Source organism: Miscanthus floridulus, chromosome 1, assembly GCF_019320115.1.
Source record: "Miscanthus floridulus cultivar M001 chromosome 1, ASM1932011v1, whole genome shotgun sequence".
Lineage (NCBI taxonomy): Eukaryota > Viridiplantae > Streptophyta > Magnoliopsida > Poales > Poaceae > Miscanthus > Miscanthus floridulus.
The window spans coordinates 198,601,240-198,673,328 of record NC_089580.1 but is presented as its reverse complement, the minus strand read 5'-3'; the positions used below and the strand labels follow the sequence as shown (position 1 = coordinate 198,673,328).

Sequence of the window (72,089 nt, the reverse complement as noted above, 5' to 3'; positions counted from 1 at the left end):
CGGTGTCGGCCTCAATGCCAAGCTCGACCTCACAATCTAGACCTGGGCGCACGAGAAGGCGCTCGAGCGCTTTCAGCAGCAGGAGCACGACGCCGCCGCTCTCTCGGGGTGCTGTGATGCTGATGCCGAGTGATTCGCTTGTTAGATCACCCTGAACCCTAGTTTTTTCTGATTTCTTGCTTGTGTTGGTTCAATAAGGCTATCTGTACTAGATGTATATCACGAGCTTCCAGAAATTGATGGACATCAGATTGAACATTATTTCCATGTTGTTCAGTATGTAATTTTAGTCTTTAATTTCTATTTTTTATTTCAGTTTTCAATTTAAGTTTTTATTTTGACTGTTGTATTTTCAGTCATGCTTACGATGTAGGTTCAGGTTCATTGTAATTAATTTCAGTATTCAGTTTTGGTTCAGTTCAGGTTCAGTTTTAGTTCAGTTTATAATCTTAGTATTAGCTATTTTAGTTTCCTCTATTTTATCTTTCCAATTTCGGTATTCAATTACAGTTATCATACTTCATTCTTCCCTAATTATTTCGGTCTTAATTGTGGCAGTACTGTAACACCTCTGGTGTTTTAAACCCTAAAATATGCCATGTCATCATATGCATTGCACATTATTCATGTGTTAGTGAAAACTTTGATATGCATCCACTAAAACAAGTTTACTTTTATGTTATATGTGTTGACTTGTATGGATTGAATCAAGTTCAAAACTTTAGCATTGAATTGGAATTTCCGAAAACCCTAATTTCCAGCATTTAATATTATCCTGGAAAACCTAATTTAAAACCTAAGCATATTTTGGGGTTGAGCCTAAAAGGAAAAGTGTAGAGTTTGTCAAGGTGTACAAAGTTGGTTATTGGAGTTTTCAAAGTTGTTATATAAAATTTGAAGTAATTTGAAAAGGCGATAAGTTCTTAAAGTGTCCCCTTTTGATTTCAAATTTGCATTTTCAAATCTAGACAGAATTTGGGTATGGTTATTAAAGCAAAGTTGTAGAACTTTGAAATTGGAACAACTTTTATTCTTGGAGATTTTTGAGTTACCATACAAATTTGGGAGTAATTTGGGAATTAAAGCGAGTGGCAATTCGGTAATTAGTTGGAACAGTGGAAGCAGGCAGACTCTCGCCGTCGGTGAGCTTCCACCGGCTTCTACGCGTGCCCACAGGCGCCACATCAGGCTTTGACGTGTCCACGCTGCCATGGTGTGTCAAGCGCATCGTTCACCGCCGCTCTTCGCCCACTGGTTAAGTCTAGAGCGTCGCCGTCGTCCTTTCTTCTTCCTCTGCTTTTTCTATCGCCACCGCCCAACTCCGTCGAGCTCGTGCCGTCGCCGTAGTGTCTTTCTAGTCTCGGCAAAGCTTGCCACAGCTCTATCTACTCCTTGCGAACCTAGCCGACTGGTCCTAGGCGCCTGACTTCGCGCGGGTTTAGCTGCACGCCATCATTCTTCCTCACGGCCGGCAGCATCACCGTCGACCTCGATTCACCGTGGCCAGAGCTCTACAGTCTGTCCCTGCCCTTGCTAAGCATATCTTCAGCTTCACCATGTTGCTCTAGTGCTCTGTGGCCCTTTGATTGATCCTTTTGTCCACCGCAACCACCGGAACACTGACGTCGACATAGCTTGCGCCGCCGTGTCTGCTGTGATCGTCGACCCGCTGCTTCGTTGCTCCTCCGGTTCCTCTTTCTACATGAGTGTGTTTGGGGTGAGCTCCTGATTCTTCCTAGGCTTTGTGTTTAAGCACTACCGGCCTCCTTTCACCGGCGTGCTGCAGCCACGCTGTTGTGGCTGCCATGGCTGGCGTCGTGCTCGGTCCAGGCCATAATTAGTCTAGCTTGTGCCACCAATCGATGCGTTGTGATGTAGGGAACGTGGTGGTACCGTCGTCGTGGCCGGAGACCTCACCGGCGGTGAGATACCAGCGGTCAAACCCACGGTCGTCGCTGTTGAGCGCGGGGTACTGTGCTGACATGTGGGACCCATGTCAGTGACTGTGGGTTTGAAAATGGGGTTTTCTATTTTGCAGAATTAAATGAATAGTGCTATGATTTGTTATTTTTGTATAGAATTAATTAGAGCTCCAAAAATTATGAAAATTTTTGTGTGATCTCTCTGAGATGTAAACTATTTAGGAAAAATATTAAATGTTACTTTTTAGTAAACTTTGAATGTAATAAAAATTACTCAATTTAATTAATACATGGGTTTCCATGATTTTTCTAGGCTTAAATAATTATCCAAAAAATATGAAAAATGTTTTGCCACTTAGTTATCATATGATGAGTCTTCACAAAAATTTTGAACTCATTTGGAAGAAGTTGATTTATTTCATAATTTTGAATTAAATAATTAATTCATAAAAGCAAATAGTAAACCTTAATGACTTAGGTTTTGTTTGAATTTTGGGTTGAGTGATGACCTTGGGTCATTAGTATAAAATGATCCTTGGTACTTAAAGTAAGCGTTTGAGTTTGTGAAAAAGTTTAGTTAGTTGTTGGTTTGCAACTGTACCGTGAAGGAAAGTTGTATTCAAGTTTTTAACTTTTGCATCCATCGTCAAGCATCATGTTTTATATCTCGCATCATATTAAACATGGCATTGTTACTACGTGTAGTGAACGGAAGCGAGAACATGGTAGTCAATCAAGTTGTTGAGGAAGTCAATCCGTCTATTGAGGTCGGATTTGATAATTGTGGAACATCCCCGGAACCTGACTTTTTCGACAATCAAGGCAAGCCCCGGATGCATTTAAACCTACCTCGTATTTTACAAATTTATATTGCTTTTGCTTTTCAATACTGCATTACATGATTAGGAGTTGAGTGGAAACCTAATTGGTGCATTGCCAACCTTGTTTTTCTATATCAACCTTGTTACCCGTTTCAATCCGAGAATGCTTAATTATGCTTAGCCATGCTTAGAACGATAAAAGTTGGGTGCTTACCGGTCACCTGTGAGATATAAATGGTTTCTTGGATACGACTAATTATTTATGTTATCATGAGATATGAGCATGTGGAGTAATAAATCTAGACCGAGCAGACTCGGTGTGTGAGAGCCACAGGACATGGATGTCTTGTTAGCGGGTTCTTTCCGCCTGTGTCGATTAAGAACCGTCCGTTGTTGAATTGCATGAGGTGAGACTTTGTAGTACTAGCCACATACTCCGGTAAGCCTAAACTTGGCTATTCTATTACGAGAATGGCTACTCGCGCACTGGGAGTGGAGAGATGGCGAGAGTAGCATGTATCCACGTGGCAATGGGCTGGATTGGTGAAGTACTGTATTCTCGGGTGGCACGGACCCATTCTTGTTTTAGAGGATCTGAGGGTGGGTTGGTATATGTAGGTCAGGGACCTACATATGTCGTGTGGCTAGGAATCCCCATCTGGGTTATAATCGGTTCGAATCATCATTGCTCCTCGGTTATGGAGACTCAACTCACTGTTCATCATTGTAGTTAATAAATGAAACTTGAGGAAGTTTTGAGAAAGAGTTTGATATGAAGGTCATGATCTCAATACGGATCATGGCAGATTCATATATGATTTTGATAAGGATTAAATGTTGAAAGAAATAATCTTTTTAATGAGCCTTTACGCAAAAGAAACTTGTTTATTGCTAAAGCCTTACCTTGAATCCCTAAGCCTGCATTCCTGAGTCTTATCAGTTTTTATTCCAGTTAAGTCTTGTTGAGTACTTTTGTACTCAGGGTTCGTTAAACCCTTGTTGCAGGTGAGTCTCATGCGCAGGTCTGCTTTGGACCATGTTGCATGACTATTGTTCAGATCGAAGATAATAAGTAAATGTGTGGCCCTTGGGCAGGGCACTTTCTTTGTGTGTTATGTTTATGATACTAATGCCACTCCACTACTATGGTTTGTAATAATAATCGTACTTAGTTTGTGAAACAACTGTTTTGTAAATTAAGTTATTGTAAGACTTCCGCTATTTTACTCTGATGTATATTAATGAATAAACTATTGTAATACTGCAATGACTCTATAATGGGATCCTGCTTAGAAAATCATGGATGATTCGGGGTTCTTCGAGGACACCCGATAGTCTTCTTAAATTGCCGGAAACATATGCATGGTCGTCAGAGATTATTGGACAATGACTGGTGCATGTGGGCCCTATAATTTAGGAGGTTCTACCACAGAGTGGTATCAGAGCCAGGTTTACAAAGTTTTTGTAGTATTGTTTTACAAAAGCTTCAAAATGATTTGGAGCAAATAAATTTAATCTGTTAATTTGGTCTAAATTGCTTCCGACTTATCTTAATTCATTCTCGCCATTCCTTATTTGATTAAAAAGACTTTGTATGGTGGAGTAGTAATCTTATTATGCCCTATGTAACAAGAACTATTGTTTATGTACTATAGGAGCTTTGATGTTTAAGTTTCGTATGGGCGATTCATGCATCATAATTAATTCACTTGTTACTTACTTTCCCTCTTAGTCTAGGTTGAGTAGTGTACTCCATCCTTGCTACTCTATAAACTCTTATCTGATCGTCTTACTGTTTTGAAATCTTGCTTTCTACAGTATGGCTCATATCAAGATAACGCCCCGTAAGTCCGTTGGACCCAAAGGAGTTCCTCGTCACCAGCTTGCCCCTAGAAGTGATGGTGCTAGTAGTAGCAGCTTTAGGCCTGATCCCCAGGCTAAGGTACAGAGGCTTACAACAGAGTTAGCACAAGCTACTAGAGATAAGGCCTTGGATGCCATCTAGGTGGGCAAGTTATAGGATCAATTGAGGCGTCGCACCACCGCTCATAAGAACTATGAGCGTATGTTAGTTCGTATGGTGGAAGGAAGAAATGAAGCTTGCCATAGAGAAGATGTAGCTAGAGTCCGAGCTCATGAGTTAGAGTTTTATATAGAAGACTTAGAAGAATATTATACCAATCTACATGAAGAAGTCCATAGGCTGAACAACCTTCTGAATCCAAATCATGAGCCTCAAGCTGATGCAATGGACCTAGGTGTCGTCATAGCAGATGATGATGAGCCTAAAGAGGAAGAAGAAGATCCAGAAGAAGTTGTGATGGTCAATGAAAGTGATAATGAAGGTGGAAATGTTTTTGGAATAGATACCGATCATGAGGTTTGATGTGATCGAGGAGAAGAGTAGAGTTGTAATATAGTGGGTTCTAGTCTAGTTGGGTAGTCTTGCCTAAGTGCAGACTTATGTATAAATAAGTAAATCCAATGTAATGTGTTTGTAATAAGCTCTTTTAATATTTCAATAAATGCTTGTGAGTAAAGTTTAGTTTGTCATGAACAGATGCCTCATACTCGTGCTTCGGATATTCCTGGTTCTTCACAAGGTCTTCGCAAGACGAGTGTGGTGTTCCTAATCCACCACCAGTTCTGCCAACTTTGGCTGATGCTATCGCGGCACTAGTCCATATGACCGTAGATAATGCTCGGTTGCTTCGGGAGTTAGCTCAAAGCAATCAAAATATGATGCAAGGGAATCGTGGTCATAATCATCCAAGGCAGGAAGCTACGTATGTTGACTTCACAGATACATGATCACCAGTATTTACTAAGGCTGATGAACCACTTGAAGCTAATGATTGGCTTCGTACCATAGAGCAGAAGTTCGACCTCATTCCATGCACTGAGTTCTAGAAGCCTGTTTTTGCTGCCCAACAGCTTAGAGGTGTAGCAGGTGCTTGGTGGGTGAACCTTGTGGCCATGCAACCAGCCAGTACTTGGTTGACTTGGGCCGAGTTCTGCACTGCTTTCCATGCCCATTATATTCTGGATGGAGTTATGGCCATAAAGCTTGATGAGTTTCTTGCTTTGAAGCAAGGTGATCAAACAGTCATGTAGTATGTGGGCAAGTTCAATCACCTTTTATAGTATGCACATGAGCATGTTAACACGGATGCCAAAAAGAAGAAGTGGTTCATGCATGGTCTTAGTACCAAACTTCAGACCATAATGACTACCTACACAAATATCATGTATCATGAGGCAGTTAACATTGCTATTGCTTTAGAGGAGAAATATCGGTAGCATAAGGAAATTAAGAAGAAAAAGAGCGTGCCATCTGGGTCTTTTAGTGGCAATCAAAAGAGACAGAAGATAATCTATCATCCAGTGAATCACTATCGTCCTCCTTATCATTTGCCGCAGTTCCAAGCCGGGCAGCGACCAAATGTCTTTCCTACTATAACTTACCCGAACTCACAACAGACAAATGTTCCTGGTGTTCGGGCTCCAACACCCTAAGGCCACAATTACCCATGTTTCAATTATGGGAAGTTAGGTCATTTCTCTAGGGAATGTCTGTATCCTAAGCAGTACAATCCAAATTTTCAGAAAGCTCCTGGAAATCAACAATAGGGTCAAGCTCAGGACAAGAAAAACAACCAAAATGCTCAGAAGGGCAAAAATGAAAAGAAGACAAGGCGGGTTTTCTATACTCAAGCTAGGGAGATTCTAGAAGGGGAACCTATGATGTTGGGTATGTTTCCTATCACCGATCATCCTGCAGTTATGCTTTTTGATTCTGGTGCATCTCATACATTCATCAATAGAACCTTTGTCATAAAGCATAAAATTCCAATTGGGGAAATAAAGGAGAATTTTTATATACAGTCACCTAGGGGATGTCTATGTACTAAGGAAATGGTGTACCAGGTACCCATAAATCTGGGTGGGCACATTTTTCTCACTACCATGATTATTCTAAAAGATTAGGATATAGATGTGATCTTGGGAATGAATTGGATGTCTCAGCATAAGGCTGTTGTAGATACGTTGAATATGACAATTAGGGTGAGTTTGCCAGATAGTAATTCTCAGCTTCTTATCCAACTTCCAATCTTAAAGAGATCAGTGGAAAAAGTTTATGCCACTTCAGTCAAGGAGATTAAAGATATCCCTGTAGTTTGTGAATTTCTAGATGTTTTTCCTAAAAATTTATCCGGTCTACCACCTGATAGGGATGTCTAGTTTGGAATAGATCTAAAACCTGGAACAGCTCTGATCTCTAGGAGAGCTTATAGGATGCCTCATAAGGAATTAGCTGAGTTGAAGACTCAATTGCAAGAGTTGATTGATAAAGGTTTTATCCAACCTAGTTCATCACCTTGGGGATGTCCTGCAATTTTTGTGAAAACAAAAGATAAGGCCCTAAGATTGTGTGTTGACTATCATTCATTGAATGAAGTGACAATTAAAAATAAGTATCCTTTACCTCGGATAGATTTACTTTTTGATCAACTGGCTAGAGCTAAGGTTTTCTCCAAGATTGATTTAAGGTCAGGATATCATCAAATCAAAATTAAACCTGAAGATATTCCCAAAATAGCATTTACCACCAGATATGGATTATATGAGTACCTGGTAATGTCTTTTGTTTTGACGAATGCCCCAGCTCACTTCATGTATCTGATGAATTCAATGTTCATGCTCAAGCTAGACAAGTTTGTAGTAGTCTTTATTGATGGCATCTTAGTATATTCCAAGAACAAGAAAGAACATGCTGAACATCTCAGAGTTGTTCTGACATGCCTAAGAGAACATCAGTTATATGCCAAGTTCAGTAAGTGTGACTTCTGGTTAAAGAAAGTATAGTTCTTAGGGCATGTCTTGTCAGCTGAAGGAGTTGTAGTAGATCCAAGCAAAGTTAAGGATATACTAGATTAGAAACCACCAACCATTGTTCATCAGGTTCGAAGTTTTCTGGGAATGGCAGGTTATTACCATTGTTTCATTCTAGATTTCTCTAGAATATCCAAGTCCATCACTGGATTGTTAAAAAACCAAGTCAAGTTTGTCTGGTCACCTGACTGTGAAGAAGCGTTCTAGACTTTGAAGAGGTTATTAACCACCGCACCAGTGTTAGCACAGCCAGATATCGAGAAGCTGTTCGACATTTATTGTGATGCTTCTGGTATTGGTATTGGATGTGTATTGATGCAAGAAGGTCGAGTCGTCGCTGATGCTTCTAGACAACTTAAGCAACATGAAGAACATTATCCAACTCATGATCTAGAGTTAGCAGCAGTTGTCCATGCCTTAAAGATTTGGCGGCATTATCTACCTGGTAATGTTTGTCATATTTATACAGATCACAAGAGTCTAAAGTATATCTTTACTCAATTAGAATTGAACATGCGGCAAAGAAGATGGTTAGAATTGATTAAATATTGTGACTTAGAGGTGCATTACCACCCTGGTAAGGCAAATGTGGTTGTAGATGCACTCAGTCGTAAGAGCCATTGTAATTACCTGACTATGAAGACAATGGATCTAACTTTATATCATGAGATGGAGAAGTTGAAAATAGAGATAATTCAACAAGGTAGTTTGACCAATATAACTGTTGAATCAAATATTCGAGACCAAATTATTGCTGCTCAGAAAGAAAACAAGGTATAGCCCATATTAAAGAAAGAGTCAGGAATGGAAAAGTGGCATGTTTCAGAATAGATGATGCAGGTGTGCTATGGTTCAAGAATTGCCTTGTGGTACCAAAGGTTCCTGAGTTGCGACAGTCAATTCTTGAAGAGGCACATACCACCAGGTTCTCTATTCATCTGGGAAGTAATAAGATGTACCATGACTTGAAACAGAGATTTTGGTGGACCAAAATAAAGATAGAGATTGCTTGATATATAGCCAAGTGTGATACTTGTCAAAAAGTAAAAGCTATACATTTGAAGTCCGCTGGAGAGTTATAGCCATTGCCTATTCTAGCTTAGAAGTGGGAGGATATTAGTATGGACTTTATCATCGGTCTACCCAAGACATCAAAAGGTTTTGACTCAATATGGGTTATTATAGATTGACTGACTAAGTCAGCACATTTTCTTCCAGTCAAGAGTATATATCCCACTATCCAATATGTCAAGATGTATTTAGCACGAATTGTGAGCTTACATGGTGTACCAAAGACCATTGTGTCGGATAGAGGTACACAGTTTGTTTCCAACTTTTGGAAACAATTGCATGCTTCGATGAGTACTAAACTTCTATATAGTACCGCTTATCATCCCTAGACTGATGGTCAGACTGAAAGAGTAAATCAAATACTTGAAGATATGTTAAGGTGTTGTGTCCTTAACTATTCCAATAAGTGGAATGAATGTTTACCTTTGGCTGAGTTCTCATACAACAATAGTTATCAAGAGAGCATTAAGATAGCTCCGTTTGAAGCACTCTATGGTCGTAGATGCCGGATGTCGCTAAATTGGTCTGAACCCGGGGAAAGACGGTTCTTTGGAGTTGACCTTGTGAAAGAAACAGAAGAGAAGGTTAGGCAGATAGAAAATAATTTGAAGATAGCTCAGTTTCGACAAAAGAGTTATGCAGATAAACGATGTCGACCATTGGTGTTTAACAAGGGAGATTATGTATATATGAAGGTATCACCTATGAAGGGAGTCAACTATTTTGGTGTTAAAGGCAAGTTGGCACCTCGTTATATTGGACCATTTCAAATATTGGAGAGGTGTGGAATGGTGGCATATCGCTTGAAGTTACCAGAACATCTCTCAGCTATACACGATGTGTTCCATGTCTCCCAGTTAAAGAAATGTCTTCAAGTGCCTGATCAAAATATTGATATTGAAGGAGTGGAACTTGAACCTGATTTGACCTATTCAGAATATCCAATCCAAGTTCTGGATCAGAAAGACTGTGTCACACGAAGGAGGACAATCAAGTTCTACAAGATACAATGGAATCAACAATAAGAAGAAGAAGCTACTTGGGAATCCGAAGATTTCTTGCTAGAACAGTTTCCGGAGTTTCTTGCGTCGTTATAGAATAATATTAGTTGTGTTTTGTCTTTACGAACCATGCTTTGTAAAGGGACCTTAGCTATTTTATGTATAGGTTTTGAATATTTTTGCTTGACACATTTCCTTTTCCATTACTTACTCTCGGACTTTAAATCTCAGGACGAGATTTCTTTTAGGGGAAAGATTGTAACACCTCTGGTGTTTTAAACCCTAAAACATGCCATGTCATCATATGCATTGCACATTATTCATGTGTTAGTGAAAACTTTGATATGCATCCACTAAAATAAGTTTACTTTTATGTTATATGTGTTGACTTGTATGGATTGAATTAAGTTCAAAACTTTAGCATTGAATTGGAATTTCTGAAAACCCTAATTTCCAGCATTTAATATTACCCTTAAAAACCTAATTCAAAACCTAAGCACATTTTGGGGTCAAGCCTAAAAGGAAAAGTGTAGAGTTTGTTAAGGTGTACAAAGTTGGTTTTTGGAGTTTTCAAAGTTGTTATATAAAATTTGAAGTAATTTGAAAAGGCGATAAGTTCTTAAAGTGTCCCCTTTTGATTTCAAATTTGCGGTTTCAAATCTAGATAGAATTTGGGTATGGTTATTAAAGCAAAGTTGTAGAACTTTGAAATTGGAACAACTTTTATTCTTGGAGATTTTTGAGTTACCATACAAATTTGGGAGTAATTTGGGAATTAAAGCGAGTGACAATTCGGTAATTAGTTGGAACAGTGGAAGCAGGCAGACTCTCGCCGTCGGTGAGCTTCCACCGGCTTCTACGCGCGCCCATAGGTGCCACATCAGGCTTTTATGTGTCTGCGCTGCCATGTCGTGTCAAGCGCACCATTCACCACCGCTCTTCGCCCACTGGTTAAGTCTAGAGCGCCGCCGTCGTCCTTTCTTCTTCCTCTGCTTTTTCCGTCGCCACCGCCCAACTCTGTCGAGCTCGTGCCATCGCCATAGTGTCTTTCTAGTCTTGGCAAAGCTTGCCATAGCTCCGTCTACTCCTTGTGATCCCAGTCGATTGGTCCTAGGTGCCTGACTTCGCTGGGTTTCGCTGCACGCCACCGTTCTTCCTCGCGGCCGGCAGCATCGCCGTCGACCTCGATTCACCATGGCCAACGCTCTACGGTCTGTCCCTGCCCTTGCCAAGCATATCTTTAGCTTCACCATGTTGCTCTAGTGCTCTATGGACCTTTGATTGATCCTTTTGTCCACCGCAGCCACCGAAACACCGCTGTCGACATAGCTTGTGCCGCCGTGTCTCCTGTGATCGTCGACCTGCTGCTTCGTTGCTCCTCCGGTTCCTCTTTCTATGCAAGTGTGTTTGGGGTGAGCTTCTGATTCTTCCTAGGCTTTGTGTTTAACCACTACCGGCCTCCTTTCACTGGCATGCCGCAGCCACATCGTCGTGGCCGCCATGGCCGGCGTCGTGCTCGGTCCAGGCCGTAATTGGTCTAGCTTGTGCACCAATCGATGCGTTGTGATGTAGGGAACGTGGTGGTACCATCGTCGTGGCCGGAGACCTCACCGGCAGTGAGATACCAGCGGTCAAACCCGTGGTCATCGCTGTTGAGCGCGGGGTACTGTGCTGACATGTGGGACCCTGATGTTAGTGACTGTGGGTTTGAAAATGGGGTTTTCTATTTTGCAGAATTAAATGAATAGAGCTGTGATTTGTTATTTTTGTATAGAATTAATTAGAGCTTCAAAAATTATGAAACTTTTTGTGTGACCTCTCTAAGATGTAAACTATTTAGAAAAAATATTAAATATTACTTTTCAGTACATTTTGAATGTAATAAAAATTGCTTAATTTAATTAATAAATGGGTTTCCATGATTTTTCTAGGCTTAAATAATTATCCAAAAATTATGAAAATTGTTTTGCCACTTAGTTATCATATGATGAGTCTTCACAAAAATTTTGAGCTTATTTGGAAGAATTTGATTTATTTCATAATTTTGAATTAAATAATTAATTCATAAAAGCAAATAGTAAACCTTAATGACTTAGGTTTTGTTTGAATTTTGGGTTGAGTGATGACCTTGGGTCATTAGTATAAAATGATCCTTGGTACTTAAAGTAAGTGTTTGAGTTTGTGAAAAAGTTTAGTTAGTTGTTGGTTTGCAACTGTACCGCGAAGGAAAGTTGTATTCAAGTTTTTAACTTTTGCATCCATCGTTAAGCATCATGTTTTATATCTCGCATCATATTAAACATGGCATTGTTACTACATGTAGTGAACGGAAGCGAGAACGTGGTAGTCAATCAAGTTGTTGAGGAAGTCAATCCATCTATTGAGGTCGGATTTGATAACTGTGGAACATCCCCGGAACCTGACTTTTCCGACAATCAAGGCAAGCTCCAGATGCATTTAAACCTACCTCGTGTTTTACAAATTTATATCGCTTTTGCTTTTCAATACTGCATTACGTGATTAGGAGTTGAGTGGAAACCTAATTGGTGCATTGCCAACCTTGTTTTTCTATATCAACCTTATTACCCGTTTCAATCCGAGAATGCTTAATTATGCTTAGCCATGCTTAGAACGATAAAAGTCGGGTGATTACCGGTCACCTGCAAGATATAAATGGTTTCTTGGATACGACTAGTTGTTTATGTTGATATGAGCATGTGGAGTAATAAATCTAGATCGGGCGGAATTGGTGTGTGAGAGCCACAGGACATGGATGTCTTGTGAGCGGGTTCTTTCCGCCTGTGTCGATTAAGAACCGCCCATTGTTGAATTGCATGAGGTGAGACTTTGTAGTACTAGCCACATACTCTGGTAAGCCTGAACTTGACTATTCTATTACGAGAATGGCTACTCGCGCACTAGGAGTGGAGAGATGGCGAGAGTAGCGTGTACCCATATGGCAATGGGCTGGATTGGTTGAGTACTGTATTCTCGGGTGGCATGGACCCATTCTTGTTTTAGAGGATTTGAGGGTGGGTTGGTATATGTAGGTCAGGGACCTACATATGTCGTGTGGCTAGGAATCCCCAGCTGGGTTATAATCGGTTTGAATCATCGTTGCTCCTCGGTTATGGAGACTCAACTCACTGTTCATCATCGTAGTTAATAAATGAAACTTGAGGAAGTTTTGAGAAAGGGTTTGATATGAAGGTCATGATCTCAATACGGATCATGGTAGATTCATATATGATTTTGATAAGGATTAAATGTTGAAAGAAAGAATCTTTTTAAAGAGCCTTTATGCAAAAGAAACTTGTTTATTGCTAAAGCCTTACCTTGAATCCCTAAGCCTGCATTCCTGAGTCTTATCGGTTTTTATTCCGGTTAAGTCTTGTTGAGTACTTTTATACTCAGGGTTCGTTAAACCCTTGTTGTAGGTGAGTCTCATGCGTAGGTCTGCTTTGGACCGTGTTGCATGACTGTTGTTCAGATCGAAGATGATAAGTAAATGTGTGGCCCTTGGGCAGGGCACTTTCTTTGTGTGTTATGTTTATGATACTAATGCCACTCCACTACTATGGTTTGTAATAATAATCATACTTAGTTTGTGAAACAACTGTTTTGTAAATTAAGTTATTGTAAGACTTCTGCTATTTTACTCTGATATATATTAATGAATAAACTATTGTAATACTGTAATGACTCTGTAATGGGATCCTGCTCGAAAAATCATGGATGATTCAGGGTTCTTCGAGGACACCCGACAGTCTTCTTAAATTACCGGGAACATATGCATAGTCGTCAGAGGTCATTGGATAGTGACAGGTGCATGTGGGCCCTATAATTTAGGAGGTTCTGCCACAAGTACCATCTGAAATAATACACCTTTGGAGGCGCTTATCTTCCACCAGATACTAAGCACCCCAAAAATAAGCTACATCGGACGGTTCCATCGAGCACACCCCAAGGTACAAATCGAACAATCCATGTTTTCCTCTAGGATCCAATAATGAGAACAAGTTTATAATACTTAGTCCATTTCATACAATAAGAGTTCTCGGAAATATATTATTATAATACCAAGTTCAGAGTGCGGAATTTAAACAACGGAATTGAAATAAACTTCTAACGATAAGATACAAGGATTCGTCTATGCCCACCAAAAGAATCCTCCACACAACAGTCACTCCTCAAGCTATGCCTGCAACAAGGGTAAATAAACCTTGAGTATGCAATGCACTCACAAGATTTACCCGACTAGTGGGAATAACTTTCGACTCCAAAGGATATGATAAGCTTTATGGTTTGATGGTTTTTCCTTTTTGCGAAAAAGCATTACTAGTAGTGAATCCTTATGTATGTGTTTTATTAGCAGTCATGATTAGTTCAATAGCTAACCATTCTATGTAAGCACATGTTCTACTTTCAAGCAAGAGTTGAGCAATCAAATCTATTCATCCCCTTTCATCTTCCAGTTCTTACTACGGTGCTAGATTGTAGCCAAGTCATACCGTATCACATGGTGATTCGTGAACCAATGTATTCTAGCTGGGTACCCCAAAACACACGCCGCGCTTGTACCCCAGGCATAAGCAAGACCAACCCACCACTCTCCTGTCAAGGGATCCAGGTCCCCATCCAAACTTAGACTCCAAGCCCCCACATCTGAGTTCCGGACTTAGTGTGGTGCTTAGACCTCCACCATCCCCGCCTTCAATCAATCGGTCCGGAAAGAGCCGAAACACAACAAGAAAGCAACGAATCTTTCCACCCCCATAAGCAAGTATGTGCTCATAATAATAAATTTGTGACCTGACTAGAATCCAATGCAACGGTCGGTCCTGAACAGACATGGACAGGGAAAACAGTATAACCAAGTTATGCCCCGTTGGCCGCGGGACACAACCTATTACATCCACCAATACCCGTACCATATCCCTACCCGATCTCTATTTTCTTTCACCATTTTATCATGAGAGTAATATTAATAATCATCTATTGTGAGTAATGTCAGGTTACTTACGCTACCGAAAAACCAAAGCATAGCAGCTATGTGGCCTAAGCTAGCAGGACTCATAGGTAGGTATATCTATGCATGTAGTTTTAACTATAAGCCTATAACGTAAATGCACATCACATATGTATATCCAGTGATTATTTAAAATAAGGGTTATTCACCGGGGCTTGCCTTGGGTAGGCAGGGTGTCAGCTCAGTCAGTCAGTGGCAGCTCCGAGACCTCCTCCTCGTACTTCTCGATCACCTCCTCAAACTCATGATCTTCGATGGTCACGATCTCTACCAACTCGTTCTCTACATGCATGCGATGATGATGCAACACTCAACATTTCGGCAATAGCAACTCTCAAAATAAGAATACACATGGTAAGCTACTAAGCTAGCTCTAATGACTAAGATACTAAGCTAACTATCATTTCCACAAAAACAGGTATGAATTCATCTAACGGATATTAACTTAGCAACTAAAATGTAATCTTACTCTTATTAGCGATTTAACTTATATTACAACAAGGAGCACCTAACTACACTAGTACTTAGACTATTCTAAGGCTACAAAAATTACAGCGAGCATATAATAATACAATGAAGCTACTATAAAAATTTCAGGATTTTTGCTATCACCAATCTACCACCAAAATACCTACAATAATTAACTTAATAATATTAAGTATTCTCAAATGATTTAATAGCTCCTGGTATCAACATGTGTATATATGAACTAAATACACTAACAGATAAAACACAATTTTAGAAACTTAACAAAATTTGTATCATAGTTTTTGGATACCTACATGATTTTATATGATTTATCAAAGATCAGCTCAGAAATACAAATGAAAAGCTATTTCTATTCTCCACGAAAAAACTAAACTGATTTCGGCCCAACGCGGCCCATGCGGCGCAACGCGCGCGCGTGTGAGAGCACGATGGCCCACATGCGAGGCGTGGCCCACGCGCGGAGGCGGCCTGCGGTGAGGAAGCCCACACGCGCTGGCACTCTTGCAAAAATGCCCTTGTGTTATCAAAAAATAGCGCGAACACTACACGTACTATTTATATAGACAACGACTTTACAACGAAACCCTTGGATCTTTCTCCTCTTTACAACGGCAAGGTCCCCGGCCTCCCCCGCGCGCTCTACCATGACGAACGGTGGCACTGGCGCTTGCGCCGGCCACATAGGACCCACGCTGACCTATCTATGAGGTCGACGCTCACCTAGGGTTTGACGCGAAGCGATAGGCGGTGGTGGCATGAATGGGGGTGAAGCAGAACGGGCTCTCCCCGACGACGGGTGACCTACAATGGCAGCAACCGTGTTTCGGTGAGCCACAGCGCTAACAGGACGGTAGAGATAGGAGATAAGCACCAAGGGCACACCGCAAGCCAGGCCAAAGTGGTGGTTCGATCGACGACTACCCGAGCAGTGCTGGCCACATGCGCGCGATGAGCACGGCGACGAACCACGACGGACACGGCCACATCAGTGGCAGCGGGGAGGTGGTAGCACTCCCACTGGCATGCACACAGTGGAGAGGGAGCGAAGGTGAGCTAGTGGTGCAGAGGAATCAGCGCGGGGTAACGTGAAGGAGGCTGGCCACGACGCAGGCCGTGATAGGTCTTAACGGCACAACAGTGGGCAAAGCATCCAAAATTGGAGCTCGACTGAGCCACAATCAAAGCGGGGTGGGGGTGGCTGGAGAGGGGACGTGAAGGCGAAGACGCGAGCACGAGGAATTGATAAGAGGTGCTCACTCTCGGGCTCACCGTGACATGACACGACGGCGGCGGAAACAGAGGGAAAAGAGAGAAAAAGAGAGAGACGCGACAGGTGGGCTCGGCTCGTCCACGTCTTGGTAGGACATGAGTGGCGAGAATGGGAGGCCCATGCACTGGTGCTACGGACAACGTGTGCGTGCGTTCGACTAGCGTGGCCCGCGCATCGTAGTGCCATAATTGGCATGGCGACAGCGGCTCACCCACGTGCGCGGCAGAGGCGACACTAACAGGGCCGACAATAGTGCAGAAATGCAACGGACCGACGCGGGCGCGACGACGATGCGACGACAGTGGCAACGTCGTGACGCGAGGAGCGTCGATAGTGCGGACGCGATGGCAGAGTAGCGCGGCTGCTACGGCACCCAAGACAGCAGCGTGAGGCACAACAGCAGGGCATGGGGCCAGTGGCTCGCTATGGCCGGCCTCAGCCAAGCCCAGGCGGTTCAACCGGCCAAGCATGGTGACACGGTTGACCGCGTGGGATGCGGCCATGTGCGCGGCGTGAGAAGGCCGCACGGTGACTGCGCACCCGACGCCAACCTACATGAGACATTGACACACATGAATTTTAAAGCGCACAACACGATCAAATGGCTGCTTCTAAACCTAAACCGTGTTCACCATGATGAATATGGCACATGAGACTACTAAATCGAGCTATAACACTACACCACTCTTTAACCCAATCTCTCATAATAAATTGCTAAACATAGCAATGTCTAGCTATCGGCAGACTCGAAAATTTATAAGTTTTTGAGCTGGATTTGTTTTCAAGTTTCATATCTAGACTATTTGAAATACTAGCTAGTAATATCATTTTTCGACCACAAGTATTTCACTATCATCTACAAAGTTTGTACTTCCAACTTTATTAAGGTGACACATATATGTTCTATAGCATTTTTGCTTAATAAAAATTGGTTTTCAACCTTAAGTGATATAACATGACTATCGAATCAACTTTCATTTCGCATATTCGTTGATCGTTTTGAGTTACAGAAATTGATATACACACTTTATTACATGCATTAACACATAAACATGATGCTCATGACATGTTTTAGTAGATGATTTACGTTGTAACACCGAGGGTGTTACATTAATTTTCATGCCCAGGTTCAGGTTCAGTTTCAGTTCCAGTCTTATTTTTGTTTCATTCTTCAGTTTTGTTTAGTCTCAGTTCTCCCAGTTGTTTTATTCTTCAGTTTTGTTTAGTCTCAGTTCTCCCAGTTTTGTTTCAATCCCTTTTAGGTTAGAATATCTTTCTAAATCCTGCATATTAATTGCCTTACCTATAATGTATAAGTTGCTACAGAAGGATAACTATTGCACACATAAATTGCCACAAAAGAATTTGCCTCTCAGTTTCAGTTTTCAGTCTTGTTTTTTTAATGTTTTTTTTAGTTTCAGTTCTTAGTCACCCTTTTAGGTTTGAATGCATTCGTAAATCCTACATATTAGTTATATAATAACTTATTTCTTTTTTTTCTCATTTATTTGTTTTGTTTTTTGGTTGTTAATTTTTTTTCTAGTCACTGGTAATTTCAGTTTCAGTTTTTTCATTGGTTTGTACTATTGTGCCACTTGTGATGAGATCTATGAAATAAGACTATGATGCATGTGTTTCAAAATAGTTTGTATGTACTAACAATTTATGTTATATATGTAATAACTATTTATGTATTAAGCATGTAGCAACCTATATATTAACCTTCCAACAAATTATATATACTTGCAAACGTTTAACAACTTATGTATTAAGCATGTAGCAACTTATGTATTAAACGTGTAGCAACTTATTTGTCAATTTCATTTTTCATTATTTGTTGTTATTTTCAGTTCTAGTTTATTGTACTTTCAGTTTTAGTTTTCTTTGGATTTTTTTTCATGGTGTCTACTTTAGTCTTCATAGTTTAGTTTTTGTAGTTTAGTTTTTCAATTTGCAATTTTAGTTAAGTTTTCGCTTTTTGCATTCATGTGTTTTAGCGCGGAGAGTATTATGTGTTTTTAGTAGCAATTTTAGTATTACATGGTAGTAACTCTCTTTGATTTTTGCTCCTGAGCTTGTGCATACTAGGTAACAACTTCAGTATATTATTCAATAGCAACTTTAGTATTACATGGTAACTTCTTTGATAAATCTCCTAGCACGTATTACATATAAATTGCTACTAAAATAAAATTCTTCGAAACATATGTAAGTGGGATCTGTCTAGCTTGTCACGCATAACACAACGGTGCAGACGAAATCGAAAACGGATAAACCATTCAAAAGTGGTACTAATTTAAAATAAATGTTTTGATTTTTGTTAACTTGTGTCAGACTCCTGACGTCCCGCGGTTGTTAACCTTATTTTTCTGGGAGATTTGGAGCGCTGGCTGGACATCGGTGGTTGCCTGCCAATGGATGGTTGTGTCATTCCGTGTGGGCAGGTGGAGCGGAGCGGTCGGGCGGAGTGAGGTGGGTCGCGCCCTCTGCTCTCTTTTAGTCGCGGTCAACTGAATCCGGGCGACCGGCTGTTGTTTGCGAGGGGCGAGACACCCCCCAACGGCCTATCCGCGATCCGAAGATCGGCGATGGGTTCCATGTCTGGTGCGGACGCCCGGACTCGGGCGAGAAAGCGACGGCGATCGCGAGGCCGCCACGATTGTTGTCGGCTTCAGAGATGGAGCTGGCTGTGGCTGGCGTCAGTGCGCGCGGCGGAAATTGGCTGGGCGCCCGCTTCCAGGAAACGGAGGAGCGCGCCAGCCGTGACGCCGCTTTCCGTCGCCGACGTCGACGTGCCCGCCCCTCCTATTAATTGTATCGTTTCGTTAATCCCATCTGCCGGGCAGTAATCAAGTACCCCTTCCGTATTCCAAACGTGTTTTTAGAATTCTATATGAGTATATCCCGTCAGTCATTTTCCAACTTTGAGGGTGCTTGCATGCTAAATAACTTTGCTATCTAAGGAAAATCGGCTAGCTTTTTTTTATTAGCTAGACTATTTGCAAGGTTTCCTTTCAGTGCTTAATCTAATAGTTAGTTGTATTTAGTTAGGGACGCAAATAATATACTATTTATTACGTGGATAGTTCATTTTGAGCTATCAGTTATGGTATTTTGATTCACTAGAGCTAATTTCAATGGCTAGCTTTTAGTTGTTTAGATCCAAACATCCTCTTATGTTGTTCATCATATCTATAGAATGGTAATATGAAAATTACAACTCAAAATGTTAAATGTGTATCTAGTGGGGGTCCAGCTCCTAATCACTCTAGCTCTGCTCCACTCTACTTGACGAGACAGCGAAGAAGCACAGTAGACCGGTAGAAATAGCTCCCAGCCTCTCTAGCTTTACTCCATTGCCTCGACAAATCGCAAATAGGCACAACCACAACCAACTAGGTGGTAGCAGAAAGGTACACTGCTATGGGCACAACTTAAGGTGAGAGTCGCCACTTGACATCTTGCTAGCCATGGATCTATGGCACAAAGACTAGGGATAGAGATGGTGCGGTCTTGCCAGCCATGGAGAGAGGTGGCACGGCCTAGTAAGAGGGCCAACACCTCACTGTCCTAAAAAATAAGACATAGTTGGTGAAGAAGAGTAAGACTTGGACAACACCTAATTCGCATCTCAGGAGTGAGGTTCTAGCATGTCAAGAAGTGATTCGGAGACAATGTTGTCCAAAACGCTAAATGATAAGTAATTAACCACTTGCCGTTTAGCCATTATTCAGGCAAAATACAGTGTAAACGGATAAAACAACCAATTAAACGAGCAAAGCAACTGATTAAACAGAAACAATGTACCCTCGTGTTTAAAACGTATGTAAATAGACTAAACGATCGTTTAAGGAACAATGTTTTCCCACTCTTAAGGCACGGTGCGGAATGAATAAACCCGAGATAACTTTTTGAACGGCTGAGTTGCGAAAAGGACATTGTTGATAGCTCTCTTGAGCTTTGTGTGTTTGAGTGGAGGACCAGTGCGCTGTGCGCTTCCATACCAAACGGCCCTTAACAAAGGTTGTGAGAGTAGAGCCATAGATCAATCACGCGTTGACAGGGCTACGGAACAGTGACCACCACCTACCTACTCGGCTACTCGGTTCCACAATCCACTGACAAGTAGACCGCGCGGAGCGTGGAGCCCACTTTCCAGTTAAGGGGAGGGCGTCCAGCTCTGCAAATTATAAACAGCGCAATCTTAGCGTGGACGAAGTGACAGCAGGAAACACTTGCGCGGACCGAGTCCAGGAGCCCAGTGCCTAGAACGACTTCACAGTTGAAGCTGCGACAATGGAGTGGGTGCGTTGTGCTCCGTAGACCAAGCCCACGCCAGGACCAGAGAGCAGCGCCGCATGTCGTCTTCCTTCCCTTGCCTTGGCGCGCCATCTCCTTCCTGGACTTCCATCCCTCCTTTCTTTGATCTTTTCCTCTCCGTTCCCACCACGCTGTCCACGTCCCTTCTTCCTCTCCTCTCCTGAGTCCTGATTAGTAGTAGCAGCAGCACACACCGTCGGAGAACGCGCGCAGCAGCAGCAGCACAAGAGCACACGCCCGAGCGCGCCGCGCGCGCCTTGAGAGTGAGCGAGGAGGAAGAGAGAAACGCGTGGTTGGTTGGTTAGCTGCTTGCTCTGCGCCGTACGCCATGGGGAACTGCTGCGGCTCTGCTGACGCCAATGCGAAGCCGCAGAGTCGTCCTCCCACCAAAGGTTTGCCCGCCTCTGCCCGCACGCTAGCTCCGATCGAGTTCTCCGGCTCGGCCACGCCGCCGGCCGCCGTGATGGTCTGACCGACGTCTAATCGATGCTGGCGTGTGCACTTGCAGGGCCGCCGCCGCCGACGACGACAAGGGCGCCGCCGCCGAAGCTGAGCGACGGCGGCCGCGGCGGCGGGGCGAAGCAGCAAGACAAGGGAGGAGACGACGGTCCTCCGTGCCCGGGACCCCGGCAGGTTCTGGAAGCTCCGAGGCTGAGGGAGTTCACGCTCGCCGAGCTGCGGGCGGCCACGCGCGGGTTCAAGCCGGAGATGGTGCTCGGGGAGGGCGGCTTCGGCCGGGTCTACAAGGGCTGGGTCGACGAGCGCACGCTCAACCCGGCCAAGAGCAACGCCGGCGTCATCGTCGCCGTCAAGAAGCTCAACCCGGAGAGCGTCCAGGGCCTGCAGGAGTGGCAGGTTATCCATCCCATCCCAATCCCATCCATCGATCGCCTCTTGATCGATTCTGCACCATTTCTTCGCCTGGATGTTCGTTCCATTCCATCAGTGTTTGTGTGCTTCTAAAACATGGAAAATCTCCCCCCTTCTTTTGTTTTGTTTGATGAAATCGCGTCTTTTCTTTAGAATCCTGATGAAATTTGTGGTTCAGCTAATCAGTTCTACATGTCCCTTTCTTCGTGGAACACTGTACAAGTCAACTCTTGTAGTTTCTGCCGGCCCCAGCTTGCCATGAAGTTGCATTTTTCTACTCCTCTTGGTTTAGTTTCCTCCCTAGATAAGATAGGGACTCCCATACAAAATCCATCATGCCATCCTTGGTACAATGTATCTCTGTGATCATCCATGAGTCCATGACCATTTGAGAACATGCAATGCCAATCAGTGTGCTAATGTAGTGTGAACATGACTCCTTTGTTTGCTTGTGGATTGTTTAGCCCTCGTATATATTATCCATGTTCGTTCCAGCTGTCCTCCCCCCTCCCCTCTGATTATTTGTGGTGTTACTTGTGAGTTCATCGGCGTGCCAGTGGCGGCGTCTCTGATGTGTGCATATATATATGTTATTCCTTGTGTTGGCAAGTGCAGTCGGAGGTCAACTTCCTGGGCAGACTGTCGCATCCCAACCTGGTGAGGCTGCTGGGCTACTGCGGCGAGGACAGGGAGCTGCTCCTGGTGTACGAGTTCATGTCCAAGGGCAGCCTGGAAAACCATCTCTTCAGAAGTAAGCAGCCTGCATGCTTGCCACCGCCAGCATTGGCAGTTCGTTTGATTGGCATTCTACTTTTCAACAGATTGGCAAAACCTGCCGGTCCTCTCAGTTTACTTCTATACGATTGACGAACTGCAATGGCACTATGGTATAAATTATGGTTTACTTCTGGGGAGTGTTCCCGGTCACTTATCACCTGCCTAACATAGTTTGAAAATAGACGCATGAATTTTGTCTGACCTTTGCCTTCTAGAATCGCGTTTGACTTTTGGATACATAGGCGCCCAAGTTTGACTAGTTTGAGCAAGTCGCTTGTACAAGTCATGCACGCTGTTCATGGTCAGATTAAATTACAAGTTTTGGCAATGGCGACGCCACATGGTGCCCTGTATGAGATTGAGCGTCCTGCAGTCTGACTTGCTGGGAGTCAAAAACTGAAAATGCATGTCTGTCTGAGCAGGGGGTGGAAACTTGGAGGCGCTGTCGTGGAGCCGGAGGCTCAAGATCGCCACGGGCGCGGCGCGCGGCCTCGCCTTCCTGCACTCGTCGGAGAAGCAGGTCATCTACAGGGACTTCAAGGCGTCCAACATCCTCCTCGACTCGGTACATCTTCCGCAAAAGCAAGCAATGTGCATAGGTGGTCTTCTCCTGGGCTACCATGTCCACTGACCACAGACATGTCAATGTTTTCAGGATTACACTGCGAAGCTGTCGGACTTTCGGTCTCGCCAAGAACGGGCCCTCCGCCGGCAAGTCGCACGTCACGACCCGGATCATCGGCACCTACGGCTACGCGGCGCCGGAGTACGTCGCCACCGGTATGTAGCTAGGTTTGCACCTGCACGAGCACGACGACGGCAATGGCACGGCCACCAGGCGCTCATCACGTACGTTGACCGACGACTTGCATGCATGCAGGGCACCTGTACGTGAAGAGCGACGTGTACGGCTTCGGCGTGGTGCTGCTGGAGCTGCTGACGGGGCTGCGGGCGCACGACCTGAACCGGCCGAGCCACCAGCACAACCTGGTGGAGTGGGCTAAACCCTACCTCTCCGGCGCCGGCAAGCTCAAGAGCCTCATGGACCAGCGGATCGACGGCCAGTACCACACCAAGGCCGCACTCCGGGTCGCCAGGCTCGCCGGCAAGTGCCTCACCGGCGACCCCAAGAGCCGCCCCAACATGGACGACGTTGTCGCCGCGCTCGAGGACATCGAGGCCCTGCAGCAGGGGGCCGCGGGACACCGGGACCTGCCGCCGCGGCCCGGAGCGCGCCGGTCGTCGCCGTACCATGATTCTTCCAGGCCCTATTGATTGATGCATGGCCTGCTGATTCAGAACACTTGCATTAATTCTTCAGCTTCATTCAACTAATCCCCACAGAGTTTTCATTCTTTACACGATTAATTAATCCCTCACTGTATTAGGCACAAACACGGTTCAGTGATGTTCTCGGACTCGAACTGGATGCCACGATGATGAACGCATCGACCATAAACATAGCAACACCAAATCATGCCGAACACATGTAGATTACGAGTCACTATGAAACAAATATACCGAACAAATTTGAGGTCATGTTACAAGGGTACCTCAAATTATCTCCAGTACTGAAAAAAAACCTAGAAAGAAAGAAAAATCTCTATGCTCCAATGTAGTCTAGGAGATTAATACGGAATAAAGACTAGTTACAGGCCGGCCGTTTTTTCGGCACACTCCACGCCCACCTCCCCAATCGCCCTCCCCACGTGCACTCTCTTCTTCCACCTCTCAACTGTCTCCACCTCATGCATCTTTCCCAACTCCAGCGGCGGGGTTCGGCTGGCGGCGACGAGTTCAGCGCCGCCGAGGTGTGTCCTCCTCCTCCTCCCCCCGCGTTCAAGCACTCCTGAATTAGGGTTCCAGTGGGCCCCTCTCTTCTTCCCCAACTCCGGCAGGCTTAGAAGAGAAGGGGTAGGGAAGGCTGGCCGGCCAAATGGTGGGGACGGTGGGAGGACGGCTTTAGGGTCCTGTCGACGGTGGAGGCGGTCAGGCCAAATCAGAGCGGGGGCACCCATGGCCATGATGGCGGCGGGAGGGGGGGAAGGAGGCCGTCATGGGCGCGCTCGCGGCGAGGCGGTGGGCAGCGGTGGGGCAAGGATGAGAAGGAGGATGGGGTTGAGGGGCGGGGCTGGGAGGTGGGCGGCGAGGTAAGCAGGGATGGGACGAAGGTGGCAGTGCGGCTGGCCGGCTGTGCGTTAGAAGTATCCGATTAATATATCTCCTGCCTTTTAACTGTTGAAATCACTAGCACAAGCAAAAAAAAACTCTGACAACAGCAGGATCCGAAAAGTGTCTAACGAAGGCATCATTTGCATGCCGAAATTTTTGGTGAACCGTTGTTATTTACCAAATAGTGTTCAATCATAGTCTAATTAGGGTCTCGTTTAGATTGAAAAAAAAATTGAACCCGATGAATAGTATCACTTTCGTCTTATTTGGCAAATATTGTCCAATCGTGGACCAACTAGGCTCAAAAAATTCATCTCGTGATTTTCAACTAAACTGTGTAATTAGTTATTTTTTTACCTACATTTAATACTCCATGCAAGCGGCTAAAAATTGATGTGATGGAGAGAGTAAAAAAACTTAGAATTTGGATGGCATCTAAACAAGGCCTAGACTTAAAAGATTTGTCTCGTGGATTTCGTCTAAACTGTGTAATTAGTTTTATTTTTTATTTATATTTAATGCTTCATGTATGCGTCTAAAGATTCGATGTGATGGAGAATCTGAAAAATTTAGCATTTTAGAATGGAACTAAACAGACCCAAAGGTCATATTGCCTAGCTCTGACCTCTAACAAACGAAACAATGAGATGCAACAAGAAAATAACCCATTCAAGCTAACACACACTACTACTGTAAACTTAACAGAGGCGGACATCACAACAGCCTCGGCTCAAAGGTCACAGTAAATCAGCTATTTACCGAGATGGATGAAATGCCCGCCTCGGTAAATTAAATTATAAAAACAAAAAAAACAGAAATCCATCGATAAGCCCGTCGAGCCCATCGACGGGCTGCTGCTTTGCTCGTCGGCTCTGCACTGCGCTCACCGGATCTGCACCGCCACTCGTCGGATCCGGTGGAGAAGGAAGGGAGGGAGGGCGCAGGAGAGCAGATCCACCCAGGTTGAGGAGAACCGTGCCGCCCCGCGCCGCCGTAGCTCGGAGCCGCCCTTGCCTGAAGATCCGCGCCGCCCCTACATGGACGCCGGGTGCGCGAGGGCCCTCGCCGCCGGGGCACGCGGGCACCGCCCGCCGTGTCGCGCGGCCACCACGCCCACCGTGTCGCGTGGCCCCTCGCCCGCCGTGTCGCGCGGCCCCACGCCCGCCGGGGGGCGAATCCACCGCCGCTGGAGAGCGTGCGGGACCTCACCACTGGGGCGCGCGGCCACCAGCCGCCGGAGAGCGCCACCGCGAGATAGGTGAGGTTGGGAAAGAGAGGACCCGTGAGAGAGAGATGGAAGCGAGTTTCCCGTGAGGGAGTGAGGTGTGTGGCGCCGTCGGGTGAAGGAGCTGAGAGAGAGTTGGATGGGTGAGAATGAAACCCTAAGTGCGGTATATATATATTGAGAGCGATATCGGGCCTAGATAGATTGTCTGGAGCCGGTATTTACCGAGGCGGGCCTTACAGTGTGCCCGCCTCCGTAGATAGATTAACAGAGACGGTTGTTGGACCAGCTGCCCGGCCACGAATAATCGAGGTGGGCAGCCGACCCAACCGCCTCCGAGGCCCAATTCCAAACGCCTTGCAAAAGTTTTTTTTGTGTAGTATTGACACCGAATCAAAGATCTTTTTTACACAGTTAACTTCACCATTCGCCAAAGGAAATTACTTAAAAATAATTCATTTTCCCTGTACAAGAGCTCTGGTACTGCTTATCCTGCAATTTTATATAATATACATTATACAATTGTATATACAGGGAATTTGTCCTATCATAGTTCATAGAGTGTGGCAGAAGGAGCCGTGAAGGAGGACCCCAACTCTCTGAACAGTGAACAGGTCTTCAACTCTTAGGCGAGGAAAAACAAAAGATACCTTCACTCTAGTGAAACTGGTGGGAGTGCACGATAGATCGTATATGTACAATAATTATCACTTGTACAATATTTCAAGCTATGGAAAATATCAACTGAAATTATGCCAAGGGCGATAGGCTAACGTAGCAGCTGCAGAATTGCTTAATCACTCATCTTCTCATTTTCCTGCTATCTTTTGTTTCAATAGCGCCCATCTTATGACCGTATCTCCTGTTTTCAGACAGTCAAATCTTTGAGGTTTGCGTGGTTCGTTAATTGGAATGTCGTATGTGATGCCAATCCCTCTGTCCCTCCCATTTCTCCTTAAGACACTTGATGCCATCAACCAAGCACGGAGATCTCATCCTCTTTGCAATGTGTCACAGGGCCTGCCACGTTATATCCAATTATTATACTTCAATGAGATGTCAATCCTGGGAAGGTGATGTTGTTAGAAACTTAGGATCTTTGGCTAACCAACAATAAGGATGTCCCAATGTACTCACTAGTAAATATGTCTAGTTTAGATACTATAACCATGTGCATTCTATATCCGAAAACCAAAATGTGCCAATCAATATTTTCGTTGTACCAACTGAGCTTTCTAATTTGAGCTTTTACGAAATACTAATCCCACGGAGGAATTATGTTGAAAGTTCAGTTACTGCGGTTGATAAATTAGTTGGTTAACCGAGATTAGGCCTCCGAAAAACTAAGTGGAGCAAAAAATGCAATCTCCTTCCTTTTAGGTTTTATCCAACCTGGTACCAAACTATACAGTAAAACAATCTGATCCTTACCGGTTCTTGAACAAGTGTGGTGGCCCTCCGTTTAGTTTAAATTTAAACTATATAAAGAACTCCTTTATCAATTGCCAGCACCAGTAATATAGAGTGCTTGAATTGTGGTACCTTCGGTCTTGAAATTTGAGTCAAGTGTTGAGGTGCCTGACGAGGAAGCCGATGGTAATGCTCCACTTGAGAAGGATGAAGACGAGCAGTACTTAATTGATCTGGCATGATGTTCACTATCTTGTAATTTTGGCTCTCCATTTATGTTTGGCTGAAGAAGAAACAGGAGTTTTAGTAGCTGAATGGCAGTTTAAGATGCGTACATGATGTAAGTTTTTTTTTGAAAGGTAGCAAGAGATTTGCCGATTTTTATTAGAAGAAGTACATGATTGCAATATTAAAAGAAAAGAAGATGCAAAATTCTAGTAGTGTGTTTGGTTTGTGGAATGAGGTAGTCCATCATCACCTCACTGTTCAATTTTTTGTTTGGTTTGTAGGATGGAATGAACTCATATGTCACCACCTCATTCCCCGTCCACTTACAATTAGTATTATTAAGACTGAAGTCATTCCAATAAATTTGAGAAATAAACTCATGATGCATCACTTACTCTAATAAGGGAAATATCTAAATCTTGACACATAATTATGTTAAAATGTTTATATTTTCTTAGGTTGAATCTCTACTATAAGGGACCAATCCAAACTATACCAACCATATGCACCAAAGAAATTACACCTAGAAAATCGTCTTTATTAAAATCAAGGGCTACAAATCACCCTGAGAGGCTTCAACCCAATCATGTGGCCATGGTTGTTTGGATCAAATCAGGCTTCAACGCGCGGCACCGCAAGGCTTCAACGCGCGTCTACCGCAGAACCACCCACGATCGAACCATCCTATCACCGAAAAAATGAAAAAAAAAACAAACGCGCCGAGGACGCCGCCAACGCTGCCAACCAGGCCGCTATCGCCGGCCGAGGAACCCTGCTGGCTGCTCACGGCTACTGCCGGCCGGCCGGCCACATCGACGACAACGCGTAGATTGCAGGCCTGGACGTGACATCGCCGAGGACGACGCCGACGCCAACGGGCTGCACCTAGGGCCTGGACGCGGCATCCTCCCGACCATCACGCGCGCGACGAACAGGGGTGCTGGCGGCGACCACGACCGGCCAAGGAACCCTGCTGCCCTGCCCACGTCTACTGCCGGCCGCCTACGACGCGACGGTTTTTGCTCTGGTAGAAAATTTTGTTTCTGTTTTCTCGGTGTCCTGCCATCTTGCCAATTTTGATTCTCCTTCCTTGTTTGATCGAAGGGCAGATCGAATCTCAAGATTTTTTTTTGCTATGGATAACCAACGACAAGCTGGTGTTATTCTGCAACTTCGATTTGATTATTATGTAGCCTGCTGTTGGCATACTCGGTGTCTGATCAAGCGTAATGGGAGAAGCTCTAAATGATTAATAGAATTTCTTCTTCTCAAGTTCGAACGGTGGATTGATCCTTATATATTGAAGGTGACATTTAGTGTTTTGTGTTTACCTAAAAATAGTTTATCTAGATGTTGTCCTTGTTTATATTATTTGTAGCTGATCCACAATTTGGAAGCTAGATGTGTGAGGGAAATCAAACCTGTTTCTGAGGGGGAAGAAATAAAGCAACTCCTCCTTTCGGTTGGAACAGATGAAAGTAATATTCTAAAATTACAGCCTTCATTATTAGTAGTATTGCAAGAAGTTGATTGCTTTTCTGGATTCTTGTTCTAAACTACTACTATATTGGCCTCTTTAGTGGCTAGGGCATGTTAAGTGATACATCAAATGCTGAATCACGATCTGATGTCGATGATTTTGGTCCATCATTTGTTCAGAAAGTTCCGGACTATGGTTGCTTGACTATGGTTTAGGGTGCGGCCGGACCGGCTCTGCGTGGTGGCTGGGCTGCCGCTGCTTGCGGTCTCCGCCGGATCCGCCTTCCAAAGGCCCTGGATATGATCCACCCCAAGGTCGCCTGATGCACAGAGCGTCGTCGTCTCCCAGCCTGCCTTGCTGCTGCGCGTAGCCGTGGGTGTGGACGGACCCACCGCGGGTGTGGCTAGACCCGCTCTGCATGGTGATCAGCTACATCTGCTGTTACTGGTAACAATATTAATATTGCAGTTGCAGGTATGGCTTTAATCCATTTATATTACTATTGCAGGTGCGCTCATTCGGTGGTCATGGTTGGGTTGCAGTTCCAAATTTTACACTCAATGAGTGCTGAATCAAATCTTTTTGTGTGATATGTTAACTTCATGGAATATATTTGCAGAAAGAAATTGAAAATGGTTGTGTATCCAACAATGTAGTACGAAGTTTCATTTCTTTTTGCATGAATCTTAAAATTACCATTTTATTCTTGAGAATGGAAGCATAATCTTTTTGTTATTTTTAAATACATCACTAAATGTCGTTGTATCATTAGCACAAGCATTCTACTATATCAATAATACTGCAGTTATTTTAGCTACCTCAAAAATTAAAGAAAAGATGTGTTTCTGAGGGGTTGTTTTATGTTTGCACTGAGCTTGTCAGGCCACACAAACACACAAGCTTGGTAGAGGCTGTGCACCTTGATACACCAGAGGAACTTATATATAAGATAAAAAAATCTAAAGATTCTCTACTTGCAATTGAATGAGGTTGCCACTTGCCCACTTGCATTGTTCTGTCTGCAGTTAGCCCCGTAAAAAGCACAACGGTAATCTCCCTTCCTCTTCGTGCTAATTGGTGTCCTTTTCTAGGGTAATCATGCCAACAAATTGATGATTAGTTATTATAGTAGCATACCCGTGCTAATGCTACGGTAAAAAAACATTTTTTAATTAAAGTAAATAGTGAGATAGGTTAAGATTCATGCCAAAAGAAATTAATCCTGCAGTTCCACTTAGTATGATCTAGATGCCGATGGTGGCCTAGGTGTTCCAAATGCCCCAATATGTCATGACAAAGACTGAGTATTGTTTTCAGTTTTGTGTCAAGAGTCTTTTTTTTAATGATATTGTTGAATCCGTGATAATAAAGTTTTTTTTTGGGCTTTTGGCAAAGAGGTGGGTGTTCTCGTAGTAATATTGGATCCAGATCTTTTGAAACTAAGTATTGTGCAGGTAGATCATTTTTTGTTGTTTGATTTGTATTACCAAATGTCACCGTAGCGTTAGCACGGACAAATATACTAATCCCGTGCTAACGCAACGGTGACATTTTAGTACAATAAATCAAACAAATGCTCATCTCCACGAAATTAGGAGGCTTCCTTGTATACAATTTCATGAAGTCATGGGATGGTGTAAGATTGCCACCGATCAACACTGTAAGCATATATTCTCTAAATATATTCCGTACACTACATACAAAATTAATAACTTAACTTATTATATCTACCATGCACAACTATCAAATTCATTAAGGATAGAATTTTTTAGGGACATTCTTAAGAGCCATGCAAACGAATGTTTTGACAACTTTCCTGAAGATCTCCAAGTCATGATTAAGGACTTAGATAGAATGTAACTTAAATGGTTATATGAGAAAAAACTTTACTATGACTTCTTAGTTTTCCGGATTGTATATGTGCTCAAAGATATTGCGTAAAAGTTGAACTATGGAAAAAAATATTGATTGTTTTCATGTGCGTCTCTAAGATAAATCTGTTGCGTTAGCACGGACATTATACTAGTAAAACTAGAAAAGCTGCAGATTTCAATGTTAGTTTTTTTTGAAAAAAAAATAATCTGTCGTTACAACTTTTCAGACCCTTGGGATCAAAATCTCCTAACCGACATGGGTAAAATTTTGGTAAAAAACCATGCCGGTAGGCCCAAAGATAAATTGTGAAACGTGAAAATTTCACCTGTTCTTCATGTATAATATCACCCCTACTTCTTTTTTTTTCTTTGAGGAATAATCTCTTCTTCTATAACTGCTGAAAAATTGTCTATCGTCTCTATCTCTATTTGCATAAACAATCAAAATTCTACTCCTTCCATTTTAAATTATAAGTCATTCCAACGTTCTCGAGAGTCAAAGTATCTCAAGTTTAATTAAAGTTATAGAGAGAATTACAAAGTTTTATGATATCAAATAGGTGTACTATGAAAATATAATATAATTAATGAAAAAAATCTAATGATATTTATTTGATTTCATAAATATTATTATTTTATCATATAAATTTAGTTAAATTTGATATGCTTTGACTCTCCAAGAATGTTGGAATGACTTATAATTTAGGATGGAGGGAGTAATAAAAAAACATAAAGACAGTTTGCTAAAATAGTACCCACCGCAAGGATTACAACTAGACCTTGTTTGAATCCCATAATCTAAAATTTAGCCACTAAACTTTAGACTATTTTAGCTCTTGAGGCTCTAAATATTAGATCTAAAGTGTTATCTAAAGTTTAGCCAATCTCACAAAAATTTTAGACCATACAAGTAAACCAAAATGGTCCAAAGTTTTTGTCCCTAACATTAACTAAACTTTAGACCATACAACCCAAACATACCAAGTATTTGGCCTTTGCCAAACTCCGCAACCATACCTCCTTGGAGGCCAAAAACAATGTGTTTTAATAGTGGAATAAGTAATAACTCTCTATAAAAACACACAACATTTACTATGCATTCGTACGGACCAAGCTCCTAAGATAGTTATGAAATTTTAGGCCGGGCTGAACATAGACTTTTACCATGCTTCCATTAAGGCCGGTCTCAGAAGGAGTAACATCTAAGTTTTATCCGCATCTAATAAGATCATGTAGACACTTTTGATGATGTGACACCATATTTAAGAAAAGAGAGGAAATAAGTTTTATACGGATAAAACTCAATTGACATAGTTACCAACTTGTCATAGAATTATATGTTTATGAAACTACAGAATGAAACTATACATTAAGAGTGATTGTTTCATTAAAGTTTTATTATATTTTATTTGAGGTGGTATTTTTGAAAACGACGTACGAAACTCACTGGACTGGCCTTATGGAATTTACTGGAATCCATCGAACATCTCGATGGACAAAGGCTGAGGGAAGCTTTGCAGCAAACGCAAACCAAACCAAAACTACCGAGCAAACACACCAGCGAGCAGCCTGATTGATTGACTCCTCTTCGGTGCCACGCCACCCCAACCCCCGCCGGTGCTCTCGCGCGCTTGCCGCCACCGACCTCAGCACCTCGCCACCCCGCCCCGCACCGCAGGCCCTTCCCCTGCCTCCACCGGTGGCAGAGGCTCCTGCCACCTCTTCGTCCTCTGCCTCCACCAACGACTTGCGCCATAACACCACTGCCGTCGACCCCAAGGTCATTAATATATATATATATATATATATATAGAACTACTACTTTGTAGTTGGCTACAAAATAACTTATTCTGTAGCTACTTTGAGTTACGATAATTACTATGTTAATTTATGAGATTATAGTAACTCTTTACTAAGTGGTTTACTATAACATTATGGTAAATATCTCCGTGTGTTATAGTAACCCAACTATAATAAATATATATTGACATTATCGTAAATTAGTATATAAAATTATGGTAAATGGAGGTGGCTACAGAATAACTTATTCTGTAGCTGGCTACTGAATAGCCTCTCCCTATATATATATATATAGAACTACTATCCTGTAGCTGGCTACAAAATAACTTATTCTGTAGCCACTTTGAGTTACGATAATTACTATGTTAATTTACGAGATTATAGTAACTCCTTACTAAGTGGTTTAATATAACGTTATGGTAAATATCCCCCGTGTGTTATAGTAACTCAACTATCGTAAATATGTATTGACATTACGGTAAATTAGTATATAAAATTATGGTAAATGGAGGTGGCTACAGAATAACTTATTCTGTAGCCGGCTACTGAATAGCCTCTCCCTATATATATATATATATATATATATATATATATATATATATATATATATATATAGAAATTGTTTTCTACTTCCAGGGAGTAGTTACTCCCATGTGTATATCTCTAGATTTAGGGTGTATATGGCCCGACGAAGTTTACGTAGATGGAGTATATCATCGTATAGACCATCTAGGGTACTATGTATGACAAGCATGTATGTATACTTAGAGTATATTATACTTCTTTTATATGCTACTATCATAGTATTATATAATATATTAAAAAATATGTGCTTTTTTGAAAAAAATTCACATAGTAAAGATCTGGAGTATCTTAATATTAGTATGTCAACGTACTCAAACTGATAAATGAGTATGTTCACATACGCAACGTGATTTATTGAGTATGGAAGTAACTACTCCCGGAAGTATATAAAATGCACCATATATAGGGAAATTATATATATATATATTGCTCGAACAGGAGAGCTGCGGTCAATAATATCAGAGGAAAAATGGAAACTTACATTAGCATAATCTTCAAGTGCATCAACTTTAGTTGCATCTGAGTTAGTGCTGGAGGTCAGGTCTCTATTTGCATTCTCAACAGAAGTATCTTCAGTTTTCTCTTCACTGCTTGAAGATGAGTGTCCAACCAGATCTGATCCTTCAGCAGAAGCGTTTGGCCCTCCTGCTTCTACTACTGCATTGTGACAAAGGTGTCAACAAGGTATGTTTAAAAAAAATAAACATTATATTTTGGGATTCAGAACTTGTAGAAATTTTGCAAAATAGTCCCAAAATGGCTAAGCATGATCTTAGAATGGTTTGAAACTGAATATAAGACAATTTGGATTTTTACTTGGTCTCAGTATGGCAAGTTATTCACATTTGTTGCTCCATCTTAGTCAGAAAATAGAAAGTGTTCTGTTGTCCAAAGCACATTGCGCGACTACTATTCATCTGCACGGTCCATTGAGATTGAGTTTATACATTTCAAGCAGGAGTGTAACTACCGTAGATAAATTCTCCATAAACTAATACCTGAAGTAGTTTGCCTCCCATCAGTATTTTCTCTGTCTCTGACATTTGAACTTTCCACACCAGTGAGGAAATTCATCACTCTTGAGATCCTTGATGGCAGAATAGAATAAACATCCAAACTGTTTGTCTCAACAGACTTGAGCATAGGCATACAACTTAAGATATGTTTCAGGTTTGACAGTGCCGCTGTACTCAATGTAGCATCAGTAATATCCAGTTTTTGAAGGTTCTGGAGCTGAGTTAGAAAATTAAGATCCAATGGAAGAGCAACATTCACTAGGACTAGAACTTCCAGATTTGTAGGGGTACCAATAACGATCTCCATCTGAGAGCAATTAGAGAGGTCCAATATCCTCAGTCCTGTTAAATAACTAAAAAGATTGGATTGCAAATTGATATCCTGGCAAGATGTCAGGTCTAGATGCTCTAAACTATTGGCGAGATAGTTGACTTGTTCTATAAGATGCCCACATCCAGATAGTTTAAGTACATGAAGATGTTCAAGTCTACGAAATGATATCGGTAATTTTGCAAGTGCAGTACAGTGATAGATTGAGTTCTTCTAAATGAATAAGGTCATCAAAAGATGTTGGCAGAATCCTAAGGCTGCTGCAGCCAGAAAGGTTTAGAGATGTAAGGGAGTAAAGCCTTCCAAATGATTCAGTGATTTCTTCAATACCAGAGCAAAATGAGAGATCCAGACCTTTTAAACTCTGAAGTTCAAAGAATGACTGGGGTAATTGTTGCAGTGTAGAACATCGTGACAGATTCAAAAATCGAAGTGATGAAAGCTGACCAAAAATATCAGGAAGAGTTTGGAGTTTGAAGCCACTTAAGATCAAATCCTCCAAAGATTTGAGTCTCTCCAGTGATTGTAGTAATCCTTCATGCAATATATGAACATCAGCAAGGTTCAAGAAACAAAGGTTCTTAAGCTCCTGAAGGGATTCTGGTAAGTTTCTGACACTAAGGCAGCCTGACAAATTCAGATAACATAGTTCATGGAGCTCATCAAGACTCTGCAGCTGTTGAAGGTTCTGGCATCCTTTCAGGTTCAAATATTTTAGGACTCTCAAACTGCTGATACAACTGGGCACCAATGTCAGATTCGTTCCTGAAACATCCAGCATTTCTAGCTTCACCAGATTACCCAATTCTGGTGGGAGTATTGTAATGGGCAATCCTGAAGCATCAAGGTACCTCAGATGTTTCAACTTGAAAATGCAATCTGGTAATTCACAAATGGAACATCCACTGAGATCCAGTACTCGCAAATATTTATTTTCTGATATTACTTGATTAACAAACCTTTCTGATTCTAGGGTTTTCAAAATTAATGACCTTGCTTTATTAATGCAATTCTTTGGATCTACTGACAGTAGGACAGGTGTCGAGAGTTGTGCATAACGATAATCATGATTGCAGCTGCTCTGTTTTGCTTCTTTCTTAGTTGTAGCATCTGAAATCACTAGGATGTCTTTGCTGCCAACTGACCTAGCAAGTTCATAGGCCAAGTTATGCACATGGAGTACCTCCTCATTTACTGGGGAATGTTGGGCAGTAATCTGAATAAAGAAATGCAGATATTAGTTATAAAGGTATGAGTGGTTTTGCATAAAAACTGAATTGTCAGCAAAGAAACCTACAACTGTTTCTACTACCTGATCTTCTATCATTACTCTTTCAAGCCTTTATGGACCTTTGGCAGCTTGCATTGAGGTTTGAGAAATATTGTTTGCCAGTTAAACTTGTGCCTCTAGCCATCTTGTATGCTTATATTTGCTTCATGCTTTGCATGGGTGGGGTTGGTTAAAATCAAGTTTTCTATATAGGCTTCATTTCGTTAGTATATATTTGGCCTGGAACTCTTGTACCACATAAAACCTAGTTAGTTGAATTATTGTAAGGGGACATTTCTACCAAATAGTCATTCCTAGTGGTGTTTATTTGATGTCTTATAGAGCCTGTTTGGATACACATGGCTAGTTACTAGCTGGGGCTAAAAATTAAATTATCTAGAGTTGGCTAACAACTAGTTGAAGACTTGGCTAAAAAATTAGCCTACCTATTTGCTCTCCTTTGGATGGGCTAGGGCTAATTTTAGCTAGCTAACAATTAGCCCTTCTATCCAAACATGCCCTTAATCAGAAGTGTACCTCCCTATTTTATAGCATGCACCATCATAGGTCTTAACTACATTGAGCGAACATAAATATTGGGCTTCATTAATGCTGCACCGAAATAGTTTTAGTAGAAAAGAGTTGTATCCATACCTGAAGGAATTACATTTCTTTAAGTTGCTCTATATAATCCTCAGCAGTTTCCTCAGGTCGCAAGTTGCCGTGTCTGCTGGGCTCGATCATGTTAAGGGCAATCCATTGTTGGATAAGCTTTTTCTTATCTATGGCAGATCCTTTAGGAAATATTGAGATATAGACAAAACATAATCTCAACTCATTGTGCATATTATAGTATATGGGCTTGAGGGATGGAAGAAACAATGAAATGTTGCATCTATTGTTATCAAAATCTTCTTCTACTTTCCACATTTCTTCAATGCTTGCAGGTGCCCAGTAATCACCCCATTGCCGCGACCGTCCAGAATTGACCACTGATCCAAGGAAGTTAGCTAGTAATGGTGTGCCTTCACACCTTTCAATAATTTTCTTTCCATACTTCTTAAACATGTTCCAGAACAGTGGATGCTGGGTAATAATTTCCATTTCATCATCACTTGCCATTGCCCTTTGAGAGAATATGGTCATAATACTAGCTTCAGATAAAGTATCCAGTTTTTATGGTAGGTTTCTGGTAGACATCAGTGCAGCCACTTTTTCACTGTGAGTGGTCACTATGACCTTGACATTTTTCTCGCTGCCTGTTGTTAACATCTCCTTCAAGTTTTGCAATGCCTTTTCACTTGCACTCCACAACCCGTCCAGTACAATTAGGTAGCTATCATAATTATTTAGCATCGCACCAACACCATTCATAATATCTTCTTCTGTCATATTTTCGTGGATCTTCCTGCCATCACGTTCTATGATGTATCTCCCAACATATTTGAGACTGGCCTTACCCTTGGGCACATGAATCCACATTTTTTGTTTTTTGAAAATCTTACTTGTTTCATTATGGTTGTAAACTAGTTGGGCGAGACTTGTTTTCCCTAAAGCCACAGCTCCAAGTATGGTAATTATCAGGTAGTTTTTTTCCCTTACCATATCCATGATATTTCCCAAGTCCCTGCCCCTCCCAATTATTGCAGTACCATTTGCTTGTGAAGTTGTTTCCTTCTCAAAATTGTTTCCCGGTGACTTTATGATTTCATGGAAACCATATGCATCAGGTGCCGCCAGTTCCTTTTGTAACCTCTGACTCTCAGTTTTCATTTTGTGAATCATGCAAATTTTCGTCAATGCTGGATTTGACATGGACATTGAGCATAGTAAAGGAACCTGCATATTTAAGAATTGGCTCAGGGAAAACCAGCCTTCAGATTAATACCAGGACGAAATTTTTTGCACCCTAAGATTAAGATCCAACAGCCTCTTTCCTTCTTCTACCTCTAGCCTTCTTTTACCTTAAGACAATCACAAGATCATATATGCATATATCATAAATTACATATCACAGAAATCAATTTTTTTCTATGGAAAGACAAAATACAGAGGGGTTGGTGCCTTCCCGTTCGTGAATAAGAAATACACGCGTGCTGGTGCACTGCGTCGCAAATACACGTGTGCTGCCCGTTCGCGTCGCGTCATGGGAAAAAAACACACGGACGCAGGCTGTTGGATCTGACGCAAATAAGAAATACACGGACGCAGATCTGACGATGCACACAAATGCAGGCAACAATCCGATGGACTAAAATCGATGTGTTTTTTTTATGATAAAACACACGTGTGTTGTATAGCATTTCTGATAAATAAAGTGGAAATTTTGCTATTACCTTCTACACTGAAAGGGAAAGGCTTTCATAAAATGGTCATTTTCCCCTAATGTCCCAAATTTGTGTAAGTATATATATCTTCAAATCTTCAAAGATTTCTAATTTAATAAACATGTTTTTTTCTAGAACTTTTCTGCACCTTTTTAGTGATGCTAAACTTATAGAATTCAGAATGAATTCCTATTAAACTGTAATTATTAGTCTAGAATCCTGCAAGAGGTTTTTGTAAGTTAAAAATGGTTCCTATTTTTCCTTTATAGAAAACACAGTGTGCTTTTCTAGTAAAGCTAAAACTTTCAGAAGTCATATTAAATTTGAAATACATTGAAATTGTTAATTTGACATCTTGAAGATATCTTTGTAATTTAAAATGCTTTCCCGTTTTCCTATATAGACATTCCATTGAATTGTAAATATAATTGTCCTTATTAAGATGAAGTAAAAATATTAATTGAAGATTAAGGAAACTATTAACTCTAAGAGAGTATCATGTATCTATCCATCAACCTCTACCATAATATTACATTTACTGAACTTCTTTACTGGTTACTCTTGGTGATTCTACATCACCTAGACAGAGATGATTTCGTTACGACCTATTATGCTGATGCATTGTTGAAGCCGCCAGAAGATGTGCCGGGTTGGAGTCCAGCGATCCAAAATGGAGACTACCACCTACAGGGTACTTGTTTCTGACAAGGATGAAGAGGGTGGTAGACATTTATGTGGTGCAATGAGTACTGATGAGAGCCACCAACTCTCAGATACCTAGAGGAAAAGAGTTGCGGCCAATTACTCTATTTTGAGAGACATGGGTGCAATCTACAGCACGTTCGCTTGGCTTATAAGTCATGGTTTATCAGTCCACGAACAATATTTTTCTCTAACACCAAACCAGCCAATAATACTTTCAACCATGGCTTATAAGTCAAATCAGCCCAAACGAACGGGGCTTTAGTTTATGGATTAATGGTCACTAGATTGTTTGTGTTTTTTTTATATAATTTTAGTTGTGTACCTCGTGTTAACCAGAGATCGCTAGTAATTTTTCAAGGGTTTGTATTAGCTTGATGTATTGCTCTTACAATTTTAATAAAATATTCCTATTATCCAAAAACATTTAAACATTTCAATTTAGGATTTATTTTTTAGAATTGTAATTGGGCCACACAAGTCTTCTGCAGTAGATAGATAGACATAACATAAGCTTAGAGAGTTAGAGCACGGTCGGGCTATGATTTCTTTTTAGTTATAATGTCATTTATTTATAGTTTCTATAATTCGAAAAAAAGGTTTAGGACACCGTACCTACTTGGGCATCTGGATCCCGGCCAAACCCGCAACTTAAAGCAAAATCAAGATACCGAGCCGCGTTGAAAGCCGTTTATGAAGCATGCGTGATTTGCGAAACCAGGATCTACTGGTATTTGATACAGAATTTAGGCCTGATGGCAGACAAATACTATTTGTTATTACCTTCCGAGCACAGGCGATGCAGCAGGTCTCGTCAAATTGCTCACTGGGGTTGCGGTAGTAGTAGTCGTCCAGGATGTCTTCGATGTCATAGGCGATGGACTTCATCAGGCGGAGCCACTCCCGGACGATTTCCCTGTCACTCCCAAAGGAATTGTCCTCGGCTCGCTTCAGCTGGGGCTGCATGTTGGACAGCGTCTTCTTCATATGCTCGAGGTCGCCGTGGAAGCTGCAGCATAGCTTGATCTCTTCTTCTGCGTAGTCTGCGATCTTACGAGCCACCTGCGCTGCAACGGCGGCGGACACGAGTGTCTCCATGCCAGTAATGGCTCTCGACCGCCACGGGGTGGGTGGGTGTGGACGTGGTGGTGGTGGTGGGGTGTATGTGTGTCAGGACTCAGGACCACAGGAACAACGGATTTGTTTGTTCACGACGCGAAATGATTGAGCTGCACTCTCGTTGATTGATTTTTTGGTTTTGGTTTTGGTTTTGGCCTTGTTTAGATTGAAATTTTTTTCAACCTGATAAATAGTACAACTTTCGTCTTATTTGGTAAATATTGTCCAATTATAGACCAACTAGGCTCAAAAGATTCATCTCGTGATTTCCAACTAAACTGTGTAATTAGTTATTTTTTTACCTACATTTAATACTTTATACAAGCGGCTAAAAATTGATGTGATGGAGAGAGAGTGAAAAAACTTGAAACTTTGATGGGATCTAAACAAGGCCTTTATATACATACAACTTGTTCGTTTGGCTGTGACTTGTCATAAACGATCGTAAATTTTTAGTTAAAATAGTATTTTTCTCTCACACAAATCAGTCAGCAGTATTTCTTCACGAACCAGCAACAATACGAACCATCAACCGAACAGACTGACAGTGAATCATCGTCTGGGGAACGACCAATGCCCGTTCGTGCGATGTCGATGTTTTTACACAAGTGAACAATAATCATCTGATTAGATAGACAATCAACATACTAATTCATGGGTTGGATCAATAAGGCCAGTCTCAGAGTTTCATGTCCCTTTTTACACGACTCACATGTGTTGAAAAGAGTGTAAAACATGAAACTTATTTCATCCAATGATTTTTTTTCATCTCTCGATTCGTTTATATTTTACCACATCATCTTATTTAATGCTCATAAAACTTTTATAAACTCTCATTGAGAATGGCCTAATGGGATGAGATCATTGTCTCCTGATTTGTTGATTTGGTTGTCAACAGTTTATTCATGATTCCAAGCTTGCTGGGCATACTCTTATCATCCACTTGGAGCTCAACACACATGAATTGATGTGAATACATGTGCATCCAAACAAACTCAGCGAATGAAGCGGATTCATTAATAACTCAATTTTACAGATTGTAAGGGATCGTGACGTCTAAGAGAGGAGGTGAATTAGGCAACTTAAAATTCTACTTCTAAACTATGGCCTCTTTTTCTACCCTTAACAAAACCTATGTAAAAGATAAACTATTTAAATATGCAACTATAGTTTTGCTAGTGTGTTACTATCTCTACCGCAAAAGGAGTAATGTAATCAATGTAAATGCGGAAGCTAAAAAGCAAGGTAGAGATATGCAAACTCCCGTCGACGACTCCGGTATTTTTACCGAGGTATCGAGAAGCGCGCAAGCTTCCCCCTAGTCCTCGTTGGAGCCCCTCGCAAGGGCCAAGCTCCCGATCGGGTAACTCCGTGGATAGCCTCGGGCCTTTCCCACGCGTAAGTGGGTCTCCAACGTGCCTTCCGACAAGCCTCTCCTAGATGCTCCCCGCCGTCTTTACTATCAAGCTTCCGGTCGAAACGTCGCGGGCCTTGTTCCCTCCGGTACACGGTGGCGGCCACACCACAAACGCGGTTGGTGTGATCTCGTAAGACTACAAGCCCCTCCGATATACAACAATGGTGCGCGCAAGCACCGAGTGGTAAGATTGATGTAAACCTCACTAAACACTAGGCCTAAATCTAGAGCAAGCGCATAAATGGTGGTCTAATCAACATAAGCACTTCGCAAAGCACCTATGCTAATCACCTAATGAATTACTAAGCACTATGCAAGTGTAGATCACTAAAACAGTGTGTCAACACCCTTGGTATGTTTCGTCAGCTCCACACACTTCAAATGACCAGTGAGGGTGGAGGTCTATTTATAAGCCCCACTAAGAAAGTAACCGTTGGGAACGAAATCCTGCTTTTATGCTACTGACTGGACGCTGATCACGTCCTGACCGTACGCGTCCGATCGTCCCGACCGTTAGAGCCACGATCAACTAATCGGACGCTGCCAGCGTCCGATCGCAGTTTCGCCGCTCTGGAACCTTTCTGTACTCGATCGGACGTTGCAGTCCTGCGTCCGGTCGATTTACCGCCAGCGTTCGGTCGCTGCTGCTGACGCCTTCTGTTGTCGAGCCTCTTGATCGGAGCATCCGGTCGCTATACGCCAGCGTCCGGTCACCTTTGTGAGTTCGTTTCTTCGCGATCTTGCGTTCGGCTTGGTTCCTATCTTCGTGCCTGGACTTTGCTTGATATCTTGGGTCTTTTCTTGTGCTTCTAAGGTCTTGCTTATGGTGTTGATCATTGGATCATCACGTCGTCTTCGTTCAAGTCACGTCTTGCACCCTATTGAACTACAAAACAATCACTTGCAAATTCATTAGTCCAATTTGGTTGTATTGGTCATCAAACACCAAAATCCAAAGTAAATGGGCCTAGGGTTCATTTTTCTTTCACAGATAAAAAATGAAAAAAAGAGAGGATTACTTTCTTTCCTATATCTTGTATTTATCGTAGTTCAAGTAATTTTGTCTTTTCCATATCACCATATCTCTAGAGTCAATAATTTTCTACTAGCAAATACTCAACTCAATGGTCGTTGCAAATACTCAACTCAATGGTCGTTGCGGTTCAATTAATTGGGGAGCCAGGAACTCAACTAACATTGAAGCCCATATTTTTTTTACGATAGCATGATCAGAATAGGTATGGTTTCTTTTCCACATTATTTATGAGATTTACTACAATACTATGAAGTAGTTGTGAGCGATTTTTTTATTTTCTTTAGGTAATATATGGATAAAATATATATTATAAGATTTTTTATTTTCTATACTAGAATAGGATAAATGGGAAAACACTTTGTAGTAGATCCTTAATTGCATGTGCGATTAGATTCTTTTGAGAAATCATACGTGGTTGGTTTGATGACACATGCGTGTGTGATGGATACTTATCACGCCCCAAAGATTTTTGTGATCATTGTATTTATGCTATTATAGATCTAATATAAACATTTTTTTGTTGGAACGTGACAAATCAGTTTCTTTTGAACATGTAGAAGAGTTAACGGTCTTGTTCGTCGTATGAAACTAAGACCACGAATAAATTTTGGACTGCGTTAAAGCGCGACGGGAACGCGCGACCTGTCCTTCTCACGCTCGGCCCCTTCCTCGCACTCATCTCCCTCCCTGCGCCCCTCCTCCACTGCCCCCTCCCCCATCCTCCATCACCGACGGCAGGCAACTCCCGCCACCTAACCGCGCCGCCCACCGCCCGCCACCGCCCATCGATCCCGCCCTCCCCTAAAGACAAGGAAGGTATCGGCAGCGTCCTCGCCCCTGCCCCTAGACCACACCCACCCTAATCCTAGGGCAGGGCACCGGCGAGCTCCGCCATGACGCGCCACCCTGCCGCCATCTTGCCTTCCTCCACCGCTGTGTCGCGCCCACCGGCCCCCAAAATCCTCCTTCTAAGCCCGCCGGGATATGATTCCCTAACCTGTCGGCCGAACCCTAGCCACCTCCTTCTTCCTCTCCAGTGTAGGCACGGCCTCCTTCTTTCTCTCTATTGTTTTCTATATCTTTATACTCTTCAATAACTTTTCTATATCTTATGTCACTGTAAAGAGTCATTCTCGCTTTCTGTTTTTGGCCAGTAAGAAATCCAAAATAGAGGGTGACTATTTTGGATAGTCGGTTAAAAAAGCTAGAAGGGACAGTCAATAAGGTGTACAGAGAGTCTAGTTGCTCTAGATCATGAGATGCATACATGTCTTTTTCGACTACTGTATGTTAAAAAATTAAGCAAGTTGACAACCGATTAGTGATAGTCAAGTCAGTTTTTTTGTCATATTTCTTGTTTATAATAGTTCTAAAATTGCTTAGAACTTGTTTGACAGGGTTTCTTCGCCTCTAGCTACTCCAAAGGAGCCGGTGAATGCAGTAGTGCTAGTTTTAATGGACTCGTGTTTGTTTTTAAAAGAGAGAAAAATAAATTATTGCTTCTTGCTATGTTTTTTATAAATTATACAATATACTCGTTCCTACGAATAGGAACACACATACGTAAGCTACTCTTATGTATGTTTAAGGACTGGACCCATAAATTCTCGAGATTAATGATCACCCGTACCTCAATATCGACGGAAACATCGCTGCCCCTCGAAGCACAACGCTGTGCTCTCACGGGGGAGTCGAATCAAGACATGATCGAGATTAATGATCACCTGTACCTCAATATCGACGGAAACATCGCTACCCCTCGAAGCACAACGCTGTGCTCTCACGGGGGTCGAATCAAGACATGAAGGCTGACCAGCGCACTATAGCCCCTTTCGGTACTTAGACGGTCTTCAATAGTATTGGCAAATCGGGACCCATCAATAGGTAGTACACAGTGCTTTTACGGTAAAAAACCACCCTCGAACGGACGACCCAAACACGCAAGTCATTTGCGTCGGAGGCAACACGGTAGGCAAACTTGCGTCCTCTCTCCATCCCTTTGCGTCTCCTCTCCGTTCCTTTGCCTCGGCCGCAGCAGCAGCACGCGAGCTCCCTCCCCTCCAGCCGCAGCAGCACCCGGCGGTCCCTCCTCCTCCCTCCTCCCTCCTCCCTCCTCCGGCAGCGCTCCCACGGCGAGATCCGGCGGCGGCGAGCTCCCTCTCCTCTCCCAGCGCGAGATCCGGCGGCGGCGGGCTCCCTCCCCTCTCCTACGGCGATCCGGTGGCGGCGGGCTCCCTCCCTCCTCCCACAGCGAGATCCGGCAGCGGCGGGCTCCCTCCCCCTCCCACGGCGAGATCCAGCGACGGCGGGGACCCTCCCCCTTAGGGAAGAAGCTAGAAAAAAATTTAGGAGGGGCTAAACAACGGCAATTAGCAAGAAAAGATGTTCAGCAAATCTCAGCCCCTCCTACCTGTACATCTACAGCTGAAATCTCAGACGACGGCTCTACGGGGCTTTGAAAGGTCCTAATATGGCTAGAGGGGGGGTGAATAGCCTATTTAAAAATCTACAAATCAACTAGAGCAATTTGATTAGTATGACAAATAGCGTAATGCAAACTTGCTCTAGCTCTACAAGGGTTGCAAGCCACCTATCCAACAATTCTAGTTGCAATGAATACTTAGGCACACAAACTTGCTATGTAATTACTCACTAAGAGCTCTCAACCTTGCTACTCTAAAGAGCTCAACTAGATGAATGTAAATAATAAAGCAAGCTCTCAATTCTAATTACACTAAAGAGCTTGTATCAACTAGTTTGCAAGAATGTAAATGAGTGAGTAGAGTGATTATACCGACGTGTAGGGGATGAACCAATCACAAGATGAATATATAGCCAATCACCGGGAGAATGCCAAAGAAGAGAGACAATCGATTTTCTCCCGAGGTTCACGTGCTTGCCAACACGCTACGTCCCCGTTGTGTCGACCAACACTTGGTGGTTCGGCGGCTAAGAGGTGTTTCACAAACCTCGTCCACACGATTGGACACCGCAAGAACCGACCCACAAGTGAGGTAACTCAATGACACGAGCAATTTACTAGAGTTACCTTTCGGCACTCCGCCGGGAAAGGTACAACTCCCCTTACAATCACCGGAGACGGCCACGAACAATCACCAACTCGTGCCGATCCTCCACCGCTGCTCCAACCGTCTAGGTGGTGGCAACCACCAAGAGAAACAAGCGAAATCCGCAGCGCAACACGAATACCAAGTGCCTCTAGATGCAATCACTCAAGCAATGCACTTGGATTCTCTCCTAATCTCACAATGATGATGGATCAATGATGGAGATGAGTGGGAGGGCTTTGGCTAAGCTCACAAGGATGCTATGTCAATGAAAATGTGCAAAAGTTTTCCCTTGAGCCGGCCATGGGGCTATAAATAGAGCCCCCATCAAATAGAGCCGTTGTACCCTTTCACTGGGCAAAACGCGCTCTGACCGGACGCTCCGGTCATACTAACCGGACGCTCCGGTCATACTGACCGGACGCTGGCCCTCAGCGTCCAGTCGCCCGATGGACGCCACGCGTCACCGGCTTCAAACGCTGTTCGTCAGATTTCAACGGCTACGAAGCTGACCGGACGCTCCGGTCAAAACTGACCGGACGCTGAAGCCCCAGCGTCCGGTCGTTTCCAGTAAGCTCCCCGAGGCATGTTTTTTCGACCGGACGCGTCCGGTCCACCTTGACCGGACGCAGACCAGCGTCCGGTGCTCAACCCTAGCGACTGTGCCGTCTGACAGCTCGACCGGACGCAGCCCTTCAGCGTCCGGTCGCTGAGTGACCCAGCGTCCGGTCAGTAGGCCGACGCCAGCATCATTTCGATCAACTCCATTTCAACTCTAACTTCTTCACCCTTACTCAAATGTGTCAACCACCAAGAATTTTGCATCCGGCGCAATAGAAAATAGACATTTCATTTTCCCAAAAGCGATCCAAACCCATCTCAACCCTACAAACACCTTGTGCACATGTGTTAGCATATTTTCACAAATATTTTCAAGGGTGTTAGCACTCCACTAGATCCTAAATGCATATGCAATGAGTTAGAGCATCTAGTGGCACTTTGATAACCGCATTCCGATACGAGTTTCACTCCTCTTAATAGTACGGCTATCTATCCTAAATGTGATCACACTCACTAAGTGTCTTGATCACTAAAACAAAATGACTCCTATATTTTATACCTTTGCCTTGAGCCTTTTGTTTTTCTCTTTCTTCTTTTCCAAGTTCAAGCATTTGATCATCACCATGCTATCACCATTGTCATGATCTTCGTCATTGCTTCATCACTTGGAGTAGTGCTACCTATCTCATAATCACTTTGATAAACTAGGTTAGCACTTAGGGATTCATCAATTAACTAAAACCAAACTAGAGCTTTCAGGCTTTGCTTGCAAGTGGTAAGGGGGGCTGGAGCCCCCTAGCCCCACCGCTGACTTCGTGCCTGCTCCCCCTCCCACGGCGAGATCCGGCAGCAGCCAGAGCTCGTTCTGTGGAAAAAATACAGAATATCACTAGAAGCCGGAGAAAAAGCATACCAAACAGTGAGTAGTAATAGTTTTGATTGATCGCCTCCAACCTCCCCATTGAGGCGGACAGAGTCGGCCAGTCATGGCCGCACCAAGTGCGGTCGTGGATCGGCTCCTACGCCGACTTGCCTCCAACGGTCCCGAGGTCGAGCTACCGTCGGCAGTCAAGGAGGACATGGTCCATGTGAAGAAAGCTCTTTCCCGGTGGCATGTCGTGCTGGAAAATACGGAGAGGCAACTCTTCGAGGGGGCCAGCGGCGAGTACTCGGTGAGGAGCAAGGTCCTGATGTCCAAAGAGAATAAGATGATCAAGATAAAGCAGATAGCCTACGACATCGAAGATATTCTGGATGAATTCGAGGGCTACGGAAGAAGATCTGGAGGGAGCAGCGAAAGGCCAGAGGTAACCCTAGGTCCCTAGCAACTCATAATTATCATATAAATTTTTGAGGCATATACAAGTTTTTACATAAAAAAGTTCGCTTGCTTTAGGGGCCGTTCAATTGGAGGAACCACTCAATCAATTGTTATATATAGATAACGTGGTGCGCGCATCATGAGTTTAACTCTAACCCATAGTTTTGGTGGAATCTCTATTCCTCATGCTTATACTAACTATTAGTAGCATGTAAAAGTTCCAAAAAAAAAAACTATTAGCGTGTAAGATTTGAGGCAGTGATGATCAATTTTATTTCGCTCTACAAAGCAAACAAAAAATTGAGTAATAAGAAGATGGCAGACTGCCATATTTGTCCAAAAAAACTCCAAATTACTCTAGGTTTGTCCTGTCTAGATGACCTCCTAGACCAAAGTTTGGCTTAACTTACGACGTCTAATTATTTCAGTTGGTTCAATTTACCCTTTAACAAGATTTATTTGTTTTGTTTCTCTATGTACAAGTTGTGTTTTAATTTCAAATTCTGTGAGATGATATAACACACCATGGTTTGTGTTAAGAAAATACATTATGAAATTTTTATCATTATGTTTTATACAATTTAGTAACTATAATGTTAATTTATTATTAATTTTTCTAACATATCAAAGTAATAATGAAAAAAGTTAAAATGCATTCTTTACAAAAAGTACGATGTCCTATTATTACCTTGCATGCGGCCTCCAAGTTGAGAAGGACCATACAAAGTGATCAAGATCGTGTTCGGGAGTTTGTACATGGTGAAGGAATTTCTTGGCCTCTATTGTGTGTTGATCGTTTGGCGATCTGTGCGGTCTAGCACTTGAGGTGTGGTACCTATCATCAACACTTTTGCTCAAGCTCGACTTACTAGGGACTCAACACATTTATCTAAGTGACTAAATCACTGCTAGAGAGGGGTTTATATGTTCTAATAGGCCCTGCCTGCATTCACTGGAATGTGGGCTGTCCAAGATGCTTCAAATTTTTAACAGACTTGTTGCTTTGTGAAATAAAACATTGTGATTACTGCTAGGTTTACTTTAAGTAACTGTGTTTACCATTCACCCCTAAATTCCTATGCTACTGTAATTCAATGGTCCATACACCCGATCCTACAAAATTCATGTGCTCTTAGTTCGTCTTCCTTATTGCTCTATTTTTTTTTCAATTTCTGTGCCTTTTCCGTTGCTCTGTTCTGCATCCTTTGGTTCCAAGCGCTCAAGCAGGCCCTTAAGCTGTGCCTTCACATTCAGGGTTGATTTGGAGAGCAATTCGTTCTTTTGGAGAAAGGAGAGAGGCGAGAGAAGTATCTTACCAGATTTGAAGGTGGTCATATCAGTTGACACAAGTTTTTCCTATTACTTAAGTAATTAGTGCGGCCTCCTGAGCTAATAAAATGGCCCCAACCACAGCATCTTTGTCAACAGGGCCGACGTGCTAGTAGGACAACATAGCCATGGAGCCATTTTTTGAGTGAAATATTTTGAAGCAGAGTGTTTGTTAAAAACTTAGGAACATCCATTTTCTATAGTTTACACATTTCCTGTGTGGATCCACTCATGCCCCTCATGGTCCATGGTAGACCTCTTCTCCCCGTTTTGAAGAAGGTTGCTTCCATTCCACCATAGTTTCTCCCTCTTCGCAACAAAAAGAATTTGACTTTTGCCAACCCCAACCTTCTGTATTTTTTTTTAAAAAAAATGTTAACCTTACTAATATATTCTTTGGAATTATAAGCCATATTATTTTGGCGAGATATCGTAAGAGCATGTGCCCTAACTGAAATGGAATTTGCAGGAAGTATTCTGTTGCTCATCGGGTCCTTTTTTGCCTACTACCACAGCCTCCAGAATGAAGATGGTGAGAAAAAAGTTGGATCGTGAATCAGAAAAGCCCATCATATTTAGTTTACTTCATCACAGTAAGCCAGATCTGGAGATAAATGATGAGCAAGGTTCTTTTGACGTCAATTCAATCATTGGAAGGGATGAAGACAAAGAAAATATAAAAAGAATAATAAATGATGCTGGCCCATTTTCCATCATTCCCATAGTTGGCCTTTGTGGGATTGGTAAAACATCTCTGGCAAGGTTAATTTTCAATGACCGGGGAGAAGACTGCAAGTTTGATCACCATATATGGATCAGTCTTAATATGAGCTTTGATCTTAGTAATATTGTCAATGGTATAATCTCACTTGGCAATAAAGAGGAAGGAACTTCGCAGAAGAACCAGGGGACCCTAAAGAATCTTGTTCGACAAGCTCTTGCTGATAAACGAAGTCTTGTTGTGCTAGATAATCTCTGGAGCATGGATAGAATCCAACTTGATGAGCTAAAGGAAATGCTGAGTACTGTGATTTGTTCAGTAATAGTCACAACATCCAGTGAAGAGGTCGCCAAGTTATTTAATACTGTTTCACCCTACAAATTAGGTCTTTTATCTGACAGCAACTGTTGGACAATATTTTCTGGAGTTGGATCCTCCAAAGATCAAGAAATCAGGGACCATGTTGTCAAACTGTGCCAAGGCATGCCAATAGTTGCTCATTCTCTCAGTTCAGTTGTGCAAGCAAGAGGCAAAAATGTTTGGAAAGATGCAAAGAACAAAGAACTATGGCATCTTGAGAAACGATTAGTGCCCAAAGTTAAAATGTTCCCTTCACTCAAACAAATCTATTATAGAATGCCATCAGGATTGAAATCCTGCCTTGGATATTTATCCATCTTCCCCAAAGGATTTCATATTGATGCAGAAAAGCTTATTTGGCAATGGAGTGCACTTGACATGCTTGGGTCGAATCATGGAATCTTACCTCCATATGCGCAAGGGAAGAATTATATCCAGACCCTTCTGTCAATATTCTATCTTCAAGCTCCGGAGCAATGCTCGGTATGCTGCAAAAATTCCTTGTACTAAAGATAGCACTTCATAATAATTGTGACTTAAGAGACAACCAGACATACAAAATGAAAAAGAATCTCCCCCCTTTTAACCAAAGAAAACCCATGTGTCTTTCCGCAAAAATAAAGTCCTATCTTTACATGCTAGTTCATTAGTCCAGTCTCAGCGATAGTTTCATCTGCATTTAATAGATTAAGCATTTTTTATGACGTGACAACATTTTTAAGAAGAGAGAATATGAGTTTCATGTTTTATTGCATTCTACATTATTAGAAACAGTGCTATGAAACTCTCCACTGAGAATGGTCTTAGGGTTCTTTTCCCTTTTTTGTGTTTTCATTGCATCAATAGTCATTCTATGCTTTTTTGCTAGTCAAACTTTTTAATAAAGACAAAATGTTGTCTATTTCATTTTTTCTGAATTACAAAAGATGGAGCAGAAACACTATGCATATGGTCTATGAGAAGGTGGCTTGGGATATGTTTGTGTGTTGCATGTCCCATCCTCTCACTAGTTCGCAGATAACATGACGAAGGCTTACCTTAGTTATTTACTGACTTTAGGTATGATCTTTGCATCTGGGATCCTCCCGCTACTACTGTGGGTGCATGACGTGGCCGCATGTGTAGCCATAGTCTATTCTCAAATTGAGACTAAGTAAAAAGTTCGAGCTGAGGATGATATTTGTTTTCGAGTCAACCTTATGATTAAGCATTTTGCATATGCAGGCGAATGGTATGGTTCTCATCAATGGTAAAAATGTGCTCGAAATGCACAGCTTGGTGCATAGCTTTGCGAGATATGTGTCGTCTGATGAACTCATAATTTTTGAAGAACAAATAGCACCTATTAGGAGCGAAAAAGGGACAACTTTCCGGTACGCTCTATTTTTAGAATGCAATGAAGCTTCAACAATTCCAAAAGGTTTCCTTACCAAGGCAAGGGCTGCAAGTTTCAAAGCCTGTAAAGCAAGAAAACTTCCTGAAGAAACCCTCTCCGCACTGTGCCACTTGAATGTATTGGACCTTAGTGGATGTTCCTTTATTGAGTTACCTTCTTCTGTTGGCCAGTTGAAGCACCTGAGATACCTTGATGTTTCTCATTCAGGACTTCAGTCATTACCATCTGAACTGAGAAGTTTGCAAAATCTTGAGGCACTGGATCTTTCAAGAAATTCTATCAATGTACCACTAGATCTCATTGGACCGTTTGAGAATCTAAAATATCTGAATCTTCAAGAGTGCCCCAACCTTAGAGACTTGCTTCGGACTTTCGGGGATCTCAAGGGACTAGAACACCTTAATATGTCAGGTTGTTCTGAAGTTATTGAGCTACCTGAAACCCTTTGCGGTTTTTCTGCATTGCAATTTTTGGATCTCTCTAGTTGTGCTAACCTCAAAAAATTGCCTCGATCCCTCGGTAGCTTAAAAAATTTAGGTGATCTCAACCTATCTGGTTGCTCCAGACTGGAGCGATTACCAGAAACCTTTCATGAGCTTTATTCTCTCAAATTCCTTAACCTAGAAAACTGTTCTATGCTTCAGCAATTGCCTCACTTATTCGGGAACTTAAAAACTTTAGAAATTCTGAACCTATCAGGCTGCACCAGTCTACAGGAACTACCAAAATCTTTTGGTGATCTTTATTTTCTTCGGGTCTTGAGCCTAGACAGTTGCTTTGGGCTTCAAGAGTCACCCAAAGTTCTCGGGAACTTGTTAAATTTGGAGAATCTGAATTTAGCACATATTTCCCTTGAACTACCAGAAGCTTTAATCAATTTAAGGAGGCTTCATACATTGGACCTCACCGGTTGTGGTTTCAAGAAATCATTTGCTGACATTGTGAATAAGATGTCAAACCTCAAGTTTGTGTTGACTGATGATTCCAGGCTTGCACTCTCAGTTTCCAGACATATTCTTGTCTCTACAGAGAACAATAAACAATCATGTGTGGATAGCCATGGGATTCAGAGCAGGGACCTTGAACAAGCTGATATTGTGGGGGAAACAGATGCTGATGAAATTGTTGAGACCCTAGAAACAGGAAAGGGTACCATAGACGAGGCAAATCCGCAGCAAGAAACAAGAAATTCCTTTGATCTGGTAAATGTCTTTTCTGTTTCATTACATTGAAGAAAGACTTAATTAGCACTTTTAGCACAAAAAAAAGAAGACATAACTTCATACTAGAACCTGGAAACACAAAGTTCAAATAGGCAACTAGATAACTAGTTAGTGAGTGCCACTTAACATTTAGGAGAACTGACTAACCGTATTTTATGGAGTTTAACAAATTCTAAAACCTGCACCAGTTTCTAAAAGGGTTATTTGGATTCTTGCCATTACAATTTCTCAAGTTTTGAAGAATGCCATTACTATTCGTCTTATTGGAAACTTGCCATTACTATTTTGCTTTCCCCTCATCCTTGCCCTTTTCTACATCTGGAGCGTAGCTAGGTCCACCTGCAGGTGCCGTATTTTCGTATGTGCCCGTATTGCCCCTATACGAGAGGATAAGGCTGAGCAGTTTGCTGCCAGTGCCGCGGCGCGTGCCGCCGCCTAGATTCCCACAACTCCGCCGCCCGTGCCTGCACTCTGCTTCATCTGTCCATCCCCAGTGTGGGCATTGCCATCCCCTGCTTCGTCGGCTTGGTTCGTTGCGGCGCGCTCCGGTCTCCGGCTCTCCGCACCGCACGCCAATGAACCAACCACCCGACTCCACCGCCGCCGCTCCGGTGCCCGCCGCCGCCACCGGCGACGCGGACGATCTATCCGCGTTCCCGGCGTGGGCGCGGTCGGTGTCGGACTGCGAGGAGCGGCTGGGGGTCTCCATCACCCGCGGCCTCTCCTCCGCCGAGGCCACGGCGCGGCTGCGCGTCCACGAGGCGAACGAGCTGGTGGAGCACCCAGGCCCGTCGCTGCTGCGGCTGCTGCTGGACCAGTTCGAGGACATGTTGGTGTGCATCCTGCTCGTGGCCGCCGCCGTCTCCTTGCTCCTCGCGCTCTCTTCCTCTGCCTCTTCGGGCGCCGCCCCGATGCTCGCCGCCTTCGTCGAGCCGCTCGTCATCTTTCTCATCCTCGTCGTGAACGCGGCCGTCGGGGTGTGGCAGGTGGCCAACGCGGAGCGGGCGCTGGACGCGCTGCGGGAGATCCAGTCCCACCACGCCGCGGTCCTTCGCGACGGCGGCTGGGTCCTCGCGCTGCCCGCGCGGGACCTCGTCCCGGGCGACGTCGTGCAGCTCTGCGTCGGGGATAAGGTGCCCGCCGACATGCACGTCGCGAGCCTACTCACCTCCACGCTCCGCCTCGAGCAAGGGTCGCTGACCGGGGAGACAGCGTCCGTCAACAAGACCTCCCGCGCGCTGCAGGTGGAGGACGCCGATATACAGGCTAAGGAGTGCATGGTGTTTGTCGGCACCACCGTCGTCAACGGCGCCGCGCTCTGCATCGTCGCGCACACTGGGATGGCCACGGAGATCGGCGCCATCCACGCGCAGATCCACCAGGCGTCGCAGGAGGACGACGACACGCCGCTCAAGAAGAAGCTCAACGAGTTCGGGGAGGCGCTCACCAAGATCATCGGCCTCATCTGCGCGCTCGTCTGACTCATCAACGTCAAGTACTTCCTCACCTTCGACCTCCAGGGGGGGGGGGGGGGTGCCAGGAACGTCAGCTTCTCCTTCTAAAAGTGCACCTACTACTTTGAGATCGCCGTCGCGCTCGTCGTCGCCGCCATACCTGAGGGCCTGCCCGCCGTCATCACCACCTGCCTCGCGCTCGGGACCAGGAAGATGGCTGCCAAGAATGCGCTCGTCAGGAAGCTGCCTAGTGTCAAGACCCTCGGCTGCACCACCTCGTACAGGGGCAATACGGGCACATACGGAAATACGGCACCTGTAGGTGGGCCTAGCTACGCTCCAGATGTAGAAAAGGGCAAGGGTGAGGGGAAAGCAGAATAGTAATGGTAAGCTTCCAATAAGACAAATAGTAATGTCATTCTTCAAAACTGGAGAAATTGTAATGTCAAGAATCCAAATAACTCTTTCTAAAATATACTTTAATAGTTACATGCTTACATTAAAGGAAGACTTAATTAGCACTTTTAGCACAAAAAAAGAAGGCATAACTCCATACTAGAACCTGGAAACACAAAGTTCAAATAGGCAACTAGACAACTAGTTAGTGATTATCACTTATCACTTAACATTTTGGAGAACTGACTAACCATATTTTATGGAGTTCAACAAATTCTAAAACCTACACCAGTTTCTAAAATGTACTTTAACAGTTACATGCTAATAGTTTCCAAACCTAATTTTCAAAGCCTAGTGATAATTTTAAAAAATAGTTCACCTATATTTGGAAACTAGTTAACAATCTTATAGTTGTTTCCATAGATAGTTATGAATCTAGTGAAGCTCAGTAGTTAGCAGTCTCCTACTTTTTCCTAGTTAAGTGAAAGTACTTTGGTAGTAAGTCTACAAGTTTAATTTCCATTCATAAGCGTAAATATTTGTTTGTGTAACTGTGACTTAAATGATCAAAGTTTCTGAGATCTAATTGATACTGGCATTTTTGTTTGTGATTTCTAACTTAATCATTTCCTTGCATTGACAGATAGTGGAGGATAAAGATCCAAAGTTTATGAGATCACACGAGCGCTTCCAGGAACAAAAGAGGAACACAAGAGGAACACAAGATCAGACGTCCATGCGCCCGGGCTTGCGAAGAGGAAGCAGCGCGTTGCTGCGTTGCTTGGTACCGTACACCATGGGGAACTGCTTCGGGTCCCCTGACGCCGCTGCCAAACCGCCAGGTCCTCCTACCAAAGGTTTGTGACTTGGCGTGCGCGCGCGCACAATTCCGAATACCAATTCAGCCACGCCGCTGTAATAATGGTTCGACATATGATAGTGCTGACGCGTGCATGTGCAGGGCCGCCAACGACAAGGCTGATGGTGAGCGACAGCCGTGGGAGTGGGACGCAAGAGAAGGGAGACGGGTCAGGGCTGGGCGGACGGGTTCTTGAGGTGCCGAGGCTCAGGGTGTTCACGCTTGCCGAGCTGCGGGCGGCCACGCAGGGCTTCAGGCCGGAGACGGTGCTCGGGGAGGGCAGCTTCGGCCAGGTCTATAAGGGCTGGGTCGACGAGCGCACGCTCAACCCGGCCTGGCAGAGCAACGCTCGTGTCATGGTCGCCGTCAAGAAGCACAACCCGGAGGGCCTCCAGGGCCTGCAGCAGTGGCAGGTGAACTACCCGGGCGCTCTTGATTCGTATCCATATTCATTCTAGCTGTGGTTGGTTGCATGTTCATCGGTGTGTTGATCTATCCCAGTGGTGTCTATATATCTCTCATGTGCATTATTAATTCCTTGTTTCGCCAGTGCAGACGGTGATCAACATCTTGGGCAGACTGTCGCATCTCAACCTGGTGAGGCTGCTGGGCTACTGCAGCGAGGACAGGGAGCTTCTCCTGGTGTACGAGTTCATGTCCAAAGGCAGCCTGGCAAACCATCTATTCAGTAGTAAGAAGCCTTGCCACCACTAACACTGGCAATTTGCATGGCATTCTACTTTCAGCGAATTCTGATTGACAAATTCCAGGTGTGTAGGAGTAATATCGAATGATTGACTTTTGGATAGTGTTCCGGGTCACTGGTCAGCCTAACCGATCTAGACATGACATTTGAAGATGAATGCATGGCTTTTTGTCTGACTTGCAATCAGGGGTGGGGGGAGGGGGCAAGCCCCCCATATGCTAGATGATTTTCTCTTACATACATGATTTTTTTTCTATATCATTTAATGAAAAGTGTTGATTTTGTCTTCCTAATAATTTAATGAAAAGTGTTGAATATACATAATGCAATTTATTCAGATATTTGGCTCTCTAGAAACGCATTTGACTTTATAGGCTATCATTGCAGACTACCACATGTTGGTCTCTCAATTTGGACTAGTTTGAGCAAGGCGTTTGTAAAGTCATGCATTATGCATGTTCATGGGCATATTAAATTATACTAGTCTCTGCAATGGCAACGGCATAGGGTGGTGAACTGCATGAGATCGAGACTCGAGAATCCTGTCTGATTTGTTTGGAGTCAAAATGTTTGAGCAGGGGGTAGAAACTTATTGGAGGCGCTGTCATGGAGCCGAAGGCTCAAGATCGCCACAGGCGCGGCGCGCGGCCTCGCCTTCCTGCATTCGTTGGAAGAGCAGGTCATCTACAGGGACTTCAAGGCATCCAACATCCTCCTCGACTGGGTAGATGCAATGCAACCGACACACCAACACGATTCTAGCTAGTCTAATCAGCTCACTTCTGCAAAAGCAAGCATGCATGCATAGGTGTCCTTGGGCCTTGGCTCATGCCCACTGATCAGACCACACACATGCAATGTTTTCAGGATTTCACCGCGAAGCTGTCGGACTTCGGGCTCGCCATCAACAGGCCCCCCGCTGGGGAGTCGCACCTCGAGACCGAGGTCATGGGCACCTACGGCTACGCCGCTCCGGAGTACGTCGCCACCGGTATGTAGGTTTTTGCACCTGCACGAGCACGACGACGGCAATGCCGCGGCCAACAAGCGCTCATCACGTACGTTGACGACATGCATGCATGCAGGGCATCCTATACGTGAAGAGCGACGTGTACGGCTTCGGCGTGGTGCTGCTGGAGCTGCTGACGGGGCTGCGCTGCACATCGACCTGAACCGGCCGAGCCACCAGCACAACCTGGTGGAGTGGGCGCGGCCCTACCTCTCCGGCGCCGGCAAGCTCAAGAGGCTCATGGACAAGCGGATCGACGGCCAGTACCACACCAAGGCCGCGCTCCGGACCGCCAGGCTCGCCGGCAAGTGCCTCACCGGCGACCCAAAGAGCCGACCCTCCATGGACGAAGTCGTCGCCGGCGCTCGAGGACATCGAGGCCCTGCAGCAGGGGGCAGGAGGGCACCGGGACCTGCCGCCGCTGCCCGGAGCGCAGCCGCTCGTAGCCGTACCATGATTCTTCCAGGCCCTGTTTCTGCAGCATGGTCGTTGCTTGGCTTGAGCAAGGCTAGCTGCTGATTCAGAACACTTGCATTGATTCTCCAGCTTCATTCAACTAATCGCCACAGAGTTTACATTCTTAATCGATTAATCCCTCATTATTAGTACATAGGTTCGGTTAATGCTCTTGGAATCGGACAGGATGCAAAAGGATAACCAATGATCACAATCATAGCAACATACATGCAGACTATGTGTTGTTATGAAACAAATATACATGTTGCAAATTTGAGGACAGATAATTACACACAAGACTACCTGAGAGTTCCACTGCTGAACAAAAATAACGACACAAAGGAAAATCCCTATGCTCCAATGTCGTCTAGGAGATTAAGATATCTCCTGCCTTCTAACTGTAGAATTATTCAGGATACCAAAAAACCACCATCCCTTCTGCAGGGTTGAAGCAAGAACATGAAAAACTAGCTTGACCTTGAACCAACAAAATTGCATTTCAACAGGTGTGAGCTTGTATTGTTGCCCTGTCATCACTCCAGGTGCTCTCTGCTCGACACCTTTTGCTCTGGGATATGGTGATGAAAACTACATTAGATTACAGTGACACTGTAGGGAGATTTGCAAAATGAAGGGAAAATAAATGCTGAAACGACACATGACGGCGTTGGCATACTTCTGTTGATTCCACAGCTTGTAATTTTTGGCGATTTTTTAAATTTCAAACCTAATCCAAAAGAACTTACAAGTGCGATGTAACTTGGTCGTGGCTGCTTAACCTAATCCAAAGCTTCATATCGACAAACTCCTACTGGTTCAACCCTCTGACCTACAGTGCTGTACACTAGTTTGTTACATGCAACGAACTACCTGTACTGTTAAGAAACTGAACTAGAAATACAAAGTCCCATCTTCTGTTATCACAAAGGCTGTATGCAGCTTACTGCATACAAATTAATCCCAAGTGCTGCCAGGGAACACAAACAATCACTTTCTCTCCGATTCTGCCACACGACCACCAAGCAGCAAGAGACAACTTACTAGGCACTTGACCATTGGATGATAACATGAGTATAGGTATTTACAGGATGCTGCTTGTGCATATATGATTATGATTTGAAACTGAGCACAATGTCAACAAACTCTTTACTTCAAAAAGAGAGACAGGATGCTTTCTTCTGCATCCTGATGAGCTTTGTGCCATTGTCAGGACAAACCAGTTTGACCAAAGGAAGGAACAAGCACTTACTGGCCATTAGAATGTACCAAGATTCTTACTGTTTGAGTACTTGATGACTTGTACACATCAATACACTCAAGCAGGTCTGCATCGCATGTTAAAAGAACCCACTCAGATTCATCATCCAAGTACTTGAGGTCCACATGCATCTCCTGAGCAACGCCGAACCGCTTTAGAATTTCTTCTTTTAGCTTTTCAAATCCCCAACTAGGCTGAAGTCGGAATATACATCTTTCTTCGCCGTACATGGCTTTTATCTTGAGAGAATCAGGCTTAGACATTTGCATACCTGCCATGTTTTCCACTGGTTTTTGTTCACTAAAAAGCATTTGACTATGAGACCTAGGCAGGGTGACAGGTCTTTCTTCAGGAAACATCTGCAATTCCGCATGGCTCGCATCTTTGAGTAGTGTGGAGCTCTGATTCACCTCCATGAAAACTTCTTGCTTTACTGCAAGTTGAGGAGCACTGCCATGTTGTTGTGATTTCGAACCACTGGAACAACCATGGCTGGAATTCGAGCTTTGGCTGCAAGAGGGGGAGAGGGAATTAGAACCAGAAGTATGCGAGGTGAATCTGCCCTCGCAATGCCGATCAGGAACAGAAGGTTCCAAGAGACCTTTTTCCTTAGACAACGGATAAGTGGCATCCCCCTGTAACTCTCTTTCTGACCATGTGGTCTTGGTGAAGTTTTCATAGAGCTGAGCTGAGCTGAACAGTTCCTTCACTACCATGTACTGAATCAATCACCATTTGCAATTTCTTCAGGGAGTGCCCAACTTTCTTAATCTTCCGTGAGGGCCAACGATTAATTCCATGCTGCCTGCATATTCTCTTTAGTGTAGTGGGGCACACTGAAACAAATGATTGAAATGGGTAAGCATAGAGGAAAGCATTGATGTTTCTACACAAATAGTGAACAAAGCATTGACCAATCTGCCTTCCGTCTGGAATTCTTGCAAAAGGTAATGAAATTTAATTTACGGAGTAAATTTAATTGTAAGTAACCCTCCTGACACTTGACTAACAGGACTACACACATTGTTCAACAACAATAACAATTATAAGAAAATTCCAGTTCTATTTGAGTTATGAAATTCTAGTTATGGTTACTGGAAGATGCTGCGATATTTCAGCAGGCTGTCTACAGGCTACTGACTATTCATCAATACAGAGAGGTACGTAGTACAACAAGAGGAATGGAAAATAACTGTAGAGATATGTGGGTCAGAAGTTACCTCCTAAATTCTTTGCAGCTTCTTTCAGGCTACCAGCAAAATGCTTCCGAAGTTCTTCCAGGCTAACAGTTTTCTCCATCTTAGTCCGTCTCTTCTCTACAGTTTTTTCCAAGTTGGAAGAGCTTGGATCTCTGAGACAAGTTACCTCCTTGACCTTGTATTCTTCATGTTGCTTAAACCCTGAAAAGATGCTACCTTCAGGCCCTATTACTGGTGAGGTATGCCAGCCAGCTGTAACACTAAACCCTTCATCCACTTGCTTGCTGGATCCAAATGGCAGATCACCATCCATTTCTTTCACTCCCTTATTTTGAGCACACACAAGGCTTGCTATCCATGAGGATACCTCCTCAGAAGTTTCCAGCGATGCTGTCCTTGCAGGAACATCAATGCCACTACAAACCTCATCTAGGTTTTCATGCATAGTTTTGGCATATTCTGGTGGAGCTAGTGCACTTGTTTCAATTGATCCTTCATCCACCAGTTCTTTCAAGCTGACAACTCGAAGCGTATAGCATGTTTTCTGTATTGTAATGGACAAAGAATTCAGCATGGCTCGTTGCTGTTCAATCTCTATACAGTCCACTGGCAGGAAGAATTCCAAGACATAGTCAAGGCTTCCAGTGGTGATACTTCGTAACCGGATCGCCACTGCAGCCCTTAAGCTGAAAAGTTTGGCATGATGAGAGAGAGGATATTGGATCTTGCTGGAGGTGGTAATGTCCTCGGAGAAACATGGCTCGTTCATTCCAAAGGCCCTGCCAACAACACCCTCGCCTCTGAACAGATGATGCTCAGAGCAAGCTTCGTGAAAGCCCTTTACTTTTAGGTCGCGGACGTAACACGCCTCATCCACGGTAGACACACAGTCCTTGAGTTTCTCATCAGTGTGGCGGCTTCCCCTCTTTGCCTGGCAGATGCAGGGTATCCATGTCTGGGCCAGTGGCAGTTTGTGTGTCTCACAAACAGTTCTGAGAACGTCAACAATCTCTGGTATGATTGCTCGGTAAGAAGTATCAGTCACCTAACAAGGAGTCAGCCACATCTGTCACTGATAACAACAGTTCGGCATAACTCTACGATATCGATATCATTCAGCTTACCTTTGCACGGGGATCACTCGAAACATCAGAGCTTCTGAGATCAACCTCCTGCGCATTTGAGGAAACAAAATCTTACTGAGACAAGAACATCACCAAATAAAGGAAGGTGAAAAGACTGATTACTTCGGTGATTGGCATGCCCGGTAGTTATCACGTCTTTTCCTAAGGGCATTTCATCAAACAGGTTAAGAGCGTAACGGCATAACAGCCTGCAGAGCAGTAGCGATTGTCTACCTTGAGAGCGCTGCAGATGTTCTGGATCTCGGCATTGTAGTTGACCTTCTCGGTGGTCATGACAAGCTCGACGACGCCAAGGCATGCCCGGCTGCGAGGCTCGAAGATAGGGGAGCGCGACGCTGCCCCGGATGTCGAAGAACTGCGCGTGGCGTACGCGCGGGTACTCCTCGGTGGAGAAGTAGCGGACGTCGGGGGTCCACTCGGGGACGCGGCCGACGAAGACGCGGCCGGGCATCCCCAGGTCGGTGCCCGCGGTCTCGTCGGCGGAGAACTGGTACTTCATGGACACCGTCCGGTAGCTGGCGAGGCGCTCGTTCCGGCGGTCGAGCCAGAAGGGCTGGCCGCACGTGGTGAGCACCTGGCGGTCGCCGATGACGGTGGGGACCCAGACCTGCGCCAGCAGCTCCCCGGGCTGCGTCTGCGACAGCGACGCGATGCGCTCCAGCGCGCGCCGCAGCCGCTCCTTCACCGTGGCCTCGACCTCCGGCCGAGGCTGGAACACCCAGCCGCGGCGCGGCGGCGGGGTGGCCGCCTGTTGGTCCCTGTCGTCGTCGTCAGCTGGCGCCGGCGCCGGCTGGGGAGTCGCCGTGGTGGTGGTGCTGCAGATGTCGAACAGCGGCGAGAAGCAGGCCCCCGGGGACGCGCCGCCGGCCCCGGGCTGCGAGAAGTCGGAGAAATCGAACCCCGGCGCCGCCATAAACAGCTCCTCCATGAGATCCAGGTCGCCGACCGCGACGTCCTCCATGACGCCGCAGTCCAGCAAACCGTCGTCGTCAGTCTGCGGCGCCTGCTCCATGCCCGGACAAGCAGCAGCAGGCAGCTCACTGACTGGACTTCAGAATCTTGGCATGCCAGTCGGGGGAAGCAAGCAGCACAAGCGACAGCCGCACCCGCACCCGGCGCCGCAGCACAGCGCAGCCAAGGAACCCAGGCCACGAGCGGAGAGGAACCTGGGCACCAAGAAGAAGAAAACGATAGTATTTTCCGTCAAGTAGTCTAATGAATCGAGCACGCAATTGGCAATCTTTTTGGGCGCATGGCTGCCACAACGGAAGCCACTAGCTAGTCCTCCTCGCACCACCACAAGGCGAGCCGGGGTAGGGGACTAGGGAGGCAGAGCTTACGGACGAAACATCCCCATTGCAGAAAGCGAGAGAGAGAGAGAGAGACATCGCCATCACGGCGCCCCGCCTGTCCGTCCCCAATGGCGAGAAAGAAAGTGATACAGTAAGTAAGAAACACAGTACGGCAGGCATCCATTTTCACCAACCCAACCCAACACGGCAGCACCCACATCCAACCATCCATCCTGCCCGCAGCCGCAACTTGACAACGAGCGCTGCCGTACTGCTGCCTCCCCTCCCCTCCCCTCTCGTCCCCACAAGAGAGAATGGAAGGAAGAATTCAACAAGAGGAGGATGAAGAGGAAAAAAAGAAACAGCTTTACTGCAACAGAGACGCCATGAACGAGCAGACCCACCTCACTAGCACGACAAGCGAGGCCGATCTCTCGTCGCAGAAGCAGTGCGCCCGCCAATAAAACAGTGGATGGAGATGGAGCAGCTTGCTCTTGCCGTGGTGGTTCTGTCTGATCGATCTCACTCACAGAGGCAGAGGCGCGGAGGGCGAGCGAGAGACACGCACGCTGTTTCAGCAGGATCACTGCACCACCAGATGGATTCTGCTGAAAGAAAGGGGGCGAAGACTGGAAGAGAGACAGACGGTGGTGGAATCGTTACTTTTGTAGTGCAATCACAGGCGTCCTCTCCTCGGAGTGCGCCCTCTTTCTTCGCTGCATCTTTCGCCCTGTTCGCTGTTTTTTCAGTCGACGCCGTATTTTTCGTTTATAATTAATCAGCCAACAGTGCTTTCGTTTATCAGCCAAATAAACGGGACATTTGTTTGTGCGGCCGCACGACGGCGACGGAATTTCCCGGTCCAGGTCCAGCGCCCCTCAGGCTCCGGTGGGGACCACGGGGGCGAATTGGCGGGTGGGGGGCCGGAGGTAAACCGGTTCCTGTGGGCCCACGGCGGGGCAGGGTCGGGATTTTCATTTCCTCAGAGCCGGGACCCGGGAGGGAGGGGATGACGTGGTCATCAGGATATGGACCCGTATGGCTGACCGCGCCTGCATCAGCTGTTGTCTGGTGTGGCTGTGGCCTGTGGCCGACGGCCGACCGAACAATCTTGGATTTTCATTTCTCTTCATTTCCTATGAATGTTCGCATACACATACAATCTTTATAAATCCTTCTACACAGACATATATTGGAATTGACGAAAAGTTTAAATAACAATAGCCAACAAGGGATACCAGCCACCATCTTTTTTTAAATGAACCGAATCGAGAGAGCCGCCGATTATATCAATAAAGAAGAAAAATTAAATTAGGCAAACAACGTCCCCATAAAATAGGTTAGAAAAGGAAATAACGCAATGGCTATTGCAAAGACTAGGGTAACTTTGCCAACACCGACCTACTTGCAATACCAACACCATCACTAGAAACACCCGTGACCAAAGTGAAGCAACAACCAAAGTGAAGACATGTCTAACGAAGAGGCAAACAGCCTGTTCGCTTGTTGGTTTCAGTCAGCCCAAACCAGCCAACCAACAATGTTTTCCTCTCACAATAAACCAGCACCAGCCAGCCAAAACCAGCACAGAAACCAACCAGCGAACAGGCCGAAAGAAACATCCTCGGTGAGCTTTCATCATTCCCAACAACATCCAAACCTTTTAAAACACTGCACTGAGCAAGGAAGGCACTTCGATGAAGATTATGTTGATGATAATCTACTCCCTGTTGTCTTCATAATCTTTGAATTGCTCGCCGACAATATACTCCCTGTCATGACGTGTCCGAAGATTGCTACTTATTCTCTACTAGCTCAATAAGCCCTCAAGCTTGGCTCCGACATGAGCGCTAATGTATAAGGCGACTAATCACTAGATACACAACAACTGCAATTTTACTAGAGTTGCTGAATACAAGAGCCTTGAATAAATCATTCTCTAGAACACCTCTCAGTCTTAAATTAAGTAATTCAACGGAGCTGTTGCCTCTAAGCCGTATAATGGGTTGCTTGCCTCTAAGCCGTATAATGGGCTGCTGCAGCGTCAGACGATAAGCCGGCATATTTTCAAACTATTCAGGCCCAAAATGGCAGGGCTCACAAGCGAATAAGCTGCATTGCAGGTACGGTTGACAAAATGGTAACCGGAGAGTCCTAGAACGTACGATCGATGATTCTACTAGCACATAGAAATGGCTCAAGACATTTCAATTTGGTAAAATATCTCGAAAGGTTCTTTCAGCTGGCACAATGTTGATGGAGACACTATTTTCTTTTGGAACGGATGTGCAGCTCATGTCCTACGGGTAGTATCACATCAAGGAATTAGATACTATTTTCCAGGATTACACATATATGCACACGTACACGTAATACTCGTATACGTGTGCAGTACGCTGCTTGATATTTTCTGTCTTGCTGTCCTGAATCCCGAGACAGCTTCGTCCTGCGTATTTCAACTCTATCTCAAGTCAGCTTAAATATTATTAAGTCTGAGGAATAAATTTATGCCAAGCAAGATGCATGGTTGCCGACTGACTTATATTACCTGATATAAATTGTTTGGAACTCTGGAACTAAACATACTACCATGGCCTGATGCTGACACAAACGTTTAATTGGAGAAAATTAAATGTCAAGATAGCTGTGGTTTGATACCATGAAATGTTCTAATGCCGAAATTAGCCTTGCAACCATGGTGCAGTAGTAGGTGAAGTATATACACTACAATATCAAAGAAAAGTTAAAATTAAGGGGTTGGTGAACCAGTGCAGCAGGGGCCTTGTTTAGTTGGTGAATTTTTTTTGGGAAATGGTACTGTAGCACTTTCGTTGTTATTTGGCAATTAGTATCCAATCATAGTCTAATTAGGCTTAAAAGATTCGTCTCGTGAATTTCGTCTAAACTGTGTAATTAGTTTTATTTTTTATTTATATTTAATGCTTTATACATGCGTCCAAAGATTCGATGTGACGGAGAATCTTAAAAAATTTTGCAAAATTTTGGGAACTAAACATGCACCAAACTCATGTGACGAAAAAGGCATCCTGGGTTGAGACTTACAGAGCTTTGGGTACCACTAATTCCACTTGGTAGTTAATTAACTACCAGACTGAAGTCTGCATTGCCATTGGGATTGGTTGAGAGGAAAGTATGCCATATCAACTGACGGGATTGAATTCAGATACTACAGCTTGTAATCAAAGGTTGAGGCAATCAAAATAAAAAAAAAATCAACTGACGGGATTCACCGTTAGTAAAATACAGAGATAGAATTTGATGGTTCAGAAAGCATGTAGTAGTCTCCTGTATTCTAGTGTTAACGTTTCTCCTTTCTTGCACATAGCGAATGATCCTGATGGTTATCTGAACATGTACACAGCTACGACTAGTATATATTTTCATTTGACAGCGAAACAGTGGACTTTCATATCTTCTTTAGAAGAAAAAAAAGGAAACACATGCTTTGAGGGACTTGCAGCAGCCGTGTCCCTGAAAAAAACATGCTTTGAGGGTCGAACTGAAGATCAATGGGAATTGGGAAACCAGAGGCGTACTGCATTTATTTACGTGTAATCGGAAGACAGAAAAGGATGGGTTCTTGCGGCGTTGTTCTCATTAGGGTTCCACACCATATATGGACATAATGGTTCAAGATCCAATGACCAGGAATTTTGTCTGTTTTATGGGGACTCGGAATCCATGGACCGGACGTGTGGTGGAATGTGGCCGGGGATCGGATCGGAGGAGACTTTTGCAGGAAGTACTACTAAATTTCACTCAGATAGAGCCGGGCTGATGATGATGACGATGCAACTGAAGTTGTTTAATTTCAGCGGCTACATCATCAGCCGGTCATGCGATAGGCATGTGTTGACACTCAAATTGGTTCCATGTCAATTTCAATAGGCCCATGACAATTTTGATCTAAACTAAGGAAAACTCCATAAAACAATATGATAATAGTACCGTATTGGTTTTTCTATGGGATAAGACCACCCCTACCCCTTATAAAATAAGGGGTATGTGGCCGATTGAGTTCCCATTTATTCAATCGTCAAACAAATCAATCTACTACCTCTACTCTAACCCTTTTACCATCATCTCCAACCTCCATGTTGTTCATCCCTTATCCGACGATCGAGGATGGCACCCTAAGCTTGCCGACCGACCTAAAGCAATCGGGCGATGTCCTTGCCTTGACGGGGTCCATCCAAGGCGAGAGCTTCGACGACTTCTTTGCTAATTTGCCTGAAAACTAGTCGGTTCTTCGTCACGCAAGCACGTTCTTCATCACGTAAGCACGTTGGTTATCCTTTGGCGGTTTGCTACAATCACCCCAAGGTACAACTTGTAAATACATCTTATGATTCTAATAGTTATTGTTGGTGTTGCTAGTCATAATGACACTAGATATGTTGCATCGGCTGATACTTTTGTTAATACTCCTCATCATACACATTATAATTATGAATATTATGGTCAAGAGCCGATGTCAATTGTAAATTCTTCGAGTTTTGATGCTACTAGCAACATACAACATGTAAATCGTTATTCATCGGCTATAAGTTCACAATGTGTGGTTTCACCACAAGACATGCCAATGAATGAGAGAATCGGTTATAACAATGCTAATTATTTAGCCAGTTGCTCTCAAAATTTAGCACCATATGCCAATGCTCCTATTCATAATTCGGCTTCATATGTTACTCCCAACTTGAGCCGAATTAATGAAAATTCAGCAGCATATTTAAGTGCTAATACTCATGATTCGGGTTCACATGTTACTAGTAACCATAGCCGAATTAATAAAAATTCAGCAACTTATGCAAAGATCAATGCCCACAATTTGGCTTCATATTTCGCTCATGACCATAGCCGAATTAGTGAAATTTCATCAAGGTATTCGAGTGTTAAAACTTGTGATTCGGCTCAACATGTTGCTAATAATTCTAGTCGAATCAATGAAAATTCAGCGAAGTGCAAGAAAGCTATTACTCATCATTCGGCTTTATATGTTGCTCTCAAATCTAACCGAATCGATGAAGATTTAGCCCACACTAGAAATCCATATGGCTCCTCTAAATGGAAGGTGCCCGCTTATCATAGACCGTACCCATTATGCTATGATTACTTGAAAACTCCTGATGGTTGATGGGTACCTAATTTTTATGAATTTAGTGGTGAAGATGATAAGACCGTTGTGGAACACATTAGTATATATCTCTCACAGCTGGGTTTTGCCGGTAAAGAAGACTATATGAGAGTGTGAAATTTTCCTTTATCCCTCACCGGTATTGCCTTTGCATGGTTTACATCTTTGCACCGATGCACTATTGGTTCATGGTCTCAATTAGAGGAGCAATTCTATAAATACTTTGGAAAGACCAATGAGAAAAGGCCGATAATAGTTGAGTCATCGGCTAAAAGAGGATTGCTAGTGAGCATGAAAGAAAGAATTGATTCGGATGTAACCAAAGGTTCAGCTACAAAAGCCGAACAACAAAATATCCTTTCTGAATAAATCACATCTCAAAAAACAAGTCTTGCTACAGAAAAACATGAGAAGCGCAAGAAAATAGCTAGACTTGATTTTTCAGGAGCTAAAGGGGTTGTACATTTATCTAGTGATTACTACATCATGGATGGAGATCAAACCTCTACAAGTAAGAAAGGAGGGTCACTTGCTTGCTCAGAATTGGCTGAGCCGACTGTTGTCTGCCCTGAGTCGGCTAGGCCGACTTCCTAGTCGACCATGCTGACCACCACCGTTGCCTACCCTGAGTCGGCTAGGCCGACTTCCTAGCCGACTAGGCCGACGCCCCTGCTGCTTTGCCTGCTAGTGCCCAAGTCGGCCTAGCCGACTTCCTCTGTTCCAGCAGTTGTTGAGGTGCTTCCGGGTGATTTGACCCCTCTTGTTGATTGGTTTCTAGAGATAAAGAGCAACGTCAATCAAATCAAGGATATGCACTTCTCCAGCCTGATAAACAAGGCACAAGGTACAAGAACTTTACCAAATTCCCAATCTGGTCATATTATTTCAATTACTACATCTATTAGTGATATTCTTGCTAGTAGTTTTAAAAGATCGATTGAGGAAGGTACTTTACTTGTTGATGATAAAATAAATTCATATTCTATCAACCAACACATTATTCCATATAGCAAGGCCGATAGTGGTAGTTCATCAAAGCTAAAGCTTCTCAGTAGCAATTGCAAAGGTGTGGCCGAATGGGTTGATGTCAAATCTGATCCATTCGTTTACCTAGCTTTAAAACTGACTCCACAAAAGAATCGGCTAAGGAAATCAAAGTACACCTTTGACTTTACTTTTTATGATCATGTCTTTGATATCTTGCTCAAGAATAATTTTATTAGAATCATTGATCACAATGCTTTGCCATTTGTTAAAAATTTAGAAGAGCTTACATATTGCAAATGGCACAATTCTTCTGATCGTAATACTTCTAATTGCAATATGTTTCGTTGAGTGATCCAATCGGCCATTGATAAAGGATGATTGAGATTTTCTGATGCTCAATAGATGGACCAATTGGATTCAATTGGTCTTGATGTCAAACAGGTTTTGAATCGGCTTGCATCAGCCGACTCACTCAAAGCTCAAGGCTCCAATGCCCAAGAGAGAGATGTAGAGCCTTCAAGTATAGACAAGGTTGTTGTTTAAGAATTGCAAGTTGAAGATATTCCAGAGGACAACAAAGTGACCATAATTCCAGAAGAAGCTGGGGGGCAGGTGAAATCTCCAACTGGAGCAAATGTTGATTGATCCTATTGAGCATAAGGAATTGGCCAAGGATCCTCCTTTAAAGTATGTCTATCAAGATGGGAAGAAGGAGGAGGATGCCCATAAAGCTGATAGAGGTAAAGGCTATGACAAATAAAGAAGTAGAAGGCCAAAGCTTAGCTTTGAGGAACTTCTAGCTAAATATGAGAAGGTAGCAAAAGCAATATCACCAATTGGCCAAAGAAAGTTCAATCATCAAAATTACCTCCAAAGCGCAAGTCTTAAGAGTGGAATTGGTAAGGAGATAGATCTCACGCAGCAGCAACATATTCTCCTTTAAGCAGCCAATTCCCATGTCAGATAGACCACAGCCCACATATTTTCATCCTTATTCATATTGGGGCTGGTTTGATTAAGAGGCACATGTTCCACCATATTTTATGCCATAATATTTAGAGTATGCAGCTCCTAGATATTCAAAGAGATCACCATCTTATAAAGACCATTTTGATCAAAATCGATCTGGAGCTCAACCGAAGAAGAAGGTGGTAAAATAAGTTTACCGCGTGAAGTATGATGGTCGAAAGAAGAAGAGTTTAGATCTGAATTCAACTATTGAAAAGCCGATGACATTGCTGAAAAATCTAGCTATTGATGGCAAATAAGTGGAGAAATCATCTATTAATATTCTAGATGCCAAATCTGAACAAAAGAAGGTGAGAGTGCCCAAAATTAAGAAAGATTTGCCGCTGTCCAAAATAGAAATAAAATCGATATGCTCAATCGGTTTACCAAAGTGGCAAGAAAAGAAGTTATAGAAGCTTAGTGCTGAGAAGCTGAAAGAAAAAGGCTTGGTGTGGGTTCCCAAAGGAAGCATTCAAGCCTAGAAGGATGATGCTCAGGCAAGTGGTGCAATGAAGATAAAAGAGAAAAGGAGATTCAAGAAACAATTGCCAAATTGGTGGTTTGCACCAAATCATCAAAGTTATTGGTTATGGCATCATCCATACTCTCTGCCTATACCTGTGTGGAATTCATCCCTTGGTATGCATTGTTATCCCTCAGCTCCTTATTTTGATCCTTGGTATGGATCTTTATGTTATGGATGGTTATCAAATTATTTTGCTTACCGATGATCAAGAGCTAAAATGTTTATTTTGGTTATGCATGCTTTTGTGGATGAATTCATATGGTTGATATTTTGATATCGCCTTTAGTGTAAAAATATAGCTGATAAATGCATGCAACCATCGTGCTATTAGAAAGGCCCCCATGAAATTTACTTTGATGACTTTTAGGCTTGGGGAGCATGATATATGCATTTTGATTTACTTCATGGATGTGTCAATATGAGTAATCGGCTTGCAAAGAAGACTAAGGTGTTGGCATAATCATTATTTCTCACAATAGTGTTGTTTGAGACATCAAGCCGATTAAAATTATATTTGCACCAACATTTGAGCCGAATGTGAAGTTTTCTCATTCGGCTTGGCCATATTGCAATCCATAGGGTGTGACATGTTGAAGCCTTTGGTGATTCCTTGCTAGTGGCACAATAAGTAGTTGGTGAATTTCAACGCCAAGAAGGATCACTTAATGCTCATCTTGATATGTGCCTTAATATAATTGCTTCTTTTGTCAAATTTTGAATTCGGCATATTCCAAGGCATGAGAATTTTAAGGTCCACATGTTATAAGCATCTGGCTTTGACGTCGGTGGGCGTAATTTTCATATCGAAGAACAACTAATGCATGAAAGTTTAAGTTTTTCCCATGCCAGTACAGATCAGTCGGCTAAGCCAACTCCCTCTCTGTTGTAGCCCAGTTGGCCAAGTCGACTCCTCCAAGTCGGCTAAGCCGACTCCCCTGTGGCTAGCCTGGTTACTTTACCTGATAAGCTCTCAAATCGTCCTGACATAACTTCTAGTGATGTTGGGGCTGATTTAGAAGATTGGAGGACTCCCTTGCTGAAATATTTACATGATCCAAGTGCTAAAATTGATAAAGGTGTTCGGCGGAGCGCTTTTCAAGTATGTGTTGCATAATGATGAGCTCTATTGGAGAATCACCAAAGATTTGTTGCTTAAGTGCTTAGGATCTAATCAAGCAAGAGTGGCTATGGGAGAAGTCCATAAATGCATTTGTGGTACGCATCAATCGGCCCCGAAGATGAAGTGGTTATTGCGTAGAGCTGGTTTTTATTGGCCTACTATGATGGTCGATTGCTTTTGTTACTACAAAGGATGCCAAGAGTGTAAGAAGTTTGGAAATATTCAGCTTGTGCCTGCTGCTACGCTTCACCCTATCATCAAACCATGGCCTTTTCGTGGTTGGGGATTAGACTTCATTGGCTAAATTCATCCCCTATCTTCAAAGGGACACCGATTCGTGTTGGTTGCTACGGATTACTTTACTAAGTGGATCGAGACAGTTCCTTTAAAGAATATGACACATAAGGAGGTAATTGAGTTTATCACTGAGCATATTATTCATAGATTCTGCATCCCTCAAACATTAACAATAGATCAAGGGGACATCATTTGTGTTTAAGGAGGTGAGGGAGTTTGCCGAATAATATAAAATAAAGTTGCTCAATTCATCTCCATACTATGCTCAAGCTAATGGTCAGGCTAAGTCTAGTAATAAGACTTTGATCAAGCTTATTAAGAACAAGATTGAGGAAAACCTAAGAAGGTGGCATGAAGTTTTGTCTGAAGCTCTATGGGCACATCACATTTCAAGGCATGGTGCCACAAAAGTTACTCCTTTTGAGTTGGTATATGGTCAAGAGGTTGGTTGCCCATCAAAGTGAATTTAGATACATACAGACTTGCTAAAATGATTTATCTGCTATTGTGTATCATGACTTGATGATGGATAATATCTATCGACGAAATATGGTCGGTAGTCTACCTAGGGGTATGCCCAAGGTAGTAGATTATCGGCAGACAAATGCGCAAGCTACAAACAAGATGGTGACGCAAGACAGACATAAGATTTTATCCAGGTTCGGCCGTCATAAAGGCGTAATACCTACGTCCTGCATCTGATTATATTGCTGTATGTCAATGAGAGATATTTTTTAGAGGGGTCCCCTGCCCGCCTTATATAGTCCGGGGGGTAGGGTTACAGATCT

At 43.5% G+C, this 72,089-nt stretch overlaps 3 protein-coding genes, 1 long non-coding RNA gene and 4 pseudogenes across 4 annotated transcripts; 5 read left to right on the top strand and 3 right to left on the bottom strand.

The window, feature by feature from the left end:
- The first annotated feature begins 20,777 nt into the window (after nt 1-20,777).
- LOC136508696 (probable serine/threonine-protein kinase PIX13) lies at nt 20,778-24,006 on the top strand (annotated as a pseudogene).
- A 2,344-nt stretch (nt 24,007-26,350) lies between these two features.
- On the bottom strand, nt 26,351-35,911 carry LOC136469871 (disease resistance protein RPV1-like). Its single transcript, XM_066467899.1, has 6 exons — nt 35,897-35,911; nt 34,939-35,800; nt 34,236-34,595; nt 33,719-33,894; nt 27,403-27,553; nt 26,351-26,880 (listed from the first exon to the last, which is right to left on the bottom strand). The coding sequence occupies exons 1-6, from the start codon at nt 35,909-35,911 to the stop codon at nt 26,834-26,836; spliced, it is 1,611 nt and encodes a 536-aa protein (XP_066323996.1). The 3' UTR covers nt 26,351-26,833.
- Nucleotides 29,134-29,685, top strand: LOC136508693 (uncharacterized). Its single transcript, XR_010772084.1, has 2 exons — nt 29,134-29,399; nt 29,487-29,685. It is a non-coding gene; the product is annotated as an uncharacterized lncRNA (long non-coding RNA).
- On the bottom strand, nt 35,673-43,174 carry LOC136469860 (disease resistance protein RGA2-like; annotated as a pseudogene).
- Nucleotides 43,175-46,932: 3,758 nt separating this feature from the next.
- Nucleotides 46,933-56,848, top strand: LOC136469852 (disease resistance protein RGA2-like). The gene is made up of 8 exons (XM_066467889.1): nt 46,933-47,391; nt 49,204-50,298; nt 51,040-52,413; nt 54,928-55,141; nt 55,246-55,556; nt 55,699-55,834; nt 56,428-56,573; nt 56,717-56,848. Exons 1-8 carry the CDS (start codon nt 47,071-47,073, stop codon nt 56,846-56,848), a joined length of 3,729 nt encoding a protein of 1,242 aa, XP_066323986.1. The 5' UTR covers nt 46,933-47,070.
- LOC136510892 (calcium-transporting ATPase 4, endoplasmic reticulum-type-like) lies at nt 53,010-54,269 on the top strand (annotated as a pseudogene).
- Nucleotides 56,849-56,928: 80 nt separating the features above from the next.
- LOC136469841 (probable serine/threonine-protein kinase PIX13) lies at nt 56,929-57,881 on the top strand (annotated as a pseudogene).
- Nucleotides 57,882-58,206: 325 nt separating this feature from the next.
- On the bottom strand, nt 58,207-62,862 carry LOC136449791 (protein NLP1-like). The gene is given in 6 exon segments (XM_066449983.1): nt 58,207-59,255; nt 59,257-59,408; nt 59,793-60,816; nt 60,896-60,943; nt 61,130-61,240; nt 61,242-62,862. Coding segments are annotated over 6 exon segments (2,718 nt in total). The 5' UTR covers nt 61,929-62,862; the 3' UTR covers nt 58,207-58,559.
- Between the last annotated feature and the right edge of the window lie 9,227 nt (nt 62,863-72,089).

Coding starts and splice junctions, on each gene's coding strand:
- LOC136469871 (XM_066467899.1), bottom strand. Junction 34,596..34,938: donor TGAACTTCAGAGTTTAAAAG/GTCTGGATCTCT, acceptor GTTATTTAACAG/GACTGAGGATATTGGACCTC. Junction 26,881..27,402: donor CTCAAATTTCAAGACCGAAG/GTACCACAATTC, acceptor ATAACGTGGCAG/GCCCTGTGACACATTGCAAA.
- LOC136469852 (XM_066467889.1), top strand. CDS start 47,071: ATGGCCGCACCAAGTGCGGTCGTGGATCGGCTCCTACGCCGACTTGCC. Junction 50,299..51,039: donor AAGCTCCGGAGCAATGCTCG/GTATGCTGCAAA, acceptor TTGCATATGCAG/GCGAATGGTATGGTTCTCAT. Junction 55,142..55,245: donor GCCAGGTCCTCCTACCAAAG/GTTTGTGACTTG, acceptor GTGCATGTGCAG/GGCCGCCAACGACAAGGCTG.